Raw genomic sequence first — 57,409 nt, 5'->3', positions numbered from 1 at the left:
ACAGTGGCATAACAGATTTTGGTATGTTCCTCCGTTCCTGTGTCAAAATCTGAGTAACTGGCATAAACGATCCAGAGCTAAGTGAGCCCTGACAGATGTAAATGTCTTAATTTGTAAAAGTCTTAGTACTGCTCTGGAGACCTTCATAAAAACACACTTCATTAGAGTATTTTGTTTGTGAGTTACAGGAAGCCAGCACTGGGTCATTAACAACAACAAAACACAAATGCCTTATTTCATCTACAAAACTATCACCAGAAAAATCCATATAAGCAACACAGTACTATAGCATAACATATGCAAGTTTCTGGTACATTTACACTGAGCACACAGACTGAGGAACCTGGGTTTCTATTAAGCCTGCAGAGTGCCAACCCCTGGCCTATCATCCTAAATGTTAAATTTCTTCACAGTTTTAGCAAGACAGTGTGCTATGGACCTTTGGTATGAAACACAGCTATAGTGAAGTTTTAAATAGGACCATGGGTTTCCACAGCAAGAACTGAAATGTTATCTTCAACTGTTAAGGAAACAAACAATTTATTTACGTATATCCTGGAGTAAACTTTTGCTTTCCTCTTAAATATGGGGTATTGTAATTTTTAAAACCATTAATGGGAGGGCCTGGTCAAAAACAAATGTTCTCTTCACTTGACTCTTGTACCTTTTCTAGAAGATTCCTGACCCCTGCTTTATCACATCTTGGCAAAATGTACACCTTAATATCATTAATTCAGAAAAGGTACTGCTAATATATGCACTCATCAAGTGTTGAGAACCAGACAACAAAATTCTATCAATTCACATAAATGTAGTAAGTAGTTTTGCAATTGCTTGCAAAGTTTTATCTAAGAGGGCTCAAAATAGCAAACCACAAGCTCATTCATGATGAATGCTTTCAAGGCTGTCCTCCCCAAATGTATTACATTAATGCATGGATTATGACCTCAAGCAGAACAACTAACAAAAGCTGAATTGCATCAACTGGGAGAGGTGACAGAAGCAAGCGGCTAGGTACAGACCCCACAGGAACCCTCTACCTCCAAACACAATTGTCAAAGGCTGCACAAACCCTTTAAATAAGAGGCAAAAGACAAGGTAGTCCAACAACAGGCAGTCTTGCACTGCATCTGTTTCTTTCTAGCATTCTACTCACAGTAGGTTGTGAATACCTCACCAAAGCATTCCTACTTTTGACAAAGCCTTTTCAATATAGTTTTTGCCCAGAATTTCACAGTACAGAATATAAAAGGGAACTTTATTTTCCTTAGTTCATTTCTTAGATTTAAAAGGTCCATTCCAAAACAAGCAAGAAATTATAAAATATAATGTTCACAGGTTTATACCTGTGAATTTACTATTGCAGAAGACTTAGAGGTGAAACAAAAATTAACTCAAACGGAAGCATTTTATTTCATTACTCAACCACAAAAATCGGGTACTTGAGGTATCAGAGAAGTTACAAAAACATATTATTTCAGAATAAACAAAAGTCCTAAACACTTAAAAGTTCTAATGGTGGTGGCTTAAGAGGAATCTTTCCCATCGTAAACTTTTTTGCTTCAAATTGTTTCAACTCTTCAGCTGATAATTCACTCTTTGGTGTAAATAACTTTTCTGCTGTAGTATTGTTTGTGACTGCAGAGGACGCTGATGTTATGTTATGTCCAGAGGCAGTGGCAGTCTGTCCAAATAAAGTACTGCTTGAATGTGAGGGAGAAGCTGCTACTGCTGCATTAAAAGCTCCAAAGGCTGCAAGTGGAGTGGTGCTTGAAGAGTTTACAGCAGAAGAATTGCCAAACCCCGAAAACCCAGAAGTTCCAAAACCACTAGTTGTTTCAGAAGTTTTAAATGAGAAGGAGGCTGCAGATGGAGCTGCCGGGCTGCCAAAACCAACAGAGTGGGATACGCTAGGAGAGGACGTCACACCAAATGCAGGAGGATTACAACCAGCAGAAGAGCTCCCAAAAGCAGGGGTGTTTCCAGATGATCCACTGATGAGAGTGGAACTTGTTTTAAAGGAGAAACTGCTAGCACTGTTACTGCTGCTGTTCACAGGAAAGCCTGTAATTACAAAATTTATAAAAAAAATGTTAGAATGTGCACACCTGTGATACTAAACCACTGCTGTATTTCAATAATGCAGAAGGAGAAAAACTCAAGAAAATGTTTAACTGTTGGCTCTCAATGTAGCAACTTACTTGACAACCCAAAGCTCGATGTCTGCTGTCCTCCAAATCCAAAGGAAGGCAATGGTTGAGTGACTGTGTTCTTTAATTCAGATAGCTTAAAAAATTCCAAATACATAAATGAAAACTAGATTCCAAAACAGGGAAATGTCTTTCAACAAATACTTGAAGCAAAAATACAGCTGCCCAGTCCAATTTAATGCAATTTAGACTAAGTTAGACACTGATCACTTTCATCACAATTGCATGCTCCTGCAGCTATGAACAAAATGCTTTAAGGCTATACACTATTCTCTGTAAAACACTCCAGAAACACAAATATATTACAATTTACAGATTTTTGTCTGGCAGTCAATGACCTGAACACCTCTTCCAGCTCTTGTTCTCATCTCTTACCTATTTCAATTAGTGCTTTATGACCCTATCTATGTCATTGCTTTGACTTAGTCTGTTCCCTCACCTTGGCACATCTAGTCTTCTGTGCTAAAGCCCAAGTCCCACTTCTTCACCTTCAGCAATCATATTACCAAAACTTTAATGCTCTTCATGCAGACTCCACTTAAATCAACTTACTCTGTCTTCCTGGTTATTTAATATTGGCTTTAACTCAAGCATTCTTTTCTGGCACATCTAGATTCACAAGTGTTTGTCACCTTCCCAGGAACAACTACCCTTTATATCTTCAAATTTTATCCAAACAGTTTCTCTCCCAGCTATCTATCAATTTCTCATTCTGGCATTACCAAAATGCTCTATTTATCCTAAGATGGACTGGAGGACAATTCTGGTCTTGTCTGCTGATTATACCTTGGACGAGTCAACATCAGCACGTGGAAGAAAAGGTGGGGTGGACATTTACCACTTACTATACATGTACTTGACTGGATCCCAGCTTTAAGCTATGGTTATTTTCACGTGGCTTGCAATGATTGTATTCCAAAGCTGGGATCCAGCTGCTGCCTTGCTAACATGGAACCATCCTGAGTCACTACTTTCCTTAGTTAACTGAAGGGTTTTATAATACCCGCCTGCAATTCACTGATTTCATGATTCCACAGAAAGGTGGATGTAAAGACCCAAAACTGTTCAGAGACTTTCATGTTCACCTGACTCAAGCAGTGCTAGAATATTCAGTCACATTTCTATCACCTATAAAAAACACATGGATGGAGAAATGGGGCAGTTTTCAAAATGCAGTCATTACTCTCTCATGTCATTCTTCCTTACACCCTTTCCACTTTCTCTAATGTTCCCAGGAGCATTCTAACTGCCAAGTTCTTCATGCTGCCAGTCAGCCAAACAGATGCTTTTCAAGGCTGCGGTGCCAGAATATAACACATCGTAGCTGAGATTTTCAGAACAGTTCATAGATCTACCATAAAATTGCCAACAAATCTAAGAATCAAACACTTTCATGTCTCAGCTATTTAGGTGCAAACAAGGATGCCCTAAAAGAATAATGTATTTTTGGTTGTAAAATACAGTATCGTGCAATCTTCAAAGCAATACCTATCACCTACTTATAGAAAGGTAGTAGAAGTGTAGATAAATACTTTGATAACAGCTGAAGTTTCTGTGGAACATTTGCAAGCTCTCTTCATTAAAAACAAGGTGGCATATTACAACTACCATGTCTTAGAAATCTTTGTAACAGAAATTAATGTTGGCATTTTCAGAACAGTTTGGCAGGATGTGTCTAAAAAAACCATATGCCTCTAAGAAAAATTTGCCCAAGACTAATAAAAAAAAAAAAGACATCAGGAATGGAAACATTTTACCTTTCATTAACACTTACCAAAGCTGCTTTTGTCGATGCATTTAAAGCTTTCAACTGAAGCAGCCGATTTTTCCATTGTTTTGCTAACTGTTGGACAGAATTTATCTAAAAGGGGGGAAAAGAAACACATGTTTTTATTATTGGTGAAGACTTAAAAAAATGAAAATAGAGTGATCTGACAACTAAACTGAAAGAAGATTTCTAGAATTAGAAAAGAACTTCATTAAGCCAACATGACAAGATTTTTGCTTTCCTGAAACTTCAAGGCGAAGAACTGAAATTTTTGTTATTAACACAGAATTCCTCTAAATTCTCTTACCGTTGCCCTTAAACTGTAAGTTTTAAGTATATGAGAACAAACTCTTCAATCCTTATTTCTGGCCTGTCCATTTATGTGCTCACTCGTTAAGCTGAAGTCCTAAGATTTACCTTAGCTTCTCCCACATTTTCAGAAAAAAAAATGCCCACTTTCAAAACACTATAATTCAGAACACTTTAATAGTATCATCCTAAAATACTTAGCTTTGCAGAAATTGACTTCCATCATTTAAATCAGCCCCCTTAAACGTGATCCAACAGATTACTGCACAGAATATATGCTAGCAATAAATAGTACCTGTGTCCTTGATAACTGTGATTAAAGTATTAAACAAGAGACTGGAAAGTCTTTAAATAACTTTTCAGGAATTTCAAACCTGAATTTCCTATATTTAAGTTTATCAACACGCCTTATTCGAAGCCTGGCCTAATTGAATTTTCCTTAACAACTGAACAAGTAAAACATATAATGTCCCAAATCCCTGTAAGAGTGGAACAAGTGATCTTTTTGTAAATAGATTCCTTAATTTTTCAAAAGAGTCTTACATCACAAACATCAATAATTCTTTTGTGTCTAGTCACATGCTGGAAGATCATGTTGCTTGGTATCAGCTCTTATACAACAGACTGGAAAAATTCAGATTTTGACACAGTTTAAGAATAGAAACATGCTTTGGAAAAGACATGTACTTAAACATGTTGTGAGACAACTGAGACAAGGGGAGTCAAGAAGTCTGTTTTCCACACATCAGAACTGTATCACATAGTTATCACCTGTACACTGAGACTTTCATGAACTTGCACTCAGCGCTTCAGTGAGACTACAAATGTTTTGTTTTGTTTTTTTTTTAATAGCCAGGCATAGTGTATTGTTTAATCATTTCAGTTTTTTTAATTGAAGTTTAAAAAAAAAAACCACTAAAGTATCTCCTGTCTCTGAAATGCAATTCTCATAATTCTAAACACATGAAACAAGAGTGGTGACAACTGCAGTTCCTTCTACAATACAGAACCATGGAGAAGAGGAAAGAGTGTAATGTCGCTTGAATTAGTTTGTACTTGCATCTCCAACAGTCTAATTCCTTTCCTGGCACAACATTAAACTCTGCTAGCTTCCTTGATATTGATAGGACTATGAGGGAGGAACAATACATATTAATTGAGATATATTTATATAAAAACATGTGGTCTTTTTTTTCTCGAAATGTATATAGTCCTTTAGAAGTATCTGCTATTTTCAGCATTAATTCCCTGCAACAAAGATATGTAAAAGTACTATATAACCAGCTATAACAATCAAAATGACTAACAGCATATGAAGTATTAAACTTTTGAGACAGGATTCAAATAACTTCTACAAATAACACACAAGAACAGCGACAAGACTAAGTTAAGGAGTGTCTTGCTTGAGAAAACACCATACATTTAACTAAGACTAGCTAAAAGTCTATTGCCACCACTTTTTGCAGGAGCTGATGTGTCAAGACACTAGGCCACCAGTTTTAGAAGCTCAGATCTGACAGTTTGAGCCTGTGATCTCAGACAGAAATAGGAAGCTATGGTAGAGCATACAGACTAGCAGTTATTTTTACATCCTATTCAGTGCACAGTAATTTAAAAATATTTTGGCATTCTGATAATCTCCTAGAGTTTGGTAATTAAATGAGTCAGGAGTTGCCACCTGAAGAAGAGTAACAAGTCCGACCCCAAAATGTGTCCACATAAGTCAATGTTTTTTAAATACTTACATAGTTCTGGATGCTATTGTTTGCTCTGCAGTTATAATACTCCAGATGCAACTCTTCTGGTGAGAAATCTAGAAAGCCTGTAAGGACAGGAATAATCAAAAACCTCCAGGAAATATATTAATACTTCCAATTGCCCTCTATAGTTATGAAGAAATGGGCCTTGGTACATTATCTGTAATAAGGCAGTCACAGTTGGAGACACAAAAAGGATTCATTACAGAGCTTCAAAGATGTGAATGTCTGAAAGGAATTTGCCATAATCCAATATTCCTTTCTGTTGCATCACAAGGCAAATCATCATGTTGCAAGTGGTTCCACAGAGGTACAACAGTGTGGACAAGTGTAAGAAACATCCTAAATAGCAGCAATACGTGACAACACTAAAAACACTACCTACCCGAGACATTCGGCTTTTCTTTCATCGGTGAATAAGATGAAAATATCCATTGTCCTGAAGATTCCCAAATTTCCATGTCTTTCACTACACATTCACTAGAAAACAAAACAAAATAAAACCACAGATGAAGGTGAACTTATATGGTCAAAACAAAACCACCAGAAGCAACTGCCTAGTTTGAATCCAAAGTCAGATTTGAATACCTGCTACCATTAAAATTAACCAACTGTGACACTAGTCAGAATGAACAAGGGAAGTACTTATTTGGCAAGATACCCAAATGTCCCTTCAAAGCGTTTCACTTTATCATCTAACTGCAAATAAATCAAACCAGATCTTAAAAAAAATAATCCCAAAACACACAAAGTATTTTCTAATCCTTGTATGGCAGATGCTGTCATAGGATTTTCCCTGAAGCTGTAGATCATAATAAAATTTAAAACCGTCTCAATACTAGATGATTTTACAATATAAATGAACATGCACATATTAAATAACAAAATTGGGGGGGGGGGGGAGAAAGAGAAAAAAAAAAAGAAAGAGATGAGTGTTCCATATAAGTTTTTGGAAAAGAATCAAAAGCATAAAACTCCAGACATTGCAAAAGCACAGAAATAGCTCCATCAACCAAAGTAAATCCAAATGTAAACAAACATTGAAAGGGTAAAAACTAAAGTGGACAAACAGACCACTACATAGGAACAAACAAAGATTCTCAGTATTTCAGATGTTTGTAACACAATATAAACTCTTGTTTGAGAAGCTGAATAAATAATCTGTTAAGCCTTTTCTTAATGTAATCTTGAAAAAAAAAAAAAAGGAAAGTGGTTCCAAAACCTTGCTTCTTCAGGAAACCACACTGCCTGTTGCTTCTTGTCACCTGCTCTGTAATTGCCTTGAACCTGCTGGTCACTCTCAGCTGACTCTAACATACACACATGTGAAACCAGGTTGCAGTAGTTTTGCTATGGGGAGAACAACTTGTTATCCTAAGTGTCAGGAAAACTAAGTCAAATAGTTCATTTTCTCGAAGAGTTTTGTTGGTTTTTTTTTAAATGACTGAAATGCTGTCCAAGGGGCTCTGACCCCTTATTTTCAAGTACTGAAATCTTTGTTTCCTCCCTTATCCCCCTGCCCACACCTTAAATACCATACCATCTTACTAACAGCACGGTTGTCTAGCTGCCCAACCCAGGTTCAAAACAAGGATTGCTTTCTTCCCATGCTAGTGTAACTCATGCGAACTAAATGAAGTAGTGTTTTCTATGGTTCTCACTACATGTCCCAGCTTCCTCCTCGTGATCGTGTCCCCTGCATCATCTCTAGTAAGTCAGTAAGCTTTTAGACTGCTCATTCTAAATGCTTTCAGTGAGACGGGACTGTAACTTACAGAAGTCTCTCCTCTTCATCTTTATAGCCATCAGCAATATTTTGACTGTTCATTAATGCAGAGAATCTGTTCTGTGAAAAGTCTGCGCTTCTGCTGCTGCCGCCTGATGATCCAAAATCAGAGGAGCCAAAAAATCCTCTTCCGTGATCTCTGCTGCCACCCCATGTATTAGACTTAAAGGTAGACGGCTGGATAACATTAGTGTATTTCTGGTTAGCAGTACCCCATCCTCCTCCTCCTCCTCTGCTAGTACCTTCCAATGGAAAAAAACAAACCAACAACAAAAGCCTTAAATCATTAAGATATTAAACAAGACATCAACAAAAACTATAACTATCCTTGTGGTGGCAATAAGAAGCCCGCAAAGAAAACGTAGGGTTTTTTTCCTAAGGAGTTAACCTGATTGTTTAACCTAGTGGTTTTAACCTGAGCTTAACTTAGTGGCTTGCCCAGGGTAGTTCTGATTACCTCTAATCAGAGGTAAGCGGGAACTCCTCCTCGCATCACCACGCCAACAACAGCCGGTTAGCAATGCAGGAGAGGGACTGTTTCAGTTTTACCTACCTTGTTTCTTAAAGTAACTATCCCAGCAGGAAAAAGAAAAAAACAACCGGCATTTAACCCACAGTACATTCCCGTTCGGGGCTCCTGCCCACATAGCTACGGCAGCGGCTCTGTCGCACAGCGAAGACCCCCCGGTTACGCTCTAGGGCCTCGGAGGCGTCAGGGCGCGTTGCGGGCCGAGGCCGAAGCTCCTTCAGCCGGTGGAGACGAGCGGCCGCAGCCCCGCCCCGCCCCGCCGCACCTGCCGGCCGAGGGCGTTCCCCGCCGCGCCCCTCCCACCCGGCCAGACCCACAAGCGGCTTTCCCGAGGGGCGGCGCCCGCGCCCCCGCCGCCCGCGGGCCGCTCCCCCCCGCCCCGCCTGCCGGCGCCATCTGTTCCCGCGGCGCGCACCTCGCACCGCCCTCCCCCAGCAGCGACGCTACCGCCGACCGTCCCGAGCACGGCGACGCCTCCGCCTTGCCGGGGGGACGCACGACACGCGGCCCAGCCCCCCGCGCCGCCAACCGCCCCCCCGCGCCCAGAGGCTGCGCGGGCGGCCGCGCGGCCCCGCGCCCCCGCCCTCTGCGCCGGGCCGCCGCGCTCCGCCGTACCTTGGTAGTGGGCCGCGGGGGGCCCGTACCGCCCGCCGCCGCCGCCGCGGGGATGCTCGTTCCAGCACCTCTCGCCGAAGCGGCAGCGGCCCTGGAGGAAGAACTGACAGATGGCCATGGCGAGGCCGGGCCCCGCCGCCGCACGCCGCCGCCGCCCTGACGTCAGAGGCGGGCGCCGCGCAGCGGGGCGGAGCCGCCGCGGCGGGGAAGAGGCAGAGCCCCGGCCCGAGCCCATGGCCGCCGCCCGCCGTCCCGGCGGTGCCGCCCCCCCCCTCCCCCCCCGCCCCGAGCAACCGCCGCCCCGCCTCGGAGCAACCGCCGCCGCGCGCTGGTAACGGCGGCGCCGGGTGGTGCGGGGAGGAGGTCGGCGGGCGGGGGCTCGGCTGCCGTGGGCCGCGACGCGGCCCCTCTCCACAAAGGCCGAGCCCTCGCGGAGCGGCGCGCAGCCCGGCCCCCGGGACAGCCGCCCGCCGGCAGAGCTACTTCTCGCAAGTCCTTTCTTTCTTCGTCCTTACACGTTTTTCAGTAGCTTAAAAGGAATTATTAACCCCTCGGACATAAAGTTAGAAGAAGGTGCTTCAGAGTTTTGAAAGCAGATTAAAAAGGAAAAAGAAAAAAAAAATCAAAAGGCCTGTACAACCCAAGACGTGCACAGTTCGCTCCAGTTCTTACCGTATTTTAGAACTGAGGATCGGAGACACCCGCGAGACATTTGTTTCACAGCTCAGGAAAAGGGAAAGGCAAGTGGGGACAGGAAAAAAGAGTCCCGTAGCATTCACTTACTACTGAATAAAGAACCGAGTTGCCAGAACCACTATTAAGCCTGTGACTGCATCTACTACTTTCTGTACATGCGGAGTTGTTAGGATGAGGAAGAAAACCAGGAGGAAGTCTACAAAGCAGCACTGACTTTGAAAACTGGAATTAATACTACTTAGGAGAACTTAGAGGGTTCTTCAGAAATAAAACAGACTAAAAATCCACACCACCAGCAATGCATAAGGTACAGGTAGGCAAGCACCAACTTTAAGTCAACTCAGTAGTCTCTTAGAAACAGATCTGAAAAAATTAGCAAGTTAGAAGAGAGGTGACAAAATTAGGATGAAGATACTAATAAACTAGCATGGGAGCAGGACAGATGTACAGACATTTCTTATATAGTTCTCTGGAAGTTGGAAGATGTACACAGAATTGACACCAATAGCTTGACAAGCTGAACTTCTACACTGGAAGAAATTTACTATCATGTTGGCTGGAAATATTTACAGAGCTATATGCTTATAAACCAGAGATTAATAACCATGTGCAACTTTAGAAGACTTCTATAAAGTATCTTTAATGACTTGGTTCATGCCATCTTAAAAACAGTCATTTTCAAGAAGAAAATCAATACATTTGTTGTATTGACTTTGCTTTCGCATTCCTAGTCCCATCTTTGCTAATGGTTTGGCATCCACAGTACGTACAGTCTGATGCCTGGGAAGATATATTGAAAATTAATCCCAAGTTTCCAACTTGCTAATTATAGTGCACAATTATTGTGGACTTCCCCCACCATCCCCCTACCTCAGTATAATAAAAAAAAACAAAAGTCTTTCTCTGAAAGCTCCCCCAAAACGCCAAAGATGTCATTAGCAAAGTGTTTCTATAGTCTATATATATGGCCCGTCTAACTTTAAAAATTGGTACACAGTCATGCAAGTGATGGAAGAAAGTCACTGGAAGAGGGCAGCTATCACGATCTAGAGAGCTGTATAACCTGTCCCCATTCACCATGGGAATCTTTATTATACTGCTGTCCGTGGTCTTTCCTGAGGAAAAATCTTCACTGCATCCTAGTAAGATTTCTGCAGGTAAGTATAAATGAGAAAATTTTTTGCTTATATTTCTCATGACCCAAGCTGCATTTACTCACCTTTATTAAATGAAGAATCTCTGCCACTGAGCTTGGTAAAGTGTCATTTAACCAGAAATCTTATCTTCATCAAATGCTTTCAGTTCTAAATAATTGGATTTGGTCTATTTTTGACAAGGCCGCACACAGAGTCCTTTTAAAGGAAGATGCCATATGATCTCAGCTAGGTAAATGGATTCTCAAAACACATCCCCATCTCTTAAAACAGACAAGAAAATGGGCGTGACAAAAATCCATGTTGTACAATATGCTGTATATACAAATTCAAAGACTGCATCTCAAGTTTTCCTATTACTCAGTTTAACAAGATTCAGTAAAACATGGAAGCAAAGCACCAATAGCCATCTTTCCCCAAGTCCTTGAAGAATGTCTCAGCATCTCCTACAGGTCTTCAGGTCTCTAAAGTTTCTTCATTTGCCCCACAAGTGTCTACAACACAGATTAAACAACTTGTCACTGGGAAAGCACGGACTTTGGAGTTGGCTATCCACTTGTCTGTTTCAGTATTATATTCAAGAATGTGCCCTAATCGACCAACACCCTGAAAACCAGCCAGGACATAGACTATAGATCCCACAGCAGCACACTTCACTGTTACACCTTTCCATGGCATTGGAGACACCATCTTCCATTCATTCATCTTGATATCGTAATATTCTACATTATCAAGGCCACCTACAAAGCAATGAGATAGATAACTGCTTATTACATTATACCGTATGGACTGAACTAGAGCATACAAATGCTTCATTAAACAGTCTTTATTTTCAAGGTTTAGATTAAACCACAAATCCTAGAGTAAAATAAAAAATGTGAAAAAAAGCCACAGGTTTCTAATTTAGTGGTTTACCCTTTTATAAATACAGAAACAGAGAAAAGTAAAAAAGGAGACAAAGCGAGATGTGTTGTAACAAATTTCACATTATATGCTTTCTAGAGATTCCAGTGTGTTACTTCATGAACAGAAGAACTAATAATGCCAAATTTCTCATGGATTTGTGGCTAGTGACTAAACTCAGGAATCCATGAAACTTGCCTATGGTGAAGACATTTTATTCTAGGGGGGTCACCAGTACCTTTACCTAAATTGGTCATTTACTGATAGAGGATGTCTGTCTTCATTATGATATTAAAATAATTGAAGTTTAAAAGCCTAAGTCCCTTTGAAAAGGGCCAAGGGAATCGAAAGTTATTAGAGAAGAATAGATTTTGTGACTAAGATTTGCTTCTTTAGGAAATAGGCTACTAATTACGCTTTACAATATCTACAAACATCCTGTTATCCCTATTTAACAATTTTAATAGGAGTCACACAGTTTTCACTTCCAGTCCTGAATTATTAGATCTGAGAAATTAAGAAACCTTACATAATGTTAAGAGATATGAATATTTCACCCCAGACATAACTCTTCCCCATTATATTACAATAAGAACAATTAATCAGTCAGGCTACAGAATATGAACAGTAAAAGAATACTTTAACTTATTGGTTCAATAATACACACTTCTAAAATAAGCAGCGAATACATGAACATTTTGCAAAATGGCAGCCCTGGCTATAACTGATGGATACAATGTTTGTGCAACAAATGCATCTACTGGTATTTTTCCATTAGAAATCAATCATGCTGGAATAGGTTTAGTAGCTAATTAAAATACAAGCTATATTCTAAAATAGCATTAATCTGAAATCAGATGTTCCAATTACCATAGTGATTAAAAAACCACATAGCTGAGAATTTTCTATTTTGAAAAGCACTGTGTAATTAAAATTCAATTCTCCTGGGAAATAAACTATTATTGTTCTAGTTTTAAAGACAAGGAGATAGGCAGATCATAAGTGACCTGCCCATGATAGTAAGTCATATTTCAAAACTAGGGCAGTCAAAAAAGTTCTCTTTTTCACCACTTTAAAATAGCTGACTTGCTTTAAGTCTTTAGATTGAAGTTCCTAAAATAGTGGGTACGCCTTTACCTGTCTCTCAAAAGGATGCCAAAATCTCTCAAAATACATAATGAATAACAAAAAAAAAAAAAAAAAAAAATCTCTTTTCTCAGATGACTGGTTTAGCCATATTAACTACTGCAGAGCTAGGCTACAATATGGGTGCACATCTGAATTTGACAGTACTGTCATTAGTAAAAAAGTTTGAAAAATACAATACAGTGAAGTACAGAGGTGAAAGAAGGAAGGCACAATGATGTGACAACAGGACATGTTTTATGGTATTGCTCAAAGTTTTTCAGCTGAACAGAGTACAATGAATTCTTTGCAAAAGAAAAAAGGCCCCTGTGAAACCTTGTGTGACCAGCTAGAGAATTAATAGAATTAGAGTACCTAAGCCATTTTGTCCACCCACAGCAAATATTTTGTCCTTTACAAACACTAGCCCATGATTCTTCCTGGCTTCAATCATTGGACACAGCTCAGTCCACCTGGGGAAAAAGAAAACCAAACAGAACAGGAAAACTCACTATTTAGTTCCTAGAAAATAAGTAGAAAATATGTAAATAAAACCTAGCATTAGGAAAATGAAATATGGAAGAAAGCTGCTTAAGAAAAACTGCCTTTTAAGTAAAACTACAAATAATGGATTTATTACTGCTTAACTCAGGAAAATTCCTTACCACGTACAATTCTTCCTATCCATCTACAGCTATTTACAGAGCAAGCAAAGCCACAAGTGACCAAAAATAATCAGAATTGATAGAATACTTACGTTTCGGTGGCTGGATCATAAACTTCACAGGAATTTAACACTCTTCCAGAAACATTGTTTCCCAAGCTTCCTCCACATACATAAATGAGACCATTTGCCTCTACCATTCCATGGCTGCATCTCTGAGTCAGCATGCTGGGCTTTGTGTGCCAGCTTTCTGTTCTCGTGTCATAGCATTCAAATAAATACAGTGCAGAATTTCCTTAAAAAAATAGAAATCCACCAAAGTGGCATTAATTTTTATGGTTGTCTTTCAAGAGAAGAGTCTAACAGTAATTATCAAATTGATGCTTTATTTGTTAGTTGAAAAGGGAAAGCTGCTTTCCCACCTCCAAAAGCAGAACTAACCAACTTGAAACTTGAGACTATTCAGAAAGTACATACTTGTAATTCTTTTGACTCTTTTGTTCCAAAAGATGCAAGTAAGTTTATAAAATTGCTATTTGTGTTTAAAATACAAAACCAAATTATGAGATTTTTTTTTTTTATAGGGGAGGAATAAACACTGAACAGAGATGTATATAAGTTACCGATCATATTGTCATCATCTCATGCTACTCTTACTGCTTGGAAGTATATTGAACTTTCAGATGTGAAGATGAAAACAGCTTTGTAAACTTAATACAGGTTCACAAGTCTTTTTCCTCTAAGCAATGTGACTTGCCCAATTCCCAGAATACTTGTTGCCTTTGGAATTAGATAGCTTGATTATGTCATAACATACTCCTGAATTATTAGCAACCACAAGACAGCTACCCCTCACCATTTTACTTTCTTCCTGGGGACTGGCAGATACTTATTTTCTGGAAGTGCAAGGTCTGTATATTCCTCCCTCAAGGGCCAATAAAACTATTACTGAAATCAAAAGCAATTTTTCTAATGAAGATAGATAAGAGCTTGAAGACTTGTGCTCAGGTAACTAGCTGAACCATAGCCAAAGCAGAGAAGGCTAGATACAACTTTCTCAGAAAAGAACCAGGATCCTTCTCTCCTTTGTTGCAACAGGTATATTCACCTAGAACAGTTAAAGGTGCCTTTTCTTATGCCTCTGTTTCCTTGGCTTTCTACTTCTAAAAATTAAATGTGTTGCACTAGCAGCACTCACTACCAGCTGAGGATTTGAACCCTCAATACATTTCCAGACCCAAAATGCAGGAGCAGACTTCTATAACCTGTGCGTTTGTTTACTCCTACCATGTAATTCTCAGTGTCACAAAGAACTGTATAGAGTGGGGCATAGTTTTTCCTTGGTGTAAATAGACATTCTTATTGCTTTGAAGTTGTAGAAATTCTCATCCATGGGAAATACATCAGAACTGTCTTTAATGTCTTTTTTTAAAAAGGTAAAATCTTCCATTTTCAGTATGCTGTCAGTATAATGTTAAATATTTTTCCTGTACCTAAATATAGTGGAAGAATTTAGTATGTTTAGCTTTCAAACTCTGCTAGCTATTGCAAATAAAACAGTACTCCAATTCAAAGAGGGGAAACGAGCCCCATTTTTCTGTAATGGACTGGCACAGTAATTTGTTTTCCAAACTCTTCAATCAATGCAAAAAGCATGCAATCTTTAGACTTCTCTACAGCTAAACACATTGCAGTGTTTTCTCCGATTAATGGTTTCACACAATTGCCTGCTTCAAATTAGAAAATACTAGATTCAGGATAGACAGACTTTTCTAAACAAGCAGTGTTGACTGGATTCCAAAGAAGAAAAAAGTACAGGCAAAGTAAACCCCATTATTAATTTTTAGCTTTTACTATTCTGTCTTGAATATTTATGGAAAGCAAAGTGAAACTGTGTAGTATTGTGAAGGTAGGTTTAAAAGAAAACTCCTGAATTAAGATGTCCATTACAGTTGTATTAACTAATTACAGTGTATTAGAAAATAAAATATACAACCAAAGTTTGTATCATAGTCCCTCATGAACTGACATGTGGGAAACTAGGAAGAGTTACAAGATTTTTTAGTGTTCCAATTTTCACAATGCAGCCTTAGTTAAGCCTATTTCAAGTAATGGGAAAGGTGCTATTTCACATTTACCACACTAGGTGGCGGCTAGAAACTGTCTAATCTGCTGCTACATTAGCCCTCTTAAAATTTTAGTTTAGAAGTCAGATAACATTACCTAAATGTCACAACATCCCATTAAGTGACTTATCAATGTTAAGCACCGATTATGACCTTTTTTTTTTCTGCTCACCTCACCTCTGCAGCAAGGCAGAACTCAAAAGGATCTACTTGGAAATTTCTCCCCGGCTCTAGGGTTTGGTGTTTGGGGATTTTTTTTTTTTTTCCTTTTTTTCTTTTTTTCCCCCCCCAGAACACAGCTTTTTTTAAAACTCTATATTTTTATGGATATAGCGTACCTACATTCCAACTTTTGGTTTGTTTATGATGTATCAGATTTAGACAAAGTAAATTTTACAATGTTGCTGTAACACTGTAAGTCACCCACTAGGTTTATTGGGGAGAAAAAAAACCCAATGGTTTTTTGTTTTTGGTTTTGTTTTTTTTTTTTTTTTACTATGATGAATAATAACATCTAAAGAAAAGTAGTATTTGTCCATTTACTGAAGCAAACCAACAGAATAACAAACTAACAAAAGATAACTTCTGTCATTTGACAGAAAAATCGGACAATTTCCTTTACAGGGCCAGGTATGATTTTACCACCAAAAGCAGTAGTTTCAAAAGCTTGTTTTCCACCCTTCCTCCCACCCCCCTTTTAAAAAACCTCATTAGGCCCAACATATGTTGTATACAAGAAATGCCATTGTCAAAATGCAGCTATTCTGGCCATGCATTGCAGAGAATTTTAAACCACACGAGTTCTGTGGATTTATAGAAGTTAGCTAAGAGCAGAGTGGGACTCCCAAAATATATTTGCTTGTCCCTAGTTAACTCTTAAGAGTTGCAGTGTACTTTATGTTCTAGTTAATGTAAATATTAATCATTTCAATCCACTCAATCATTTTAAAAAACACAACAGAAAGAGGTTGTTGGATCATGGGGAGGATAAAATCCTAAATACGGGAAAATAAACTCATTAGGCTAACATGGCAACGTGCAGTTTCTTTTCAACAGAGTCATGCAAAAACCAGAAAAATTTCCAGGTATCTTTCTTTGTGCTTTTTTTTTTTTTTTGGTTTGTTTTAAAGATTTTTAGTGTCTTACCCACTTCTGAACCACCAGATGTATAAATTTTGCCCTCAGCAGCACAGGCTGCAAGGCTATCTCGAGGTGTTGGAGGTCCTAGCTTGGAATACCAGCTATCCTTCACCACATTGTAGCAGTCCATTCGCTTTATAGGGAAGAGCTGGGAACCACCCAAAATATAAACTACGTTGTCCCAGAAGACACAAGCTGCATCCCTGCGCTTTTCAAAGGGACATCGGATGTCTGTCCAGCTGTAATCCTGCATTACAAAGAACAGGTAATGTCTAATAGATTATAACACTTACCTGCACAGCGAGTGTTTTTCAAACAGAGCTTTTCACAGAGATTTAGATATGGTCAGTTTTAAAGTTCCTTTTCAAAACAAACATGAATACTGTTTATTGAAGAATACTCCTCAGGCGTACTCTTGAAAAAATTCTCTTAGACACAGACATAGTTAGCTGCAATGAACCATGACATTATGAATTTCTATTTCCTCATTCCCTGTGTGCACCCAGTACAGATTCCCTGAAAAAGATATTTTTTTTTCCCAACAGAATTGACCTCCTGCTGCTGTCATGTCAGAAACAATGCATGTGATCAATAAAGTAGGATTGCATTTTCTTTTATAGGAATGGAAAAAGACATCTTACATATAGTAACAGATTCTTTCTAAAAAAAAAAATAAATAAAAAATACAGAATGTACCAAACAAAGGCGATGGAAAAAGGAGAAGATAATATCCAAATTGACAAGCAACTCAGTTAAAAAGCTCTGATACATACTTTATTACCATGACAACTAGAAGCTTATTTACAGAATTTACAAAACACAAATGATCTATAGCTATCCACAGTTGATAGCATGAGAAATAGAGTAATGCTTCATCACAAATACTGGCAGTCATGTTGCCTAGAAACTGATTTTGCATGGATTGGCAAAACCAGCGAGTATCAAATATGGGCAGTAACACTACCCAAAGCCTTAAGAACACCAAACTCAGCAACTGATGGCAGACCAGGATAGCATACAGCACAAGAAACACTTCTTGAGTAATAGCATCTCACATATTCCATAAGCACAGCTTGTATCCTATACTGAACCAGAAAGTACGGGACCTTAACTGTTATCTGTGCCACCTCAGGATGGTCTAGCTCAACCTGCTGAATGACCTTCACTGTAATGGTTCACACAAGACGTTACATCATTACATTTTCTTAGCAAGGACATACTTCAAACACCTTGGTCAATGAGGAAGAACAGCGACTCCTACATGGGGGTTCAAAGAAAGAGAGGCAGAGCATGTTATAGTCCAAAACATCTTACAATCTTTTCTTGTAGCATCCCCCATATCAAGAAGAGCTGGCAGGTGCATGTGGCCCTTTATGGTGAGAAACAGGTCCTGGGGCATCCTAGAAAGGAAAGCCATACTACAGCATGGCAAAATAAATAGCTGCATAAATCTTAAGAAAATGTCTTAGTGCATTGTGCAAGATCAACATATTTTCAAGCTCAGACTTCTAGCACTTTTACAAAAAATCCTGTTTTTCTTCACTGTTATGAAGGGCTGTGATCTGACCCACTTTTATGGCTTCAGTTCATAGCTACCATTTCATCCTCACCTTTATCAAATGAAAAGCCATAACCTGAGCATACTCAGCAGTATTCTCTTTCAGCAGGAGGCAATTTAGGTCATTCTCTTGTAATGCTCTTCAGTGCTAGTCTGCACCACATAGAATTGATTTCAATTTACGCATTTTACACATTTAAGAATTATGCAGAAGAGTTGCTTTATGCCATAGTCAAGATCCACACAGCCCTGGGCAGTGGCAAGCCTCATTTTTGAGAGGCTGAGTAGGGAAAGAAAGACCAAGATAGGTATATGGTGACACTTTCCCTGCTGATCTTTGTTTTCAACAAATTGTGATGCAGGACACCAGACGCAGAAGCTGTATCTTTGTATTTTATAGTTTTTGAAAGGCTTTTTTCTTTCATGAATTTATGTAATCACTTACTAAAACTATCTGAACTCCTAGCAGCCACAAGACCCTGTGACAGAAATGGCACATGTAATTATGGGCTACCTGAGAAGTACCTCCTTTTGTTTAAGACTTTTCACTCATTTTCAGTTGATACCTCCTTTTCCAAGTTTGTCAGGGAAAACAGCAGACATGCCTAATATGGACAACCTCCCCACTAATAGCTTATTGACTACAGCTCCATCTCCTCATAAAAGGCATGCTGGTTCCCTTAATCATCAAGAAATAGTGATGCCAGGCACCTGTTACTTTTTACTTGGCATTGTTGGATTTTGCACTGTTAAAAATTTAAAACTGCCAGCTATTTCTGGTCACTAGAGACAGCAATTTCAAAAGAATAAACATATCGCTGCCTCAAAAATCCCACAAAGTCATGTATACATTTTTAGCAAGAACTCATAAAATGAAACAAAAAGTATTTTATTCCTGACTTGGGGGGGGAAGCTTTTTTAAAATATTTTGTGGAAAATTCAACAAGAAAATGCTTCCCACCACTGTTAATAGGACATCTAGGATTTCTAGTAGTGTTCTGAAAACAAACATTTCTACTCAAAATAGTGCCAGATTGCTCCACAAGTTTGATGCCTGTCTGCATCTGTCCTGTTGCATCATTTTGCTCTCTTGATGAAGTACGTGCATCAATAGAAATATCAGTTACAATGCAACAAAGACAACAAATACAGACTTAAGGTAATACTGCTAACAGTCTCAACATACAACACACAGTATCCAATCCATTCTTATTTAAAGAACCCTTTTTGACAACAAGGAAATGAAGATCAACATAATTTTGCATGCGAAGCAATCAGTGAAAATTAAATTTTTTTGCACTAGTTTTAGTGTTAGAATTATTGAAATTTATATCACAACTGAGAAAATATTTTCAGCAGAAATGTAACCTTTGTTTTGAACCGTTTCTTTAGCTGACATAAGAATTTAATTAAATTATTGAATTTAATTAAAATCAAAAGCGAAGGTCTAGGTCACTATTCAATCAGTTCAACAGACAACAAACAAAATTTCAATTCTTTCCCAAGGTCCTAACCTTGCAAAAGTACATACACAACCTTAAATCTCTGCTCTGTGACTCTCCCATCATCATTTGATGAGACTAATTAAAATGAGTTAAATGTGATATAGTCTTTGCAGCATTAGAGCCTTACATCCCACACCTATTTTGCATGCACACAATGCTAATCCAACAGGGGTTCTGGATCCTTGGTTTGTTGCATTTAAGAAGCTACTGTCACAGTTAATTAAAGATCAAAGTCAGATACTCAGGCAAAACATCCAGAAAAGGACCTTTAAATAGCTTAGAGTTGGAAATGACGTAAAGTAAAAGCTATTCAACAAGACATGACAGGCTAGCTAAGAAGAATACCCAAGAAAGCATATAAGCACTAGGAAAACATTCAAGGAGGACATGCTTGTTAGAATCAAGATCTCCAATTACCCACTTTTTTCCTTCTCCTTCCCTGTGCCCCACCCCTCCCCCCATTAATCCACATGCAAGGCCATAAAGCTTGATTAAGAGGCAGTTCTGCAAGACTTCTTCCAAACTTAATTCTTTTTTGGTGTTACACCTGGACAAATAGTCTATGAAAGAAATGAGCTATTTTATCCTATGCTTTATGTAGGCTTATATAGATATGACTTTTTGTCCACAAAACAGATTTCTTTGTAATATTATAGTTTAGGTCTGACTGAAGATCACCTAACTACATAAATTTCTATTTAGTTTTAAGTCTTTGCCTGTCGCTCCCACTCAGCATGCACTGAGATCATTATTTTTCAAACATGATTTAATGTTTCAGAAAATACATGATGACAACTGGGGGTGGTGGTGTTATATTAGTTTATAAAGAGCGATGAAGCAACAACCCCCATCTTTTGAGTTCTGACCACCACTGACATTAGGCACTTACAGAATTCAACCTATCAGTTAGGTTGGTAAAGAGACCACATGCATGCTATGCTGATAATACCATTGCCAATTAATGACTGGGACAGTAGGTCTCAAAGGTACTTTAGATCCTGCCTAAAATCAGCTTTGTTCCAACATAAGTAACTGGAGATTAAGAGAAAGAACCTTTGATCTGATTTCCTTCAAATAAAAGAAAGGTCAGAGCATATTGGGTGAATTACAACTTGTTAAAATGCCAAAACCAAATAACTGTTTGAAAAGGAAGAATCCCCTGATCAAAGGTTTCCCCAACTCAGACCTTGGAAAGGAAAGAATTATCTGCTCCATTCCCTTCATCTCCTCATGGAGTACCGCTTTCTTACTTGAGTATGTGTACAAAGGAAAAAGGTGGTCATTATTCAGGAATTTGGAATCACCAATAAAAATACATATTAAATGTCTCTCAAACTAAGTCAGCGAAGCTGATAGGTTTTTCTCCAGACTTGCGTGATGCTCAAAGTAGCTTCAATTTTATCTTACATAAGGGAATGTGAGTGATGAGTTCAAAACACATCCCAAGGGCTCATTCATTCTGAATTAGATTTGACAGAGCTCGCATTGACTATAAAGTTCACACAGATAACACACAAAACTGTTTGAAATTATAACAAGCATTTAATATGCTGAGTTAGAACAACCAGAATTTCTGCAACAAAATATTACATGTATGTGATCTCATAACTTAGCCCTGATGTTTACGTAGCAACTTTTTTTGTACTACTGCATGTGCTTGCCTAGTAAAACAGAGTATGGATAATCCTTTTGCATGCAGCTGATGTTTCTAGACCATCTAGTCTGCATAGCTGAAATATACACCATTCCTGTGGCTTGATTTTATTCAGGAAATATGGAAACAAACTTCAGGCAAAGCTTGCTTGCTCTAAATTGGCCATCTCTAAGTTTTTTATTGTAGAAACTCACTCTTTTCCACTTACAGAATACTTGGCTCCCAATTCTTCTCCTTACATACTCTTGAGAACTAACAAGATTGTGAACCATCGGAATTTCAAAGTGGTTACGTATTTATAATAAATGCGCCGAAAAACCATCTTGCACTCTAAAACTGGGTTCTACACTAACATACAAGCCAATAATTTAATATGTGCTAAAAGAGATTGCTTTGAGTTATTCTCTGAACATATACATGCATGCACATGCATACAGACTTTCATATATTCCTAACCGTTTGCTTGATGTTTTGGTGACCTTTTATTTAGTTCCAGCTGTGGGATGCACATACCAATCAATTCTCAACTCAGATGGATTTATCAGAACTCCGTATCTAATATTACCAATAAACAAACACGTAATCATTCTATTAAAAATGAAGTACTACATCTAGGTACATAGATTTGGAAATACCTAATTAAACATACTCTTCCAACTGCATACCCAAGAGGCAGGGAATACATCCTTCCTAATACCGTTTTGTAGATCACTATGTCTTAGTTAATATCATCAGCAAATAAAACAAGTAAGATTACAAACAGTGAATCTTAATGCATTCTGAGGTAACGATTACCTTTGGATTAAAATATCTGCAGGACTGGGGCTGTGAGCCTCCAAACAGAGCAATGCGATAATCATGTTTTTTTCTTCTTGGCCGCGTACCTTCCACTAACTCTTCTCTGTCTTCTGGGGAAAGCAGATGGTATCGCATCCCACCTGGAAGGACAACAACAACTGTTGCAGATCCAGTGTAGCTCATACATGGAAAGGGAGGCTTCAGAGGCAGGGATAGGGAGGAGTGGGAAGGGAGGGAAGATGGGAAAACCAAGTTTCCACATTACACCTATACAGCTTTGATTTAAAAGGGAAGAACGCACAGCAGCACATGAAGATGGGAGCATACATCCAGATTTACACCCTATTTCAAATTGCCTACTCTGTGTGAAAACAGCACATGGTTACAGACTCACATTATATATCAATTGATCGATCAGCTCATTTAGCCAATATTAACAAGCAACTAAGTTTGTTGCATTGAAACGGGCAAAAGGAAGCAAACCCAAAGAAAAGGAATAGCAGAACTGGGAGCCTAAAGAGGACAACACTAACATTAAAAGAAGGAACTTGAATGCAATGAGGAGTCAACCATGCCTGCCTCCTCACCACCCCAATTTCTGATTAATAAGGAAGGCATCCCTAGCACATTGTACCTCATGAAAACCCATCACTTTTGTTCTTAGCTTGACAGTGCAAAGTATTAGTTACAATTGGTGTAAGAAAATAAGCATTCTCCTAAGAAACATTCCAAAGAATGCAAAAAATATTAGTGACATTACAATCCACTAAAACCAGACAAAAAAAATAATATCCTTATTTCTTAAACAAATGCACCCAACTCCACGTGATACAAGAAGTATGACTGAGATGTCAATGGTCAGCAAATACTTACCAACATATAGGTTAATTTGAATCTTGTTCATTGAGACTGAAGGAAAACAGTCATGTACCATTTTTTAGATCTACACTAAAATGAAGCCAACTAGTTAACTGCTACTGAAATTTAAAAAATTTCTTTCCAGAATATTTATCAACATCTAGGCTTTTCTTTCTTACATAACAATTTCACAAGTGGTGTCTAAAAACAAAAGGGAAGCTTGTTCCCCATCTCATCTGCACCTTCAGAATGCAACTGTCTGTAGGCTGAATGGTCAGTATATATTAGAGAAAAAAAATAGCGCAACATATGCTTAACATTCTAATTTGCTTAGGGAAGCTTTATAATATTGAAAATTTTGACATAAAATATTTCTTTTGTTAACTCACATACAAACATGAACAACACTGAAGTTACTAGCCAGTCCCAAAGGCACACTAACACTTCCAATTACCCTAACGACTCATTGACAAAATCTCCATTCCATTACTTGTCATGGAGTTTGTGTCATTTGCTAGGAGAAAAGAAATAAAAGTCACACTCTAACATAAAATGGGTTTTATTTATGTGATAATCTGCTAATCCAATTTCAACTAAACACAGCATCCTAGAAGGAACACAGTCAGATGAATTTAATGTGAAAGCGTTGTCAGAGCACTTTAAAGTAAACAATTTTCAAAAATTCCACAGCATTTGTTTTAATTATACAGAAGATTAAAAATTTCAGCTAGAGGTCAACTTACTGATCACCATTTTAAGGCATTCTGGATTATCCTGAATAAGTGGTTCAGCCTGAACTGTTTTACTTAAGAAGTTCTTTGATATAAGAGGAAATCGGACTTTAGCAAGAATATCAACCATGTACGGCTGGCGATTTGGCTCATCATACTTCAGCCATCTGACTGCTGCATCATAAACCTTAAACAAGAGAGAAGGAAAGAAAAGGATAAGGTACATCACCACACAGTAAGACAAATAACTAAACCTTAATGCTCCAAATTGATTCTTCTGCCTGTTGGAGGTTAATTTACAGTAACATTTTAGTATGTAGGGATCTATCACCATCTTCCAAAAAAAAACCCCCAAAACCACCACCAAAAGCCCCCAAAAGACAATGCTCAGATGTGAAGTAAAACAAATGCACAACCACAGAATAAAACCTATCTACAAACTTAACTCCCCCCCCCTGCTTCCGCTATTTAACTTTTTTCTCCTCCAAATGGGAAGCATGAATCTGCATGAATCACATTTATGTGAGTAACCCCTGTACCAGCTTAAGTCTAATATGCATAGGGTTCCATGCCATAACACAGGTAATACTTGTCCAGAAATGCTGAAATAGCTTCTACTTGATATAGTCTCCTGAGCTGACAAACTGCTTCTGTTACCAAATGATAGTGCTGGGGATCCAAATATATTGCTATTGTTGTGTGTCTTAGGGGACCATTTAAATTAAAGTTTTTAGCTGCAGACTACCGTAAATTTACCATTCAGAGAGCCTCCTCTCTACCTCCTCTTGACAGGAAAAGATAAAGGGTTTTCTTAGGTGGCAGGGACAACAGAACAGGGAAGGTAACAAAGAAATCTGCTCTATTTATGATTGTCCTCTTGGGTCAGGAAGGAATGAAATGAAAATCCAGTATTATCTATGTACTAAGATACTTCCATGCTGGTCTCAGACATAGCAAGCTTATCTACTATGCTGCCACTTCAGAGTCAGCACTAACTTCATTACCAGTGATAGCACAGCCAATACCTACTCCTGTAGCTGAAACTGATCAGTGATCAGTGGTGAGTGACCGAGGTATAATGTGGAAAGACATTTAATGGCAGAATTAGTTATTCAGACAGACTGCTAAACCACCTCAGCTACAATTCTGCAAAATGACCAGGGAGCAAGGGAGAGTAAAGAAATAAAAAATACTTAAGGCTCAATTCCATCAGCTATGGAAATTCAACAGAATGACTGGGATAGAAACATTGTATCCCTTCATCAACAGAAACATTACTTGCACAAAGGAAAAATAGGACAGCTAGTAATTACAGCTACATTCCTTTTTTTGATAAATGTAAATATGCTTTACGCCAATACAAAAGTTAGAGTATAATGTCAACTTTCTAGCAGTAACTCCTGAGAAATAAGATTCCTATAGTATCACTGGCAAACTTCTGTAGTTTCATGCTGCACACTGCCACTTTCCCAAAGGAATTTTAATGATGCCATGCTGCCTACACAAAATTTCTACCACTGCTGCCAAGTTAAAGTGTGCCATCCTACCTTACCAACAAAACTTCAAGAAAGTAAATTCCAAACTGTCATTTTGGCTGCAAGCCAAACACCACTTCCAGCTTTGAGGATGTTACACTGTGACCTGACCTTTTCCCAGCAAGTGGGAAGAATGTTGAACTGTGATGTAACTCATATTTATACTTGTAACTAGCCAACTATCATATTCAATCACCTGATACTATCCCCCACTCATTCTTATTTTCATTGAAGCTTTTTACTGCAACAGATACATTGAAGAAAACACATTAATTCTGTGAAAGCTAAGCTTCAAAGTCAGGAAAACATCTGCTTCTATCTAAGTGGATACTCATACCACCTTGGCTATGAGGTCCCTCTGTTGCACTTTGAAGGTATGCGTCAACTCCTGACGACATACCCAAACTTGTTACTTAGTTCAAGCAGCAGAACAGCATAGCTAGAAAGGCACAACTTCAGTTTGTTTTCAACAGATTTGACTGAGAAGCTACAAGAAGTACCCATACAACCATCCTGCAATCACCTCTTTGGGCTACAGTGCAGACACCTGTACTCTTTCTATTTTCCTGCAGTAGGAAGAACAGGCTAGCAAACAAGCATTCAGGGCTGTGCTATAAGCTGAATCAACCTTTCCAAATGGGGCAACTGTGAATGAGATTTCTACCACAGGTTACAACTTTTAACTGAGTGAAACTCCAGGCTCCTTTCAGCCACCTAAATTGCATCCACTCCCTAAATAAGGGCTTTCCATCAATCCATCACTCAATGCATCTAGTTTTCAGTGTTTTGTTCATCTTGCTTCTAAGTCTCTCAGTTCCCCAAGCTTAACTTGGGTATGCATATATTTCCATAAGAACTAACTCCTCTCCAAAATGGGCTGAGACCATACTCAGGTAGAGACATGCAGTTTGCTCACCACTTTGAAGTAGTTCACCTTCACCAATAGCACATGAACCCCAATCTAGGAGCAACCACTATATATCAAACTTAATTCAGCTCATGCACTATGGAATCAGAAGCCCTATAGCTACCTCGATAAAGGAAACTGTTTTGCTTACTCCCTCTATGACTTCTTTTTTCCTAGTTTGCTGAAACAACACATATAATAACCACATTTGAAATGTAAATATTCATTAATATTTGGTTTTGACCAAGCTAGGATGCACCTACCTTTCTACAATTTAGCAAGCACTATCCACATTGTATACTGTAGGAATATCAGAAGTGAGATACTTTAAACCAGCTCTTGATTAAAAACAAAGATAGTGAAGTTCAATGCTCTTAGCTGTTATGAAACAGGGATCTCACCTGGTCTTCTGCCCTCACTGTCAATGTATCTTGGTTCAAGAGATGTGTCACACGCTTAACATCAAGCTGAAGAAACTCATCTGTCTTGTAAACTTCAGTGAAATGCTGATGGATAAAGTCATCTGCAGTGGCTTTCAGTTCTGGACAGTCTAGGCATTCTGCTAACACACTTATACCTATGAAGGAAAAATTAAGAAAAAAACCCTTCCAAATTGGAACTGCAATTACCTTTAATATATTAAAATAGAATAAAATTACTGTAATTTCAGTGACATTTGCAACCCCAATTTATTACCATGCCTTTTTTTTTTGTTTTGTTTTAAACACATTCTGTCGTAACTCATCTGCAACACAAGGCAAACTAAGATAAGCACAAGCTGCTGATCCCTATCCCTACTGAACTAACTAGAGAGTCAGACCTGCACCACTTGCTGTATTAACTCTCTCTCCAGCACTATTTCCTGTTTTCCCCCTTACGAAGCAGATAACAGTATTGTAACCAGGTCTGAGCCATATCACAATAACAAAGCCTAACCAGAACAGCTTGAGAAACCAGATCCAGGTTTTGACTTCCCCTGATCTGCTCATGCAGCATCAGTCACCGACTAAGCCCAAATTCCTTCAAGAGTCACAGTGAACTGAGACTTTTCTACACAGGTAGCACAGTCAGCTGCAGACCAACACAAAAAAGTCAAGCTGATGCTGCTGCAAGGGCAGCAGGTTGGCATAAAGCTATAAATAGCAACTGCTACTGAGAAGCACCATTTCCAACCTTCCCATTAGAAACCAGGTAAGCACAGAGCTTTTCAGCAGCAACTTTTGCTCATCATGCTACAGTCTTCCTTCTCCTATGGAGATGGCAAGTGGGGCAGAAGCAACTCATCAACCCACAGGCTGCAACTAGCCTGAGCTGCTCCAAGTAGTAAAATGCACACTGGAAAGATAAAATCCAAGTGTATGACGTCTTGACAAAATTTCAAGAGATTCAAAATAAGCCATTGTTTCTTTCAAATACACTTTTTCTAAATAAAAAAATGAACTGTGGTCTTGCCTATGAGTCTGCACAGAACACATTTCAACTTGTAAACAATGCCTAGAGGAAAAATTGATTCAATCTTTATCTCCCTTTTTGCTGTAAATTAGCAACAAAGTATGCAAGTGTTGGAGACCATAATTAATTTTCTAGTTAACAAAAACCACAGAGAAGGGAATATGCCTCAAAGCAAGCATATAGTTGCATTTTCCTTTCTTCCAGCAGCTGTTTCAGAGCCACAGCTGTACTGCACCAAAGTGTCAGCTGAATCATTATAATTCAAATACTCTGCAAAGCATTTCTATTGATACTATAAACATCTATAACATAATTGAGATGTTACTATGAAATTACATGACAAATCAATAAGAAACCCTATAAACAAGTTAATCTTTAATCTCTGATTAAACAAAGTGCACCAAATCTTAAGTGTCAAAAAGCATTTAGTTCTACTTGTTGTTTACCTTTTCTGTAACACCAAGTTCACGAGGGCTACAGAACTTATTAAATATCAAACTTGCCCAGATGACATTCATGGATTTCTGTCAAAATTAAGAGCAACTAAAACCAAAAGTAACCTAAAGTTATCCTGTTCATACTTTCAGAAGACATGCTAGTTTTGTAGAAATTACAACTCTGTCAAATTCTGTCTCCAAGTACAGTAACAACAACTGAAAGCTTCACCTTACTAAACAGCTGAGGTTCTCTAACAAACAAGAAACTCCAGGGTGCTGTCAAGCTGGGATGAGACCTAGCACAGTCAGTGGGCCCTGATACTGGCAAGACAACTGCCAGATTGTTTTGCCTACAGCAAGGGACAACAGTTCAGGTTCAGAGAAAAATTAATTTTACATGCCTGGATTTAGCCAAATATTACTGTCTGTTAGACAATACTGTCTATTTTTCAGGAACAGCAAAGTTAAAAACTAAACAGTAAATGTAAGTTTGCATTTCTCTTACCAAGACAATTGGAAGCATCAACTTGTTCTTTTAAAAAGTCCACACACATTTTTTTCACAGGTTCAATTTGATATTGGTTTGCTGCATCTAGTAAAGACTGGACATTATTGCTGTTAACTGAGATTCTGCAAAACAGAAGGTGTAAAATTAGCATCACTAAAATTACCTACTTTGTTGTAGTAAAAAAAAAAGCAACTTACACCAATTCACATAAATAGCAAAATTATTTCCTTGCTATTTATCCAAGAATCTTTCACACACAGTCTGAAGACACAACCTCCCTTCATGATCTTTCCAAATTGCTTTCACTTGTTCTACGTTACTGAGGAAGGGCAAAGAGTAACCAGTGCTGGATTCTGAAGAGCAAGCCTTTAACACAGGCCCTCTGCAGTACCATACCATTGCTTTGACTTGTGTGATTAGCCACTTTCACAAAACAGAAAATGAACAGAACCTTTTTTCTGACAGTCTCCTACTCCCAAACAGGCATCAGCAAAATCTATCTAAACTCATTGTCGAGACTGCTCTGGCTGATTTGCCTAGAGTGCATGAGCAGAACAAGCAGTTTGGCAGTGTTTCAAGAGAAGGTACAGAGCCCACAGACAAGGGCTTGGGCACCAGGGGAGGCAACCATATGGCTGGGGTGCTGACACTGACTATCTCTCACCACTGATGGAGTATACAACAAGATTCCTCTCAAAGAAAGGAGAAAGCCTTCCTAAGGGGAATTAATCCCATTGGTACAAAGATGAAAGGCCTACCAGTCATCCGTCATGAGAGCTGATTAAGGAGTACTGTTTACAATCCTAGTCATCTGCATAAGTTGTGTTTAAAAAAACAAAACAAAAAACCCAAACACACACATAGACAACTTAAGATAGGAGGGAAATGCTGTTCACAGAACAGTTATCCATCCTGCCTGTCCTGAGATGACAGTGTAACTCCTGGAAATGGTTCTGTGTGATAGCTACCATAGCCAGAAGGAGGAACCCTACTGATATCAATAAGGACCTGAATTTCAGAACAATGGAAAATATAGTTTGACTCCAACACTGAACTCAAAAGCTTGAAGTGCTTTTAATTGCCTTCTGGAGACAACTACCCCTCTCTTTAGTCTGTAGGGCTTCCTACTGATTAAATAAAAAGGAAAAGGGAAGAAGGATAGAAGGTCTAGTCATATCAGGCTTTAAACAAAGTAAAGAACTGTAATGGCTAACAAAACCGATGACTCAGAAAAGCATTATTTTAAGATTTTATCATTTACAATTGGCAGGCTTCCTAAAAGAAGTGTCAGCTTTAAATAATAAAACTACCTTGCAGTATAAGCAAACTCCACAAGCTGTTCAATAATGTCAGGTTCTGCATCTTTTAGCTCCACTTCAAAGGACTTTGATTCAAGCATATTTGCTGCAAATAGATTAAAATACAAACTACATCAATACTCTAGTTATTGTACATTTTGCAAACAGTAGAAAATACAGTGATTATACAAGGTGGGAACCTGCTAAAAACTGTACACAGTTGATTGCTGTTTTCCCAGGATTACTAGTGCAAGTCAGGAAAGAAAGGGGGAAGTGGGACAAACAAGGTAACTGGTGTGTGTGCATGCTTGTATTATGTAAATTATGACAAACTGTATTAAATAGAAAAGGTCATAGACGCTGTTGACTGCAGTGCAGACTGCCAGGTTAGCATTACCAAAAACAGGAAGCACATGCTGCACTGTCAGAAGCTATTTTCATGTTCAAGCTGGTAACAATAGAGACAGCTCTGAGCTGCCCCCATCTAGACACAGCACTGTAAGTCTGCCCACAGACAGTTACAAACTGACCATTGGAAGGCACGGTTATTTTACTTCTACTCAACTTTAATGTGTTTTATAGCACAGTAATTTTACAATTCATGGGTAAGGCATACGAAAGTAAGAGAGATACTACATAATTGGATTTGTAAAGATAGCGTAAATGAAAGAATATTTACACTTCTGAAAGCCCGTTTTATATGTAGAAGTGCCTAATGGCTGGAAGCAATGGGGCAGACAAATTCTGTCATGGGAGTAAAAACTGCCCATTTTCAGATTAAGGGAGGGAGACCAACTCTAATACAGAGTATAGGCTCCAATTAATAAGAGAGCTTACATATGAAGTAACACTTGACTTGGTCAAAAGAGAGTTAAAGGGAAAATGAAGGGAAGGGTGAACAGAGATGAACGGAAGAAGGACACGAAATGGTGAAACCTTCACTTATACTTAGCCACAAGTCTAACAGGAGCATCATGAAAGCTTATAATCAATTTTGGAAAGACTTACTAGTAAACATCAAGTTAAAAAAATGACTGGCTGAAGCAAGCACAACACGGTGAGCTGGGATCTTTCTTTCTTGAACCATAAGAATGACATCACATAGAGTTTTCTAAATCAGAGGAAAAAAACAAAAATGCAAAGATCACCATTTTCAAAAATCCTTCAACAATATTTCTTTAAAAAAAGCTTAAGAAAATTCATTGCTTTTCTTAATCCACACAACTCAAGAGTATTATGTAATAAAAAGATATTCTGAAAGTCAAAGTTAAGTTCAGTAACTTGGAGAACTAGCGAAGTTCAGATTACCCATGAACTTGTACTCTAAGGATTGTCACAAACAACATATGAACTCTGATTACAAAGTTTTTCCTGTGGCATTTACATCAGCCTCCAATAATGTACGTTCTGCAGCATCTAGCAGGGGCTGCATTTATATTACACTCTTTCACCCATCAGTGGCTCTCTTCTCTACTCAGCTGTTGATTTTCAAAAAAAGTCAAAGGAACCTTGTATCTGAAGGCTGCCATCATATTGCCCAACCAGAGTGAAAGTGATGAACAAGTTCAAAGCATTCAATGGAACATTTTTAAGAAAATGTATCCCAAAAATAACACTTCTATGGAAGGGTTTGACTGGCCACACCTGATGAGCAACTAAATAGCTTCCAGAAAAAAAAATTATTCCTCATTTGCTTGCTATTTGTTTGTAAGCAGTTAGTTTCTCCCCTACACGTGAACTGTCATGCACCAGAAGGAGAAAGGACAGTGACAGAACTTAAAGTTGTCAGGAGACATGAGAGGAGAGTAGAGGATTAAGGTAAAACCACATAATTTTAATAGATTCTCAAATGGTATCCTTTCTAAGAACATATTGACTGAAATAAATGCACACCATACTACAGTTAATTATAACATCCTCTTTATTAAGAAAGAAAAACTGAGCAGCACTGCTTCCTAAAAACAGGAATTCATTTTCGACTACTACCTTAAGTTCATGGACCTACTTTCAAAAACATCTACCTACACTTATCCCAATACTAACCCCAGAAAAGAGCATTTCTACTGTAGGAAGCATATACTTGCTTAGAACCATGTGAGAATGTTTTCCACATACAGACAATATTACCTAGGGCGCATCTCACAAGGCTGATAATCCATATATGCAGCCTCTTCAAATAAACCTATTTGTTAGTTTCTTGAAGGAAAGGACACTCAGAAGCACACACTGGACAAAATATAAATAATACATTTTGAAAAAATATTTTAATTAGAAGTTAGATGAGGGAGTGATATACAGCCTTGTTTGTACATCTGTAGCTTTAAACCATTTAGGATTGAAACAACAAAAACCAGAGACCATTTGAGAAAAGTTTCAGAGGAAAACCTTTAAAGCTGAAATTCCTAGCACATCTGGTTCAAAACAAGTGTCGGAAACTAGCAGTACAAGATACCATAAAATCCTGTGGAGAAGCTTTGCTAAGACTTGCAACTGTTGCTTGAACTCCACACTGCGTTTCTAAGATACATTTAGTGCCTCAGTTCAGGATCTGAAGCAACTTGGATATTCTAAGGCCCCTCTGGGTGCAGGAAGAAATATTTGTCAACCAAAATAGACCATCATTTTAATTTCTTTCCCTGGGATGTTTCTGGGTGTGACTGTTTGTATTGGCTTTGTGTGACAAGGTTTTGGTAGTGGGGGTAGCTTCTGTGAGAAGCTGCTGGAAGCTTCCCCTGTGTCCCATGAAGCCAATACCAGCCGGCTCTAAGATGGACCCGCTGCCACCCAAGGCCAAGCCAATCAGTGATAGTGGTAGCACCTCTGTGATAACATTTTTAAGAAGGAAAAAAGTTGTGGGACAGAAACAGCAGCTGGAGACAGGAGCGAGAACACACGAGAGAAACAACCCTGCAGACACCAAGGTCAGTGAAGAAGGAGGTGCCAGAGCAGAGATTCCCCTGCAGCCCCTGGTGAAGACCCTGGTGAGGCAGGCTGTCCCCCTGCAGCCCAGGGAGGTCCACGGTGGAGCAGATCTCCACCTGCAGCCCAGGGAGGACCCCACGCCGGAGCAGGTGGATGCCCAAAGGAGGCTGCGACCCTGTGGGAAGCCCGTGCTGGAGCAGGCTCCTGGCAGGACCTGTGGATCTGTAGAGAGAGGAGCCCACAGAGCAGGTTTTCTGGCAGGACTTGCGACCCCGTGGGGGACCCACACTGGAGCAGTGTGCTCCTGAAGGACTGCACACCTTGGAAGGGACCCATGCTGGAGCAGTTCATGAAGAACTGCAGCCCGTGGGAAGGACCCACATTGGAGAAGCTCATGGAGGACTGTCTCCCGTGGGTGGGACCCCATGCTGGAGCAGGGGAAGAGTGTGAGGAGTCCTGCCCCTGAGGAGGATGAAGCAGCAGAGATCACATGTGATGAACTGACCATATACCCCGCTCCCCATCCCCCTGCACCGCTGGGCGGGGTAGGTAGAGAATCTGGGAGTGAAGTTGTGCCCAGGAAGAAGGGAGGGGTGGAGGGAAGGTGTTCTGAGATTTGGGTTTATTTCTCATTACCCTGCTCTGGTTGATTTTTAATAAATTGAGTTAATTTTCCCCAAGTTGAGTCTGTTTTGCCCGTGACATTAATTGGCGAGTGATCTCTCCTGTCCTTATCTCAACCCACGAGCCCTTTGTTATAATTTCTCTCCCCTATCCAGCTGAGGAGAGGGGAGTGATAGAACAGCTTTGGTGGGCACCTGGCGTTCAGCCAGGGTCAACCCATCACACTGTTCCATTTCAAATAATGCTCTTCTGAGGATTTCTGTAATTCTTTCCTGAAGGACCCAATGGTGTCACCGGGTCACCTCAATGAGGCAACAGATGACTGGTGTTACATCAATGAAAAGACACACCCAAGCGTGAGCTTGCATTAGGCCACTTCATCTTCCAAACAGGTTCAGCAACACCTTGGCAACTCTGTCCCAGCTTCATTCTCAATTACTTCAGTCTTGGCTGACCTCCACTCAGCTGCAAAGTTGCAACAAAGGATTTATGCACATACTGTCAAATAGCTCTGTAAAACCCGCAAAGACGTGAGCCATCTCATGTTGGAGATGAGCAAGAAGTCCTCCATGCACTAAACATAGTTGCCCCCAACATCTTACCAGTACTAAGTGCAGGCATGTCCGTAGTTTACTCTGAACTCCCATACTCATGGAGGCTGCCTTTAGATCCCAGCTCACACGAAAAGCAGCCTCTTTAAAATTAGCTGTACTTTCCAATCAGCCCATTTTCCTACAGCATTTAAGTAATGCATTTAAATAGCTAGCACTCCACATGCACACTGCTATTACCATCACAGGAAATTTTTAACTCATATTTAGGTTTTATAACCACAGCATAGTTCTTGACTTGTCAAAACACAAGAAGAAACAGCTGCCTGTAAGTCCTCTTAAACTTTGGGACAACTCATCAGCTGAACTAGTACATTTTCCTCTGGCTCCTGCTGACTTCCTGATTTTATCCTATATAATCACACCTCCCCCCCCCCCCCCCCCCAATAGTTAACCTCCTCTTACAAAGAACTCCCAAAAGAACCATGAGTGTCATGAACTATGCAAGAATTTCTGGAGCCATCAGCACTGGGTGGGGTATGCAAAGCCACCATCTGAGGTCAGATTAGAATTTTCCAGGAAACTCTGATAGCAGGCAAAAATTCAGAGTTCTACCCCCCCGGGCTCAACAGATTTTGAAATTTGAATCAGAAGTACACACAACTTTCACAGCACTTAATCCTGATCCTCTCTCTCCCTGTTAAGAGTAATTCCTAACTAGATGCAATTTGGCACTCTACTATACTGAAAGATGAGGTACTTACGCAGAACAACAATATGGTGCCACATAGTGGAGTAGTGACATGGTAAAGCACTGTGATTTCCCTGTGCTAGGGGCTGTACATACACCTAAGGGAGAGCAATATTTCCTCTATCTACTTACAAAGCATAACAGCATCTTGCATCCCCTTGTCAACAATGACAGAGGTATGAGCTAAACAGTGATGATCCAACTTATGAACTCAGCTACACCTTGGAATACGTTTACCCGATTAGAACAGAAACAAAGCCTGCATTGAAAAAGTAGATCATAGGCTTTAAGTCTCAACTGTACTACCTGAAGTCATTGAAACCAATTTGTTTCTTCCTACATAGGAGCTTAGCTGCATTGAGTGGTTTATGCAGACAACACAACTGATTGTGTATTACTGAAAGAAGAAGAGGGCTGAAGTGCTAGAGAAAATCAGAATCAGCACTCTGGTATCCCTTGCTAAGCCAGGACCCAGCCTGCTGATGAACACGACATTAAAAGCTAGACTGAGACTTTGTCAAAACTAACACTAGGAGACAAGCAACTGAGCCCTACAAGATATACAACGCACAACAGTGCCAAGTATGAAGCCCCCAAAGGTTCTTGAACAGCTGGCTTCAGAGTCAACTTTAATTCTGGCTCCACATCACTGTTTTTAAATGAACCATACTACCACAATCAAGCCAGCTCCTCCTCCGAGGAGAAAGGTTTCTTCATATGCAAGGAGTTACACGGATCATCTTCCTGCTCTCATACCAGAGGTTCAAGCTTTTTAAAAAAAAAAATTTTTAAAAAATCAGCATTTCTTTCAGTTTGGACAGCTCAGCTGAAATACACTTGTACGATTATGATTTTGGTTACCAGCCTTGCTCTATTGGTAACCACAAGAGTCCTCTTTAACAGCCACCAGACTCCTGGCCTAGGAGGCTGACCAGCCCAAGAGGTCAGAAGCTGTACAGGTGAGGCCACCAGCCTCCAGGCGGCCCCAGGCCCCGCCGGCCCGGGGGGAAGCCGCCGCCGCCACCGTACCTGCTTGCGCATGGTGTTCATCACCCCCATGAAGCTCGCCAGCAGCTTCGCCTCCTCGCGGGCGGCGAGCTTCTTCTCCGTCTTCTTCTTGCTGCTCTTCTCCGACCCGGGGGCGGCCATGCTCCCCGTCCCTCACCGCCGCCGACACCGGCGGCCCGCCGCCCCCGCCGCAGCACATGCGCCGCCGGGGCGACGCCCGCCAGCCGCCGGGCGGCGACCCGCGGCTCCCGACGCTCGGCACCGGGCGGGCGGGCGGGCTGGGCCCGCCGCGACCGCGCCGCCGACCCCGGAGCGACGCTCTCCGCGGCGGAAGCGGCCTTCGGGCGCGGGGCGGGGCGGGGCGCACTGACGCCATCGGCCGGCGCGCGGCCCCCACGCGGGATAAACAAAGAGCGGAGGGGCTTGGGGGCGTCACGTGGCGGGCGGCGGGGCGCGCCTGCGCACTGCCGGGGCCGCGGCGGGCGGGATGCTGTGGGGGAGCCCCGAGCCCTGTCAGCGATGGGTGCGCCCCGGGGGCCCCGGCCCCGGTCCGGGCACGGGCACGTCTTTAGAGATCCTGCCGTGGGTGGGTTGGAGCTGCCCTGGCCGAGGGGCTGGGGGGGGAGGTCTTCGCTGTCCCTGTGCGTGAGCAAGGGGGGAAAAGTCACCGCCCGCAGGTGGAGGCCCTGTCAGCTCCCGCCTGAGGGACCTCGGCCTCCCCGGACAAGGTGGCAGCGTGTCTCAGGCTCGCGTGGACTGAGAAGGGAAACAAACGCGAGCCAGAAGCAACCGCTTCCGTCTCTTGTGGCTGCACCCCCGCCCCTTCCAGAAATAACACGTTGGCCCAAATACCTGCTGCTTCCGTTTTTTTAACAGGGTTGTGACAGCCAAAGCTGCCTTTCAGTGTAAATTTACTGTTTGCGCGCTTGTATGATGTTTCCAGTTTTAATTCCACAGATAACAAGGCGTTGAACGCACGTTTTATGCCGTGACTTGAAGGGAGAAAGATTTGTGCGCGGAATAAAGTGAGGCTTTGTTTTGTTAATGAAAGGAATGAGCGGTTTTGTTCCTGATGTCACGTACCTTATGGTAAGCCTTAATAAGAGGTACTTTGTACTCTGTTTGATGTTCTATGGTTCTGCTCTCTAACAATTCTTACTACATGGAAGTAGTAAGAATTTTAACGCGTTTATCCTTTATTTCATTGAAATAAACAGACTGACACAGCTATCACTTGACTTTCCAGATTTTGCCATGTAACAGTAAAAATGAGAAATCTATACCTCTCTTGCCACGGTAATAGCCCGAGAAAACTGGGAATGTACATCTGGCCAATTTCAGATTTCACGGTGCAAAGAATTTACTTGTATACAATTTTAATTTCAGGCCGAAAGCAATCATAAAGTTCCAGCTTTATGCGTGGGATACACAAAAATAGCTGTGTTGGGCCCCTGAGTGCATTCCCCTGTTCTGGGAGCATACTCGGCTGAGTTAAGGAGTTCAGCTTGCTGAGTCTGAGGTTGGCTCCCTTGCTGATAAGAGCTGTGGTGAGGAAAGCTAAAGGTGAGGGCCTGCCCCTCATTTCCCTGGGGAGCTGCTTTTAAGCAGAGAATATGCCGATGGCTCCTGTTACACTGATGATAGACACCACATGAGCACTTCAATACACTGATACCACTTGTGTGTTACCTTCCTTTGTACTGTGCTGTCCCTGGGGTGGGCAGAGTTATCTGACCTAATGATTAGCATTAGTATATAGCATTAGTCATACAGCATAGCCATATAGCATAGTAGCATTAGTAGCATAGTCCTGTAGCATTAGTAGCATAGTCCTATAGCATTAGAGGAGGTGTCCAGGGAGGTGCCTGTAACACAGGCAGGCAGCTAACATGATGTCCATATCCAGATCAGGCTCAAACGAGGGGTCAGCCATACCAAAATCCTGCGAGCAGCTTCAGAGGGATTTCAGACTGAAGGTAACCTGTGATGCAGGGAACCTCTGTACTCTGTAAGGGGCAACATACCAGAAGGCCAGTTTCTTTCATCAAGTTTTCACTACTTCAGGCCACAGGACGAGATGAACAGCTTGTGAGGGAGTGGCAAGGGCCAGATTCTCGAAAAGGGATGGTGAGCCAGGAGCAGAGTGTGATACCAAGGCAGGTGGAAGCACTTAACTCGCCAACAAGGAGCTGGCATGCTATGTAAGAGAGTTCTAAATTTACTTTAAATACTCTTAAATGTCATTTTAGCTGAGATAAGATTCTATATTCTTTTTTTGATGAAAACCAGCTATCATTTGTGTGTGTGTGTGTATATATATGCGTACATGAGCTGCCACGTGTAATTAAACAAAGCCACACAGGAAGAACATCTCAAGATGAAAAAAAACCCCAAACATACAGAGGTCCTAGATTTCACGTCCCAGATATCAGAATCGTGGAGGGATGGCAGAAAACACTGTCATCTCAGGGACAAAAATCTCTTATTCCAAATTTTGAGATGAGGATTGGAAAGAAGAATCAGTTCCTTGTGAAATCTGAGAAATTAAATTCAAATCATTTAAATGAATAGGCAGTTTGTTACAGATTTAATACAATGAAGCATCATAATGTGCTGTGTCTCTTCTAAACACATTGTTACTCTCAAAGCACTCTACAATCATTAACAGTTTAATGATATCTTATCCCTCGATTCACAAACTGAGGTTAAAATTAAAAATAGAAAAGGATTATCCTCTTCTCTAAAGCTCATTTTATTTCTGAGTTTGACAAGGAAACCATTGGCCTGGCACAAACAATATCATATCCATTGTGGTTTCGAAAGTGTATCAAATTACATTTTGAGTGATCAACTAATGCTGCTAAACAGGCTGGTGCAGGACAGCTGGATATCCTGGAATGTTTTAGTGAACACTGTTTGCTTAATCCAATAATCTGTAATCCGTAGCATAGTAGAGATGTTTCCATCAAGAAGCTGGAAAGTAATAAGCACATCATGCTGAAATGTAGAAGATTAGCAAGGCCTGGCTGTGTGGTACAAATTCAGAATGACACAGGGTACCAGTCATGTTCAGCTCTTTATGCTTGCCTGGGACTGAAAATTAGAATATTTACAGCATCCTTTTTCTCTCAGGGGTGCATGTGCTTCTTTGGGCAGGAGGAATGCTCTTCAGTTACTTTGGCATTGGAGTGACATTAATTCCCCTTCGCATTAATAATTTGTTATATACTGTCTACAAATGGTAACAGTTCACCTGTGTCTTGTTTCTTCTGATTCACAAAGCAAGACAAAAAGTAGAAGTTCTGAATGTGAATGTATGTGATATCTCATTATGTTACAGTGATATCGACTTGGTGTCGTGGTTTAACCCCAGCCAGCAACTAAGCACCATGCAGCCGCTCACTCACTCACTCACTCCCCACCCCCACCCAGTGGGATGGGATGGGGGAGAAAATCAGGAAAAGAAGTAAAACTCGTGGGTTGAGATAAGAACGGTTTAATAGAACAGAAAAGAAGAAACTAATAATGATAATGATAACACTAATAAAATGACAACAGTAATAATAAAAGTATTGGAATATACCAGTGAAGCACAGTGCAATTGCTCACCACCAGCCGATTGATACCCAGTTAGTCCCTGAGCGTCGATCCCCTGCCCTCACTCCCCCCAGTTTCTATACTAGATGTGACGTCACATGGTATGGAATATCCCTTTGGCCAGTTTGGGTCAGCTGGCCTGGCTGTGTCCCCTCCCGACTGCTTGTGCCCCTTCAGCCTTCTTGCTGGCTGGGCATGAGAAGCTGAAAAATCCTTGACTTCAGTCTAAACACTACTTAGCAACAACTGAAAACATCAGTGTGTTATCAACATTCTTTGCATCCTGAACCCGAAACATAGCACTGTACCAGCTACTAGGAAGACAATTAACTCCATCCCAGCCTAAACCAGGACACTTGGTATGGAAACTGCTGCCGCAATATGGATATATATGTCATTCCAGTTTTGTGTCTTGATCTCTTGAGCCTGGGTCTACTCACCCATCTCCCCATGCCTCTTCTTCATTCAGATGAAGCCACACTGCTTGCAAGGCCTCTCCCTCCTTTCCTTTCCCATCCTCTTGCCAGCAGTGCCTCTGCCTTTTGTGGGCAACGTGTGTGTGTTTGGGAAGATGGGGAAGTTGAGGGGAATTGTGGGTCCTAGTAGGAACATGAGAGAGAAGGGGAGGGTTGTGCAGGACGTGGAGAACTTCTCAAGACAACTTGCAGTGCAGCTTTTGCCATGAAGGGAAGACACTCAAGGGAGCCCTGTGCTCTTCCCACGGAGATCAGGAGAAATCCCTCCTTCCCATGCCAAGCCACCTCCCTTCAAAAGCACAGTGATCCTCTCCAAAATATTTAATGCTATTGTGACACTTCGTGGTATTATAATCCTGTTTCTGGCAATACTGTAGAGAAAGACTCAAATGCCTTGGGTTGGCTTTTGTGGCAGGTTGGGTGGCCTCTGCTTAAGCCAGCATGGATGACTGATGGGTGCAAGTGGTGCTGCTGTCATGAGTAGAGCCGACAACCCAGGTGAAACAATGAAATCAAACAGAAACCTGTGACTTCGTATTGGTAACAGGCTTCGTTCAGTGTATATTGACTGAAGAGGAGCTAGCACATTTGGAATGAAAGAAAGATTGCCCAGATGAGGCCCTAATTACATATTTAACAGACACCGCTTTTAAAACCAGTTCTCCTCTTGAGTTTGTGATCAATTCATATTCAGTGGATTAGAGAAATATGAGCCAACGTGTCACAGCAGAGAGCAAAAAGATCAATGACAAGCACTTGGATCAGATGCTACTGGATTAGTTGAAATACGACATCAAAGGTGAAAATAGTTGCTTAGCTGGGGATAGTATTAAACCAGGGATTGTCAGCAGGTTTGACTTTTTGAAGTGGACTGCGTGTGGGTCGCGGGTATATTATCTAACAAAGTGGCAAAATACTTTCCAAATTGTAATGTTTCTGATTCTTTCCATCTTAACCCATCCCAGATTTAATTTTTTTTTAAAGAAACAACCTCAAGGCTGTTCTTCATTTATCCCAGACCAGTCCTTTTTTTGCCATACAGCTGCATATAGGAATTTTGACTGTGTTATGCCAGAAGGAGTGCCAGGACAAGTCATAGCATTGATGCTCAAAGGAGGCCTAAACTTCAAGGAGAAAATGGGCTTATCACCACATGAGCCAGGGTGCCTTACTGTATGCATTAAGGAGATCAAATGTTTATTTCCTTGTACTCCCAAGAGCAGTGGGAGAACTTAGACTTCTAGAAATCAATATTCTGGTTTTGACTGGCACATTTTTAACTGTTGCTGGTCTCCTTAGGATCATGATCTTACTGGGTGCTGGCGGCCTCTTCTGAGCAAGGACACCTTGTCCCACCTTTTGTCAGTCGCTCTGAGCTGTGCCGGAGCACAAGGGGAATTTGGTCTAAATGGTTTCCTTGTGCTTGAAGTATTGCCAGGATACTCCCTCCCGTACAGTTTACTAGAGGTCCTTCTGATTTCTTGGCTTGGAGAGTTGTTTTAGTGTCTTGAGTTAAGGCTTTCTCACTGCTTGTTTCTAGAGTCCAAGTACCCTTTTCACATGGCTTCATTTCTTTCTTCTTAATGAAATTGTTCCCTTTTTTTTCCTCTCGTGTTTTAGAGTTGTGCCTTCAGTGCTATTGGAGGGCAGACTCTTGTTTTCTTGCCATGCTGTGAACTGTGGCTTACAACATCCCCTGGCATCCCAAATTTTCTGTTCTGATAGATGTGTCAGATGCATTAAAGCTTTAAAGGCGGAGGGAAGAGAGGCTAAAATGGATTTATACTTTACTTGCTTATTCGTGATGTAAGGAAGTTGGGGTTTTTTTGCTTCCTTTTTGCATTAAAGATTAAGGTCCCCTTTGAAAACCTGGACCACGAAATAATTTACAAGGGAAGCACCAACTGGCAAAGTGATTCTTTTTCACACCATGTAACTGCTCTGTGTGCTGTTTAATTTTTACTGCTTGTTCACCCAAGCAGTAATGCTTATCTGAAAGCAGACATTTGTGCTGGGGAGCAGGAGGAGCAGTGCTGCCCCAGGAGGGAACTGGCTGCTGAGGTGAGCCCAGCCTGGCAGGGCAGTGCCCTCACGATCAGGGCACCGTCCCCCACATCCAAACGGGGCCGGGGTGACGACAGGACCTGCTGATGGTCATCGGAGGAGACGAGGTGGCAAGGAGCTCTGGCCCCTGGGCAGCGAGTGGGGGTCCTGGGCGAGGGTCATCAGGGCACCACAGACTGCCTGTGTGCCCAGAGCCTTGATGGTTTGGATGAGGGAGGTTCTTCCAGCGAGACAACACCTTATGTAATTGGTTTTGGAAGTGTACCTCCTGCATTCTCTCAAGCTGAATTTCATGCTATTTAATTGCACTGTTGTAATATAACTTGTCTGTATTTCAGTGGTGAGGCTTGGGATGTGATGGGTTAAGGAGCAAGTGCAGCTTTGTCCTGGCAGCCCAGGTTGCTACGTGCCTTTTGTCAGGCAGTGGTGCTTTTTCACACTGGCACTTCCATTTTAGCTTGTTGTGGAATGATGTATTGCCAGAGCCAGCCAAAGGAGGCAACTGTGACAAATGCATGTAAATACTCTGAAAACAATCTCCTTTCGGGAACAGATAAAGCAAACAAGATGAGGAAAGCAGAGGACTCCCTGGATCCCTGTTTGGCTGACCCTGGCCAGTGGGTGGGATGAAGTTAATTCTGCCACAGGAGGCGTTGCACAAAGTCATTAACATCTGCTGTAGGCTGAATACGTCTCCTGGGTTTTGGTAATGTTTGGAACCAATTCCAGACCTTTTCCTTCATTTAGCTTTTCCGCTCTGAAGAACGATAGATTGCTTAAAGTTACTGGGCATCAGCTTGATGAAGACTTAAACGTGCCTTCTTTTTAGTGAGTTTAAAATACCATAACCTTAAAGTGACAACATACAATAGGATATTGCTTGTCTTCTTCCAGCACATTCTGCCCTTCTGCACATTTTAGCAACCAGACCCCCACCAAGGGCTGTCCTCTTCTCTAGAGAGCTAGTCTTTTCTTGGGAGAAGCCTAGCAGAAAAATGATTACCTACACCTAAATAGCTCCTATTAAGGATGGCTCTTGGTGTTAATAAATCTACTTACTAAGTAGGGGAATTCAGGCAATGTGTGTTTAAGTGTCTGAACAGGTTTAAGCTCACAATAGGTTAGATTCCAAACTGGAAACAGGATCAGGTAGTAGTAGAGCTGTTTGTGCAAAAGTCCGAATCAATGGGTAAAAATGCCGCCTTATGTGCCAGAGAGTGTCAGTCTCTCCACAGCTAAGGTTTCAGCAGTTCAGAGATTTATTTTCAATCAAATAATAAACATTATCCTACCTTCCAGTAAAAATCTGTATTTGAACTCTTTGAGTGTGACTATTTTCAACATGAGTTTGTAACTTAGTAGCTTTAAATTTCTTTTTTTTTTTAAGTAGGAACATGTAAGACAATGTAGGAACAGTGAAGCCAGGGACTGAGTTTATCTGAATCACCTTTGTCTCTGTGAGCTTTACCCACAGCTAAGCTGAGGTACAGAAAAGGAGCATAACAATAACAGTCGAGCAAAGTTTATGCCATCTCACCTACCAATGAAGGCTCACAAATGTTGGATTTCATCAACAGAAAAAGTTAGTATCAGCAGTTCCCATTCACAGCTTTATACCGATTTCCCAGGTTGAACAAGGGATATTACTGAGACCCTGCTACTTCAATGAGCTGATGAATTGCTTCTTGTTCAAAGACCAAAAAAAGGAGAAGAAAGGATTGGTTTCATGTAGAGAAAACCCTTAGGGGGGCACAATTTTAAATTTTTTGTGGCAGCACATTAGGAAATAGCTGAACTCTCTGCATAGTGATGTTGGATTCTACCACTATTTAAAGGAACTCGCAGCCTTTACGCCCCACCAATACACATGCTGATAGTTCTATATATACATTTTTAAACAAACCATATTTTTCCATTCCAAATGCTGCCCGGAATGGGATGCCTTCAAGGAAACAACGTGTGAGTCATCCTCAAGAGACGTGCAATTGAGGCATGTCCTTTGGAACAAAGTCATGTATATCCAGCTAAAATATCCAATTATAAACAGTATTATGTTACTTGCATAATTGCCCAATGGCCCTAGAAGCAATGTGGGTTTTTTATGACAGTAAGAATGAATGTTGATTTGTTGATGCTAAAAGTTACAATAACATCACATGAAGATTAAAATGCCATTTCAGTGATAGTTTGTTCTGGATTATGTTAAGAAAAGAAGTATGAGCCTGTGATCATTTAAGACTCATAAAACTTTTACTCCTTATTAAACACTTGTTTGAATGTCTGAATGTAAAAGGTACTTTCTGAGGGTTAATTCTCGTGGGAACCTCAGGGTGGATGGAGAAGTCACTATGGATTTTGGTGGGTAAGATAGCAGCACTCACAAACTTGTGTGGATTGTTTTTTTCTGTGTACCTTTCTGTATTATGAAAATACTATTATAGAATAGATTTTCACAGATTTCCAGTCATACACAGGCTTAATGCTGACTTTGTTTCTCACCCCCTTGGCTCTAGTTTTTAGTTCTCCCACTCTGAGAGGTATGGGAGAACTAATGCAAGGAGAGAAAGGTTTGAGAAGAGGTAAGTATGTGTTAGAGCCTGCTGGTTGCAGGTGTGGCATGGAGGGTCTCACAAATTAGAAAGAGATGGTATGGTTTATTTAGGAGGAGCAAAATCATTTTATGTGACCTGATGCATGAAATTCAGGGAGTATGGAATCCATACATCCAGCCAGCAGGCCCCCTGCTTGGCTGTAATACTTTCCTGTTACTGCTGCTGTTCCATCCTGTTACTAGAATAGGTCCTGTTGCTCTCTCCATTCCTGGGATAGCATGCATGTGGCATATGGAGCTAGCACAAGAGTAAATGATAAGCTGAACTTCACCCACTCTCCAGAGAACTGACAGGACCTAGGGTGAATAATAAGGGCTGTAGAAGGGAACCAGAAAACACTGGTTAGTTAGCAAAGTAAAGGGACTACACAGACAAGCTCTGTCATTTTGGCATTTACTTGAAGAATATAAAATACCTACCCCCTCTAACTCTTCTCTCTCCAGTCACCCACCAGGCTGACTTTTTTGGATGGTTTTATAGCACAGAGGTGGGAGACCTTGAGAGCCTGGGAGCAGCCTGGTCTCTGAACAACTACTGAAGGAGCAGTGATCCTTGGTGTTAGTAATGCATGTGCTATTGGGAGTAACTAGCTTTGAGGAATCATCTTGGAATGACACTGATGTGTTTGTCATGTTCACTTGATTGCATATTTGTTTTGTGGGTAGGAGAAGCTGGTTTTGGAACAATTAATGATGACTAAAGGAAGCTGTTCTGTAGTTGATTGTAACTGCTTTCTGGAGCAGATCATGAGGGTTGCTGGATTGCCGTCTTTCACCGAGTCCTCCAGTGACAGTCGTATCTCCCTGTTTCCCTACCTGTAATATTTTATGGCTTTCCTTTTTAGTGTTCTTCCCCTTGGATCCTCTTGGAGCTCTTAACTACCCCTATTCAACAATCCTTTCTCTGTAATTTTCCCTTCCTTTATTTTGCCTGGACTTTCTCACAGCTTTTAGTCACAACCTAGCAATTGTCTCAGAAGTGTGAGCCAAGGTTATGCACAGATAGCTGAACCCCTGGGGGGGGTGACAGAAGAGGTGACAAAGAGAGGTTTGAAAGCCGCACTTGGTAGGAGATTACAAGGTGCAGTAGATCTGTCTGGATCCAAGCCCAGGCGGTGCTAAGTGAGTAAATGTTGTAGGGATGCTGGGAATAGTATGGCTGCTTTCAACAGCATATCATGTTATCCCTTTAGAAAATAATCTGAAATTCAAACAAATTAATAAAAGTCTTTATGAGTATGTAAAGGTCATACAGTGCCTGTTACACACTGGCCTACGATACTTCACTTCTTCAGTCGTGGCAATGTGTGGTTATCTCCCCAATAATACATGTGCAACTGGGATATAATAGGGGCTTTACTGGTTTCCACTGGGCAGTGAGCAGGACAAATTGCCTACGACACAATCACTGACCCACTTTTATCTGAAACAAACAACCCTTTTCTCTCCTCCCCTGCAAACAATAAGATTGTTAGATCGAAGGCTAAATTCATGTTGTTGTGAACAGCTGCAAATCCACTGACATCAGCAGAGATGTAACCACTTAGTAAAACAGTGAGTCCAGCTTGTGGTGGTTTTTTGGATGAAGTTCAGTGGAACAATTGCATTCTATCTATCTAAAATTCTCCTGAGTTTTTCTTTAGATGGATATGTTTTTCCCTGTCCTGTGTAGCACTGAAGTGTGCTGTCAAGCAGCTGCTTGTGCCATGTAAATGATTCTTGCAGCTGTCTACTTTATGAAGCAGATTGGAGTCTGGCTGGACGAACTAGCTATATCATGGAATTGTATGAGATTGTAAAAGGAGAAATAAAGCTTAGTATCTCAAGGGCCCAAAAACCACAATATCCCACAATGCAGGAACTCTGAAGTATACTAGGGAAGTGCAGACCTACATGGCCAGCAAGAAGCATGACTATAATGTTCAAAGGGCTGCTCAAAATAGTCTTCATCTTACAACATGCAGTCACTCTGGCTTGATCTTTCAAAGTGTCTAAAAACATTAGTCCAGTTGACATAGACCTTGAGTTACACAAATCTAAGTGAAGCAGAGAAGCAGCACTGCAGAAATTCAAGCTTAAGAACAGTCACTGCTGACTGCAAGGACTTATTCTTTTCTGTTCTCCTGAGAAGAAGGGAAACTCTAAATGGGAATGGAGAAAGTGCTGGGAGGGCATAATGATCTCCAGTGGCTTCAGCACCAGCTTCCAGACCAACACTGCTGTGCCTGAAGTATGGTGGAGCAAGTTGTTTGACCTTTGGCACAAGAAATTACTTCAAGAGACTATATCTACATTAGTTTAGATTGTGCTGATCCTACTCCCTAATCAGGGCAGCTGCATGGATGTGTTACTCTGGTTCTTCCCATTGAAGTTGCATCTGTCTCAGGAGTTTGCATTCTCTGTGTTGAAATGGTAGATAAGTAAACAGTATCATCCAGGGGAAAGAAAAGTACTGCATCTTTTAATTTAGTCAAGATGAGTTTCTATATGGACATTTGTATAAGTAAGAAATTCTGATAGTGTAAGAATGTTCACAGGTCTAATCTTCATTTAAGTTATACAATGAAGTATTTACAGGTTACTTAGGTGGACTTTCTAAGGCTGACATGAGCATAATAAAACATCAGCAATCAGGGGCTATTGATGATGTTCTTTGTGCAGAGTCACGTTTAGGCTGACCTTTGATCCAAGCAGTGTGGATGACTGGTTTGGGATGCTTACAATGGGTAACTGACAAAAACGAGGAGATGTAATAAAATTCTTAGCACTGAGATGCAACAATTTGATGAAAGATACATGTCTGAATTACCGAGGGAAAACACTATGTACAGGATGAATTCTAAGTGTCCCATCTTCGTGTTGCTTAGCCTGAGGCTGTGGGAAGAGCAAACAAAGAACATGTAATTGTTCCCACACAAGAACAGACAAGCCTACACTGAAAAGACAATGAGTGAAACTAGCAGGATTCAGGGACATTACATGCAGTCTCCAAGGAGAAACAAACTTCAGTCTGAGACCTTGAAGATCAAAAGGAGTCAAAACACTTACAAACCCTTTGAGAGAAGACACAGGAGGGGAAGATCACCTTTCAGAAGCTCCCTGTGGAGACAAACTGACAGAGACAGAAGGAGAGAGATTGCAAAAAGAATTTAAATACATCCAGCCTTCCTAGACCAGGAGGATGGCAAGGCTAACCATTGTACGTGTGGACAGTTTCATGGTTTTAGAGATCTTTATCTTTCACATGCAAGTAACAAATAAGAGGATTTAAGCTGGCCATTCATTATTTCTGTCATTGATACTAGAGAAAACAGAAGTGCAGTTATGTATGAAGGACTAGGGGAGTCAATAGTCTGGAAAGTGCAGACAGGGCCCCAGCAGAAAGCAGAAGCATCATGATATTTCATCACACACAAAAAAAGATGATAGCTAGAGGCTTGGGATGCGGGAAAAAACCTGCTCAGACTGACGTCAGAGGTATTTTTCAAGTATAGTAATGCTAATAAGCAACTTTCCCCCTTTTAAAAAAAAAAGGAGTATGTTCTTCCCTTCATGTCTTCTTCCTACTCCATATGTGTGACTTTACCTTTTTCTGTCTCCTCCTTTTTGATACATGTAATCCTCCTGAGGGTAGTATTTTATGTATGGGGGTGTTAAATAGTTGCATGTACTAGTAGTTATTGTAAGTACTATTCCAGCTATGTGGAGGATGTCTGTCAAAGAAAAAGCACTAGTGTTTCCTGAAAGTGTGATTTAACTTAATTGTTGGCTAAGTTGAGTTGTTTGAAGATGCCTTTTGTAAAATCCTTTTGAAGCATCTTTTTTTCTTTTTAATAGATGTACGTTATTTACTGGGGGTGTGGTGGTTTTCTTTCAGTCGTGACTAGTACCTTTCAGCACGATTCCAAGCTGCCAAGCATTGACAGCACATTTCTAGCCTGCCAACCCTAATACCTTGGACAGTAGACGGCTGCTTTTAGCAGCAGTCAGCTGCTGCCAAATTACTTTGCCAATGCCCTTCTGATTTCTAGACAGCTTGAAATCCAGGACAGGCGTGCTCAGGAAGTTTGACAAAGGGCACATCAGGCTTCCTACCCATTTGTAGACCGACCAACTGCTCAGCATGTGTCATACATGGTGCTCTTCCTTGTTGGCCTCCCAGCCACAGACATCGCTTCTTTCCAGTTTGTCCTGCATTATCTCCCATTGCTGTCAGTAGCAAGAGCTGTTTTTGCAGTTTGAATCCTCCAGTGTATCTTTGCCTGTTGCCAAGTTTAAGATCCAGGGCCTTGCCATCAAAGCCCCCTGTGATACCCACACTAGTCTCATTTCCTCTCCTTTTGCTTTCCACCACGTTTCTCTCACCACTAAGGCCAACTGCAACAATTCCTTCATGTTATTCTTCTGTCCTCACCCCTCTCCATTATTCCAGTGAATTTCCTTTATGTGGAAAAATTTCCTGACTTTGTATATTGTGATTTTTCTGAAGAATTCATTAATTTCAGACCACCCACTCATCTGCAGGCACCTGTTAATGTTTATCTTCCTGCACGAGAAGGAAAGGGGACTCCAGGAGGCAAACCACCTTCTTTTGTTAAATTAAAGCCTTTTTTGTTATTTTTTTTTCCGGTGAGTCTGAGTTTTTTGTGGTGTTAGGCTGCAAGTTTATTTGGCCAGGACTGGTTTTGTTTGGTTTGGTTTCGTGGCAAATCTGGCCTGGTGTGTGCACTTCTTTCCGAGGAAATACTCTCTCCATCCCAGACACAGACTGAGCCTGCAGATATTACCTGCTAGCACACAGAATTTGCCCCACATCATTATTCTCTGCTCCTCTCCATTGAAAAGGAACAGAATAGAGTGAACAAGAGGACAATAGATAGACTTGGCACATGCCATCCCTCGTGCAGGCAGTGGACCTCCTCAGGCTAGGAGGAGGCTGCCAAGGTGCAGCCATAGTCTAGCAGTGATGAATGGGCTTAAAGGAAAACATGTGTACTTCCCTGCAAAATTTTATTTTGAGAAAGCATCTTGAATGGTTGGCGACTCCAGTTTCATTTGAACAAATTGCAGAAACTCATTTCCAGCAAAGGAAGTTGGATGTGATGCTTCAGAAAACATATTCATTCTCAATTCTTCTTTTCAGTTATTGTGAAGATCTATTTGCATATGCAAATATGAAGTGAAAATGTAGCAAGACTATACACTATTTTTTCATGCAAACATATGGTTTTTTTATTGTGGAGAAAATAAAAAACCTCACATGTAAAGCATTGCATATATTTTCTTTTCAGCTTATACTGTTTTGCATAACTGATTTCTAGCATCTCGTTAGTTTTAACAAACCTGTGTTTCAGATCTGCATATCTTTGGACTGCCACAATAATACATATTCTTCTAAGGTTAATGCTTATTTTTATCTTGCAAGAGATATTTAACAAATTTATTTCCCTTTCATGTAATAATTTAAAATTATCTGTCTGGGCCATTTTTATTTACACATATTAGATGAGGTTTGAATCATTTCCTCTAATCCTTTTTTATCATATGTCTCTTGAGGGAGTTGCAATTTAAAATATCTAGAACACTAACATTGTCGTGTTGCTTTCTACACATTTCAATACTGTAGTAGTTCTCAGTGTGTGAATTTGCACCAACTCTGCTGATGTTAGAAGTGTTGACACTTGGACAGAGAAATCTGTGTTCAACCCTATCCCTTCCAGTAGATGTCATCGTGACAATGGAGAATACTTCTGGGGATACTGGTGATGAGAGCTGTGCCAAGGCAGGAAAAAAGCTTTGCTGTGATAGACTTTGTTTCTGTCAAAACAAGGTAGTTCTCTCAATGCTTAGCATTTATAGAGAGCTTTTAATTTCTATAATGCTTTGAAAAACATGGTGACTTAAAACACAGTCACCAGTCACGTCACACAGGGCTGTGGTCCACGGCAGTGGTGTCTATATGCTCTGAAGGTGGACATAAATATAGATATATATGGGCAGACATGGATGTGCAATACCCAGTTTATCAACTGCTTCCCCCCCCTCAACTATATAGTTTCATTTGTATGACATCCCTTGCTCAAAGCCATCGCATCCTTCCTGTTATACTTCCCCCCCACCTCACCCCCCTCATCCCTACCCCAATCCTCTTTAGAAGTAATTTCTCCAAAGGAAAACTCAAATCCTCCTACCTTCATTTTTACCAAGAATGAATCTCTCCACACCCATCAGCACCTGAGCTGCTGGGCATCCAGTCAGTTTTAAGGTTCATTGCTGCCTGAGTGAGCAATGGTTATTGAGTGGTGAGTAAGTCCACAACCCTATATTACTGCTATGTATAATTTTAATCTTTCAGACAGAGAACAAATCCCCAGAAAAGGTGAGAGACAAGTCAGCCACTGGCAGTTTTACATGCACAAGGGCTGCAAGGCTACAACATACGCATCTACAAAAGAATTTGAAAAACATGTTGAAAATATGTTTAGCTATTGTTAAATAGCTGATCTGAGTTTCTCAGGCAAGATCATGAAGTTCTGGCTTAGAAAAAAAAATCAGACACCTTTTCCCACCTTGGAAGTCCCAACAGTTTTGATCAAATATGTGGTACGTATCTAGTGTGTGTTGTCCCATTTTAATTTCAGCCAGTGCTACACCTGTGTTCTTCATGACAGAATGGTAATATGTAAGATGTCATCAGACAAAACAGAGCACAAGCTGAACCAAGTGAAGTAAGAAAGCTGCTGAGCTGAAATGTAACTTTCTAAAAATCAGCAGGGTACAGCTATATCAAATAAGTCGTCCATAATTTGAATGTTCTCTTTTGTCTAGATAATAGCCCTATGAATAATAAGTTTTTCTTCTTTAAAATGTCAGGCTTTGGGGAAGTAAATAGCAAGAAAGCAGAGCACTAATGGCTGATTAACTTAAGAGTCTGCTTCTCCTCCTTAGTCCAGTCTTTGAGACTGAAGCAAGTCTCTGTGATCAACATTATAAATTCTGGGGAAAGCGGCCAAATGATTAGACCAAATTTGTGACCTCCCACACTAAGAGGAAAGCAATTCTTATTGGCAAGATTTTTTTCATTGTTCACATTCTTAAAAAAATCGTTGGCTGGAATTTTGTCCTTGACCAAGTGGAAAGGCTCTCTGCTGGCAGGAAAACAAAATATTTAATCAAAACAAAGCAACTGATGCTCTTGACAGAGCAAGAACAGACATCTGTCTGGCTGTTCTGAGTAAGCAAAACCATCTCAGACAAAATATCAGAAAAGCCCCAGAAAATTCTGTTAAAATAGATGGGGTAATGAGAGGGGTGCAAAGAATGCACTTGTTTATGGGTGATCATCTCATTTGGGCACTGTCAAAGTAGTATAGAACCTGGGGAAAAAAGCATGTCTTTATCTTCAGAAAATTTAGGGTGTTTTATCATCAAAGTTAATAATGAAAACAAACTGTAAAAAACCACACAGTAACCTTTCAAGAACTGGGAAGGTATAGCTATCAACTATAAAAGCGGGAGACAAACTTAGCTATAAACTATCAGAAAAGGTAACAAATATAACTACTTTCTTCATGTTTGCGCTGGATTTTGCTTCAGATATGTGAGTTTTGTTACACATACATTCCTATTTAAGAATATTTATGTTCCCATTAACAGTGTTCCCACACTTACTTTAAAAGCATTTCATAACACTGTAATTTAGCACTCTGAGCGTCACTTAAGTCTTAAAATATTCAGTCTGTAACTCATTACTTTGAGAGGAGAGAGTAAGCACGGCTGATAAAAGCCCAGAAGACCAGAAGATATTCATGAAGAGGTATCACTCAGTTCTCTGTATCTATCTTAAAGCAGTGTCAAATATACCTAAACTGTTCTTAAAAAACTGAGCTGATGGTAATTGCACGTTTTCTTCCAGTGATCTGCTCCAGCTGCAGTGCTATCTGTACAGTTAGAGCAGGACTTCCTAATGCTCACCTTCTGTCTCCCTTGCAGCTTAGCCCTGTAATTTGTCAGCCTATCTGCTTTAAAACAAACACTGTCCTCTCTCAGGGTTATGAAACTTAGTAATGTAGCTGGAGCCTTAACTTTCCCCGGGGGAATTGCTTGAAATGTGGAGTCTTCAGACTGGTTCTGGTTCTTGTAACCTGGAAGAGCTGCGGCTGGGAGTAGGACGGGGCCACGGCAGTTGAGTCGGGTCAGACCGAAAAGGCGTTGCTGTACAGACACGCTGGTGCTGCTTTTCAGGGCTGCTTCCACCAGTTTCTGCGTGGAGCCAACCACGGTACGCCTGCTAAGGGCTTACTAACACAGGCCGGGTGTCGGGGTGTCCAAGCAGGACATCAAGCTGCTTCTCTGGGCTAGCAGTAGCCACATGCACTTTGTAGACTTGGACCTAGCGCCCTGGTTTTGGGGGCTAGTGGGATTACACCAGAGGGGAGGGCTTCCATTTTACAAAAGCGCGTGTGCCTGCTTCTAGGTCTTGTGATTCGAAGGAAAAGCTGACAAGCACGACCCAAGCGTAAGCGGCGATGAGATGTCAGCTGGTATCTCCGGGCCCAACCGCAGCCTCTTCACCAGCTAACCGCACGCCGAGGGAGGAAGCGGTGAGCGCGGCCGGGCCAGCCTCGTACGCGCCCAGCACCACCCGGGCTGCTGAGCCGCTCTGCCGCGGCCCCCGCGGCTGACCCGGGGGGACGGGGCTTCTTGCGGGGAACCCCCCGTCCCTCGGGTGGGACACGGGTTGGTTCGCTCTCTGGGAGACAACTCAGGACTGCAGGCACCTCCTGAAAAGAACACGCGGCTCTTGGGCTGGTCAGGGTGTCTGACAGCCCTTGTAAACCCACCCAGGTGTCTGACAGCCCTTGTAAACCCAGCCCTTTGTTTTCTACAGCCCAACAGCAAGGCAATAAACACGCGCTCAAAATACTGTCAACGTGCCCAGGCACACGTGGGCTGGGAGAGGAATTTTCTGTAGGAATAACAATTAGTGAGCACCTGATGAACCACGTAAATGTAAAGATCCCTGGATTGTCTCATTTTTTCTTCATCTTTCTCCCTTTTATTTTCACAACATCCCCACCAGCCCTGTTTGCTCCTCCTTGTTTATGCAGTGAGGAGAAGCCCACAGCCAGGCACCACAAACAGTTGTGGTTAGGGAGAGAAAATCCAGCTCAGCTGTGATAATTAAAATAGCTGTGATACTTTAATTGAGCTGCTAATACCAATGTACGGATGTTGCATAAAAGGCCTGGTGGTTAGCAGCATTTCTTCTGGTATTTTACTGAGCAGGGAGGTTTGTAGTGCTGCAGGGGGATGTGCTGAGCTGGATCCTTGTCACCTTCCTCCAGCTTCCCCCGCTCAAATACAGGCTTTGCTGCTCTTGTTTCTGTCACGATGCTGTTTGTTTGGTTGTACCTCTTATGAGAGCAGCCTCCACATAGTTCATCCTCTTCCCCTCCGTTACCTTGAGGGTTTGTTTCTGGGATTCTGGACTACATGGGCTTTGATGCAATGCTTGTGCCTTTCCACTCAAACAATTAATCTTGTGAATTGCTGTGCTTACAAACCTACATATGTGCCTTTAACCTCTGCTTTTAAAGTGTGAGGAAGAAGTAGTAATGGATTTCCTAGCTCTCATGTAGTAAGCATAGCTTATGCATTATTTATGTTTATTATGATTTGGTTGCTATTTTTTTAAAATGTTGCCTTACATTAGTGGTACTGTAAGAAAAAGCTTTTCCTGTTATCAAATCCTCATAGTAGTGTCTCCTTAAAATTTAATCAAAGTCAGGAGCTATTACATTTTATTTTCTAGTGCTGTAAGCATCATCTCTTAGTGCAAAATACTGATATGGAACATATTGTTTAGAGAACTGGCCTTCAACAGCAAGTCAAACTTGGCTTTAAATTTATGTGAATTTAAACTTTTGGGAAGCCTTTGAATAATATAATAAGTTAACTGTTTTGGTTTTAATTCTACTGTAGTGTTTTTCTAATAGGTATTTCTTTGCAATATTACCAAATCAAGGCATAGTAGTGTTATGCTTTTGTGTAAGTTTTGCCAAGAAAATCTAAGTAAGGAGACCTAAGGAGAACTCCAGGTTGCCAGGAGAACTCCAGGCCAGTAAAAAGCATAAGATAAAAGCTATCTTTAATTTAGAACAAATAAAACTTATCATAAATTATGAAGGAAATGGGTTTTTCACAGTTCTATGCCAATGTATGATTTTTTTAAAAATCTGAAGTTCTGTTAAAAGGACTTCATTCCATCAATTGACCAACAAAATGTTTATAGAGGCCTTCTTTCTTGAACATCTTCCTTTAAAGCGTTTTGTGATGAGAAATCTGAGACTGTGGGATCTTCAGTGTTTCAGAGTCAAACAGATGTTAGTGATTTTTCACTTTCCTGGAAGCTCTGGTAAAGAGCTTTCTGCTACAGCAATTTTCTGTCAAAACATGGATTTGATAAAATGTAACTTTTTGTAGGAAGATATCGGTTTCATTTATGTTTTCAAGAAAAAGCTATCAAAATATTTTATTTGTGGTTGACACTAGGATATTAAGAGGAAAACAATAAGTCAAAACTAAACATCTGACACTGTCAAAATATTTTATTTGTGAGTTGTTTCAGAGCTCCCAAAATAAAAATTGCAGAATTTGTGTTTTTGCAGAAAGTGTTGACTTCTTATTTCTATTTGAAAGGAAATTTCAGAATATCTGCTTTTTTCCCCTAGGTCAGCATGATTTTCTTAGGGTGGGGTTTTTTGGTGTTTTTTTTTTTTTTTGGCTGACTTTTTACATGCTTTGGTTACTGAAATTGTTTTCATGGAGGATGTCAGACCAGCAGTCTCCAGAGCCCTCTGCATTTGATAAAAAGCTCTTGGAACGCTGCTGACTTGAAGAACGACTCAATGCTTCCCAATTAGTGGAGTTATCAAAGGCTCTGTAGAAAAGCAATGTGAGTTCTGAGCATCTTTGAAAATGTTAGCTGAATTTCTAATCAAGACTACAGACCGCTCTTAATTCTGCAGCGAGCGGTACTCCATCCTAACCAAACCAAAAGGGCTGCTCCACAGTGGTACGCCGTCCATCTAGCAGTGTGTGCAGTTACAGTCACAACCAGCCTGGCCTAGGCTGGCACTGGGACAGAGGGCCAACAAAATGTCGCTTCTGGAGTTCTGTCCTACTCCCTAAACAGTGCCCTTCTTCGTGTCTTGGAGGCTATGGATTTGGTATGAGATCAGATGACTGGAAATAACTGCTATTTTTTTCCCAGGGTCCAGATGTACTATCTTTTAAAAATGGACTGTGTGTGAATTGAGCTTTAAGAACGTGGTCATATGACAGAGATTACAGTTGTTAGGTTTATTTATCAAGGATTTCTATTTTTAAAGAAGCTTACGAATCCATTATAGTTTGCAACCTAAATATAAGAACTTAAGATGAAGAGGCACAGACCAAAAATAATGAAGCAGGAAGAAGCTGTATGTTCCAAAGTATGTTCCTGAGCAATGAGAATGTTTTATGAAATCCAAAGGAAACTTCTTCCTGAAATACTGTTTCTGAAACAACAATGAGCAGCCCTGACTGCTGGGGAAGTAGAACAAAAGTTCTGATTCTTTATAGCCCTCCTCTTAGAGGACAGTTTGAAATGGATTGCTAATGGCAAAAAAAACCTGCCATAAAACACAAGTCTAAAAGGCAGTAAGTGATGTGCACATCTATGCACAGAAATATAAACACAGTAAAAAAAAAAGTATTGCATATGGTTTTGTGCATTTATAATATTTAAGCCTAATGTGGTAAGAATGCCTGAAACACTAAAATAATTTAGGAGTTACTCAAATCTGTGGAAGTAATATAGGGTGAACTATTTTCTTTTGATAATGTGACCTGCCATTGCAGAACTGTTAATGTATGTCATATGCTGCGTGTGAAGAATTTGCCTGCCTTTTGTTTGTGCATGATTCATTACTTTTACTAATCATTAGAGTCATAACACATTAGTAACAGTAAAATTAATAACTAATGACAGTATGATTTCAGTACTTCTCTTCGCAATTATCGGGGTCACTTAGTATGCCATCTGTGTCACAAGCCACATCAATCCCCAGTCTCCCTCCTGACACTGTACTTATACTGCGTCCAAGGATGGAGGCTAACAAACTCCTCCTGCACTGCTGTATCTTTGCTCTCATCACTTGTTCTTTGGTCTGTGCTGCTCTCAGAACCGCAGGACTGAGCGGTAAACCAGCTCAGGGAACAGAATGGTGTTTAAACTTGTTTTTTCTGCTTGGTTCCCTTCAAACTGCATTGATTTGGTGTTTTGTGTAACTGTTGGGTCACAAAAACCAGAAGGGTCTCAGGAGTAGGTACAGGCAGCAGGTGGGAAAGGCATTGTGATGAGAGCTGCATGTGTGTGCACTGTTGTTGGCAGAAATAGTGGTGGAAATGCAGAGCAGCTCAGATAAAGAGCTTAAAAAAACTCTAGACCATTAAGTATTCTGGCTGTGATTCAGATGTGTATTCCTTCTAAGGCAGAAATTTATTATCTCGCTCATAAAATTCCATTTGGTTGTTCCTAGGATTATGGCATTTAATTGTCCTGCTTCATCTTAGTAAAATAATAAAGCCCTTTTACACCTCTGTTAGAACTAATATTATCTTTCTTTTCCTGAAAACAGACCTGTTTTTATCCAGTGGCATAGAAACTGGTGCAAGAACGAATTTAGACCATAACACAGTGGGAATATTCTAAAGACAAATGGCTTAGTAAGAAAGAT

The 57,409-nt window shown here is 40.7% G+C and overlaps 2 protein-coding genes across 4 annotated transcripts; both read right to left on the bottom strand.

The window, feature by feature from the left end:
- Window positions 1-1,386: 1,386 nt before the first annotated feature.
- NUP42 (nucleoporin 42) lies at window positions 1,387-9,798 on the bottom strand. 3 transcript variants are annotated; one of them, XM_075050683.1, is made up of 7 exons: window positions 8,975-9,791; window positions 7,820-8,072; window positions 6,430-6,524; window positions 6,033-6,109; window positions 3,985-4,071; window positions 2,202-2,286; window positions 1,387-2,064 (listed from the first exon to the last, which is right to left on the bottom strand). In XM_075050683.1, exons 1-7 carry the CDS (start codon window positions 9,207-9,209, stop codon window positions 1,496-1,498), a joined length of 1,401 nt encoding a protein of 466 aa, XP_074906784.1. In that variant the 5' UTR covers window positions 9,210-9,791; the 3' UTR covers window positions 1,387-1,495. The 3 variants fall into 3 exon arrangements, with proteins under 3 accessions (XP_074906784.1, XP_074906792.1, XP_074906801.1); XM_075050691.1 differs by lacking the exon at window positions 8,975-9,791 and adding an exon at window positions 8,384-8,601; XM_075050700.1 differs by lacking the exon at window positions 2,202-2,286 and having other exon boundaries at window positions 1,821-2,064; window positions 8,975-9,798.
- A 486-nt stretch (window positions 9,799-10,284) lies between these two features.
- Window positions 10,285-36,233, bottom strand: KLHL7 (kelch like family member 7). Its single transcript, XM_075050668.1, has 11 exons — window positions 35,901-36,233; window positions 31,032-31,134; window positions 30,036-30,129; window positions 28,723-28,847; window positions 26,730-26,905; window positions 23,899-24,073; window positions 22,295-22,437; window positions 16,789-17,029; window positions 13,610-13,811; window positions 13,228-13,325; window positions 10,285-11,564 (listed from the first exon to the last, which is right to left on the bottom strand). The coding sequence occupies exons 1-11, from the start codon at window positions 36,018-36,020 to the stop codon at window positions 11,281-11,283; spliced, it is 1,761 nt and encodes a 586-aa protein (XP_074906769.1). The 5' UTR covers window positions 36,021-36,233; the 3' UTR covers window positions 10,285-11,280.
- Between the last annotated feature and the right edge of the window lie 21,176 nt (window positions 36,234-57,409).

Source organism: Buteo buteo, chromosome 2, assembly GCF_964188355.1.
Source record: "Buteo buteo chromosome 2, bButBut1.hap1.1, whole genome shotgun sequence".
In the NCBI taxonomy this organism is placed as follows: domain Eukaryota; kingdom Metazoa; phylum Chordata; class Aves; order Accipitriformes; family Accipitridae; genus Buteo; species Buteo buteo.
Note: the sequence above shows the minus strand (reverse complement) of the source record. Positions and strands in the feature narration are given on the sequence as shown.

Excerpts from the sequence above, each read along its gene's own strand:
- NUP42 (XM_075050683.1), bottom strand. The coding sequence starts at position 9,209 with ATGGGCTCGGGCCGGGGCTCTGCCTCTTCCCCGCCGCGGCGGCTCCGC. Across the intron at positions 4,072-6,032 it reads ACAATAGCATCCAGAACTAT|ATAAATTCTGTCCAACAGTT; the intron begins GTAAGTATTTAA and ends CCCCCCTTTTAG. Across the intron at positions 2,065-2,201 it reads ATCGAGCTTTGGGTTGTCAA|GCTTTCCTGTGAACAGCAGC; the intron begins GTAAGTTGCTAC and ends TTGTAATTACAG.
- KLHL7 (XM_075050668.1), bottom strand. The coding sequence starts at position 36,020 with ATGGCCGCCCCCGGGTCGGAGAAGAGCAGCAAGAAGAAGACGGAGAAG. Across the intron at positions 30,130-31,031 it reads TTTTAACTTGATGTTTACTA|CAAATATGCTTGAATCAAAG; the intron begins GTAAGTCTTTCC and ends ATCTATTTGCAG. Across the intron at positions 28,848-30,035 it reads GAGTTTGCTTATACTGCAAG|AATCTCAGTTAACAGCAATA; the intron begins GTAGTTTTATTA and ends TCTGTTTTGCAG.